The sequence below is a fragment of the Dipteris shenzhenensis genome, chromosome 7 (genome assembly GCF_047967505.1).
Source record: "Dipteris shenzhenensis isolate YYH24624 ecotype China chromosome 7, Dip_SZ_1.0, whole genome shotgun sequence".
In the NCBI taxonomy this organism is placed as follows: Eukaryota; Viridiplantae; Streptophyta; class Polypodiopsida; order Gleicheniales; family Dipteridaceae; genus Dipteris; species Dipteris shenzhenensis.
This window is the reverse complement of record NC_141602.1, coordinates 41,882,129-41,954,217: the sequence shown is the minus strand read 5'-3', so window position 1 is coordinate 41,954,217 and position 72,089 is coordinate 41,882,129. Positions and strand designations below refer to the sequence as shown.

Here is a 72,089-nt window from a genome sequence, read left to right as displayed (position 1 = left end):
TATTTTTCTCACATAAAGTGAGAAATCTGCCTTGGAAATCTAAAAGCCAATAGTGACAAGATACTATCCTATCTTGTCAGACCATGCTCTAGGTGCTTGCTTCAAGCCATACAAGGCTTTCTTCAACCTGCAAACAAAGTCAAGATGAATAGCATGAACATAACCAAGTGGCTGCTCCATAAAGACCTCTTCTTGCAAATCACTATGCAAGAAGGCATTCTTTACATCCATCTGATGTAAAGACCATCCCTTTGATGTAGTCATAGCAATGACTGCTCTTACGGTTGCCATCCTTGCAACCGGGCTAAATGTTTCTTCATAATCAATGCCATATGTCTGTGCATACCCCTTGACAACTAATCTTGCCTTGTATCTCTTCATAGAACCATCTGCATTGTGCTTCACCTTATAAACCCACTTATAGCCAATTGCATTCTTGTCTTTAGGCGAAGCACCAATTCCCATGTAGCATTTGCTTCCAAGGCATCCATTTCTTCATCCATGGCTTTCTCCCATTTTTCTTTTCCCATGGGTTGCTCAAAAAAAGTGGGTTCTGGTTCCTGAATCACTTTGACCATATAGGCATAGTGAGTGGCTGTAAATCCATCATATTTCAGCCTATCCACAGGATACCTAGCTCTGGTAGACCTGCGCAAAGTAGGCTCACTTTCAGGTGCTCTCAAAACATCCCTGGTCTTCCTTACTCCAGGTGTAACAACAGAAGGAATACCCAACTCATCATCAATGCTCTATTCTAAGCCACTGGATTCACCATCCACATAAGAGTGACTTGCATTCACATCAAACATGGGCTGATCTACCTTCTCTTTTCCTTTTCGTGATACCTGCATACCACTATCTGCATTGCTTTGAGGAGATTCTCCTGATCTCAATCTGCCTGTCCATGGTGAAGTATGTGAACCACTGCTAGAGGACACTGCAGGTCCACCAATATTTTGTGATTGGTGTTGTGAATTCTATGCAGCATTACCATTTTGTGCATCTATATCATCAATCACATTTACTGGTTTATACCAACTACTCATCTCATCAAAAACAACATGTCTGCTCACTGTAAACTTACGAGTAGAAGGGTTATAGCATCTATACCCTTTCTGCTGCAGAGAATAACCAATAAAGATGCACTTCTCAGCTTTTGGATCCAACTTGGACCTCAACTCATCTGGCACATGGACATAGGCAATGCAACCAAAAATTTTCAAATGAGAAATATCTGGTTTCCTACCAGTATACATCTCCTCTGGCATCATGCCATGTATTGCTGCAATGGGAGTCCTATTCATTATGTAAACTGCTGTAGCAACTGCTTCAGTCCAATAATAATCTAGTAGGCTTTTTTCATTTAGCATGGCTTGAGATACCTCTCCAATATGACTGTTTTTCCTTTCTGCAAGTCCATTTTGCTGTGGGGTATGACTGCATGAATATTGATACTTTATGCCATGCTCCTGCAGGAACCTTGCAAACTCATTTGAGAGGTACTCTCCCCCTCCATTTGACCTTAGGCATTTTATTTGCAGGCCTGTTTCTTTTTCAACCATAGCTTCAAAAGCTTTGAAATGCCCAAACACTTCACTTTTCTTTTTCATAAAATGCACTCAAACTTTTCTGCTATAGTCATCAATAAAAGTGACAAAATAATGATAGCCTCCAATAGATGCAGCTTTAGTAGTCCACACATCAGAGTGGATTAATTCCAATGGCTTCTTACTCTCTTGAACATGTCTAGGAAATGGTTTCCTTGCCTGTTTTCCAAATTGACAGGCTTCACATATCTTATGCATTTCTGCAACCTTGAATTTAGGCAATCCTGCAACAATATTTTGGGCCTGCATTGATTTAAGTCACTGTACATTAACATGACCAATGCCTTTATGCCAGATATCAATATCTGCAACTACACTGGTCCCATGTGCAAACATTGCTGCACTCAATTCAGGCATGTCTGCATCCAAATTAAACATCCTACCCTTCTTCTTTCCTTTTGCTATCAAGCGACCGTTACTTTTCATATCCTCAACAAAGCATCCAATAGGATTAAATCTGACCTGCAAGCCCTGCTCAACCATTTGGCCAATAGAAACCAGGTTCTTGGTGATATTCGGGACATGAAATACATCAGACAGGTATTTCTTTTTCCCATCCTGCATAAGCAAAGGAATTTTACCAATCTGCACAATAGGATGTGTAGTATCATCACCATTCTCCACAAATCCTGGTCTTTCCATTTTCCTTGCATCTTACATCCATTCTGCATGACCTGTCATGTGGTTTGATGCACCTGAGTCAACATACCACAGATCAGTACTTTCTTCTGCACTTGTTACAGAATTGGTCATGTGCTGCACCATAAACAAATGCTCATTTCTCTCATCACCCTATCTACTAGAGGATGCATAATTGCCTTGTTGCAATTTTCCATTCATAATGTCATTCTGCTTTTTGTAGCAGTCTTTAGCCATATGACCCATTTTACCACAATAGTAGCATTTGACATTGCTGTTTGCATTTTGGCCTCTCTGCCATCCACCACGACCTCTTTGGCTCCCCCTGCCTCTAGAGTTACCATGTCCTCCTCCAAAGGACTGGTTTTCTTGAGTTTGCTGCATTGCTATTTGCAATGTGGATATGATAAATCTTCCTATGCTAACTCTTATTTACGCATCATGTTTATATGAAAAATTTGGAGTCTTAAAAGGAAAATGTTGATCTGAATGCTCTTCCCGTAAAACAAACGAAAGGTCTATTTTCAACTATTATTGCGAAAGGGATGATTGAGGAAAAGAAGTTTGTAGCCATTAAATGCAATGTTGCACAATAGTTTGTGGAAAGCAACAAAGTTGATGTAAACTTAATTCAGGAGGCTCTCGATGAGAGTGGAGTGTTGAAAGACCACGCTCAACATCATGTGATCATATGTGCATAGCACTAACCCAATAGAGTGCTATAAAGGAAAGGGTTAGATTCCCTAACCCTAGCCTAAAAGTGTGTTTGTATATATTCTACATTTTTAACTAAATCTAGTTTACAGTTAGTCATTTGTGGTGTGCTCTCTAGCTGTGCCCTCTCTCTTGATCTCCACTCTTCTCCTCTCCCCTCTTCGTATTTTGTCATGGTACTAGAGCATGGTTCTACTTTTCGCTACGGCACCATCCTTCTTGTGAGAGTGAGAGAGAGAGAGAGAGAGAGAGAGAGAGAGAGAGAGAGAGAGAGAGAGAGAGAGAGAGAGATAGAGAGAGAGAGAGAGAGAGAGAGAGAGAGAGAGAGAGAAAGAGAGAGAGAGAGAGAGATTGAGATTGAGACCGATTGAGTGAGCATTCTTTCATTTCATTGATGAAAGAAAATTTTCGTCATATAATTCCATCCATGTGTGAGAGAGAGAGAGAGAGAGAGAGAGAGACTTCTATTCATTGAGAGTTCATTCCTTTGAAAGATTTTCATTGCAAGAGTGTAAAGACTTTCAATCGAGAAATTGTGAGAGAGAGATAGAGAGAGTTCTACTTCATTTTTACTCCTATTCTTGTCTAAGGGAGAGACTATCTTCTAAGAAAGGAGACTCCCTTCAAAGGTTCTACATTAGCAAGACTACAGGCTTCTACAATGCAGGCAAGAGGCAAACTAACTAGGTGCAGGTTCAAGTCATCCTAAATGGACTAGGAGAGGGATAGAGAATCTAGTCCAGAGTATTGCCGTCTAATGGCAAATTCTGACACTGGAAGAACTCCAATCAGTTTTACATGGTGACGAGCTCAGAAATCAGGCCATTCATGCACACAAAGGTCATTCCAATGATCAAGCATTCACAGCTTCATGTAGAAGCAGAGGTAGAGGTAGAGGAAGATCATTCCAACAAAGTGGTCATCATTAGCAACAAAATTAGCATCAAAGTCAGAATCAGCATCAGCATCATCCTTAGCAACATCAGCATCAGCAAAGAGGAAATCATTCCAATCGAGGAAGATTACAAGGATGAGGGAATGCATCCACCAATGTGTCAAACGTCCAGTGCAACTATTGTCATAAGTTTGGACACTATGAAAGAGATTGCCGCCGCAAGAAGAAGTACGACCAAGGCAATCAATCCAACAGCGATCAAGGGAATTTTCAAGGAAGAGGAAATCATTGTGGTGGACATTCTAGTCATAGTCATTATGAAAATGAATGTGAGAATATGTTTCTCACAAGCGAGGAAATGCAGAAGACTGAAACAGTGTATCTTTACACCAATTACAATTCAAAAGAGGATTTCAGCTACTACCAAGTCAACCAAGCAAGCCGAGATCCTTGGTACATCAGTAGTGGTGCATCATCTCATAATATGACAAAGCATTAGCAATGGTTCACAGAGATGAAACCATTAGAAGGAAATAAGAATGTCATCTACATGGAAGATAATACACCAAATCCAATTCAAGGGAAAGGAATTGTCCCTATGAACAATTTCACTGGTACAAAAGGATTTGTGAAATATGCACTCTCTTCTGAAACTCAGCAAGAACTTGTTGTCAGTAGGTAAAATAATGGAACACAACTGTTGGGAGTAATCTTTGATGGAGATGAATGCACTATCACAGACAAATCCAAAGGATATCAGCTAGTAGGGAAAGTAGTCAAGGACGCTTGTTCAGAATGCTAGCCATAGTACCAGATTTGCATGCCATGTCAGCTCAATCAAAATAGATGCCACTTTCCACAAAATGGCACAAGAGATATGGACATGTCAATTTCCAAATCTTGATAGAGCTCAGAAATCAGAATATGGCAATTGGAATTCCAAAACTTTAATTTCTTGGAAAAGATTGTGAAGCATGCTGCTTCAGCAAACAAAAGCAAACCAACTTTGGCAGAAGCACCTCTCGAGCAAGAGGTATTCTTGATTTGATTCGTATAGATGTATGGGGTTATGCCCAGACCCGCAACATCAATGGTTCACATTACTGCTTGACTTTCATCAACGACTACAACAAATATTGTTGGGTCTACTTTCTGAAAGAGAAATCTGAAGTCTTTTCCAGATTTCAAGAATTCAAAGCCATGGTAGAAAACCAAATAGGCAGAAAAAAAAAAAGGCATGAGATTAGATAGAGGAGGTGAATACATGTCTTTAGCATCCATGAACTTTTGCAAAAGTCACAGCATTCAAATATAATACATATTAGTAAGAAGGAGAAAGCTGAGAGACAAATAGGCTAAGCAGGAGATGATCTCCATGCATCACCATTACAAATCAATACTGCTTTCTATGAATCACTTCCATATTCCATTAGCAGACGAGTATGAAGGAAGCTTCACGGGCATTAATATCTTAGCCACATCTATATAACCAATGGTCTTAGACGCTGCCTCTGATGAATCAAACATTAGGAGGGAGGATATGCTCAAGCAATGATCTCCTAATGATAGAGAACCACTAGCAAGAGTCAGAGGCCTAGCAAAAGAGATCCAAAAATGGACAAGGAACAAGAATGTTAGGAACACCTAGTCCAAAAGATAAGAGCTCACACCAAGGTTGATTGACCAACAGAGGATCCAGCTAGAGGCTTCAAGAGTATAGAACAACAACAAACCATCCTTCAGCAAATAGGCTCTTGAGAGAAAACTCAATGGTCACAAAATTTAGAAAGCACTATAATGATCATGCTCATGAGGGCATAGAGAACGTGCCACCATTCAAAGTAGGAAGAGAAGAAGAAGTTGTCTCCAACCATCAGAGTAAACTCCTACCAGCATTACACTCTTGCCACCATTAAACTCCCTCTAACTAGAACCATAACTCCTATATGCACTCATGCCTCCACTTATTGATAATGGATTTTTGTAAGGGCATTTGAAATTTTCTTCATGATAATCTTGTTTTTGTAGGGTCTTGTAGCTTAATCTTTGAACTTGCAAAAGCGGTTCTAGATAATAACCCCCACTGTGGTTGCTGCAACTTGCTCCACTATGGCTGCTCTCTGCATCCTTCTTGGCTTGGAGAGCTACCTCATTGTCTTCTCCACCATGGCTACTCTCTGCCCCATTCTTCTTGGCCTTGAAGCTCTCTGGTAGCTCTTGCATCACCGCTAACATCACTATTAAATTAGAACTTTAAAATTCTATTCTATAAGAAAACTATTCTTAAGAGATGAACAAATCAAAGGCACCCAGAAAGAACACTCCACATTTAAAAGCTCAAAGGAACAAACAACAACCCAAATAGACAAACCTCTCACACAAGATCCCACCTAAATCCCTTCTCTCTCAACTCATATTTAAAATAAAACAAATTAAAATTTAGATCCCAAGCACATTTATCTACCTTGGGCACTTACACACTTCAATCAGTATTAATTAAAAGTCCAACAAAGATCACCTAACCTTCTTTTATACTCCTAGTTCAAGGCTCCTTTTACTAAATAGTAGAACTTCATAAGCACAAGATTGACGTACAATAATACCAATATTAAAAAAATCTAAAAACACTTATTATTTGTAGAGACACATTAATCAAGCGTAAAATGCTAAAACCTATAAACCTACTCTTAGAGATACTAAGTCTAGTCAATATAAGAGAAATAAAGCAATTGTCTCTAGTGAATAAAGATTAGAAGCTTACTCTTAGAGCCGTTAACCACCAAAAAGGCAACTGACTTTGCTCCATACGATCAAAAAAATCCACAAAGCCAACCAAATCCAATCTCTATGTATCACAAAGTGGGATAGTAATATGTATATGAAATATGTTTTTGGAATAGTATAAATCACTCACAATGGTTATCATGTAAACATTATCCGTTGTTCATGTAGTAAGCATGAAATGAACTTTGCAAAAATCCATAAGGTGGATTTTGATCCTTCACATCCCATGACACACACTCGATTGTGGCCTTTTGTAGTGCATTGTAGTCTCCACGTTTTTTTTTGCATACTAAATTGAAGGTAGTAGTATCTTGGTATGCCTTTTCAATTTGATTTTGGCTTGTGTATGTGTGTGTGTGTGTGTGCACATGCATGCATGCATGCGTGCGTGCGTGTGTGCATGCATGCGCACATGTGCATGTGCACACATGCATTTATTGTGCAAATGTACTCTTGTAGATGGTCTTAAAGAAGGTGTTTCATAGTGATTTCTATTCATATTATGATATCTATGCAAAGTCTACAATTCAAAGAACATCAAATAAATTTCAAAGAAGTGGCTACACTATAGAACCTCATTGCTGTGTTGAATCACATCATAGTGGTTCATCAAATTTTTGGCTTTGTTTGCCTCTTGAATGGATCATAGTTTGACTCTAAAGCTCTCCTCATATGCACAAGTCTTTTTTTTTCGTTTATTGATGCTATGAAAAATTGCATGGGGTCACTACTTTAAAATCCCATATATCATATGTGTTCAAGGTATTATTAAAAGCCCTTATCTCTAAGTCCAAAATTGTAAGGCTTTAAAATGACCCATTTTTCTATACAAACAATTGATTTTTCCCAACACCTAGTTAAAAAGGCCCTTTTGTAAGTAAATTATCTAAATTTTTTGGCCTTTTTCTATTAAAAAAGTCCTTTGGTGAGCCCACGTGCTATATTACTTATGATTAGTGATCCCCTTGATTGAAAAAAGCCTTGATATTTCATAAATCCCACAAGAGGTCACCATCAAAAGGAATACCTTTCAATGGTCTAAAGCCTAGCCTTGCTACTTTTTAAGATCTTTTCCTGTGTCTTGAGGTTGTCACTCTAGAATTCCTTCGATCTCCAATCTAGGTATATACCCACTCGTATTCGAGGTATATGGTGTCTTAATAGACATCAAGTTTGGATCACCTATTATGAATATGTTTACAATTAGAGGTCATAATTCTTCAATTTCATGGTACTATTGGCATTTTAGGTCTTGTAGTTGGTCAATATATTTGATATTTCCACTTTATACTACTTTTCCCAATTTTCATAGTCTACATTAAAGTTTTTTCTCTTTTGGAGAAAAATGTGGGTTTTATTAATTCATCACCACCACAAAGAAATACATAGGCTCAGTGAGGTAATAGTCAACAACAACTTTTGCATCTTTATCTAAACTTAATGGCTTTTCTTATTTTTCTTCTTATGAGTAAAAAGATCGGTGATTTGCTAGAACATAATTTTTGCAAGATGACTCCATATGTTACCTATTTGTTTTCCAAAAAGATTGATTGTGGCTATCATCTCTTCATCTAGACATACATTATCTAGCATGAAAATGTCTCTTGCCTCATTGGTATTTTTCCTCCCATTTGCATCAGGTCTTTCATGCAAATTTTTCTTGTTTGAGTTTTGAATAGAGTCTCTTAGCAAGCCATCTACATCCCCTCCACCTATTGTAGAAGACTAAACTTGTTATCCATCGGGGGGAGACACTGTGAGCTGATCTAACAAGTTGTTTCCCCTTTAAATATGATTGAGAATCAAGATTTGACTTCTTCCCATCCATGATATAGAGGACTTTGCTCCGAAGGTACATGATCTGGAGATGATTTTGTCTTCATCCCTCTTCTATTCAGAGAGCTTGTAACTATGTGGCCTTCAATGCCACATAAAAAACAAGAGTATGGCAAATCCTTATAGACAACAGACTGGGACCTTGCTTGTGTAGTTGACTTGGAAAATATCACCACATTATTCAAAAGCTCCTCACTCAAATCCATGAGCATTGAGAACACAATCTTGTGGATGCATTCTTGGATTAATGAAATGTTCTTGCTCAACTCATATAACCTTGCCTAAACTAGAAGAGATTGTGTTTTCCTGACTGCAGAAATCAAGAGGAAGATTGGAAAGCTCTACCCACATTGGGGCTATGGAAGCATAGGGAGCTTCAAGGTAAAAGAACTGGACCAACTTTCCAAATACAATGGTTGCTTCTTAATGGTGCATAACATATGGTTCTTAATAGCTAAAGCCATCTTTGGGTTCTCAAACAAAAAAGGCAAAGTATCCATTCTTAAGGTATTGGATAGTTTGAACAATCCATCCCCTTTTGAACCAATTTGATCTAATCCAAGTATCCAAATATGCCACCGGTGGCAAGGACTATGCACGAAACCAATCAGTGCATTAGTCTCCAACCATTGGATAGACTGACAAAGAATGTCTTTGTCGATAATAGCTACTACTACCTTGCCTTGATGCATTTATCCTTTTGATGACAAAACAAATTAGGTAGAGTCTTGGAGTCTAGTAGTAGAGTTACCTAACCCACCCACTATCTGCTGATGCATTGACTCAATCAACACTCCCTGCAAAGCAATAGTTGAATCCCCTCCACCACGACCTTGTGTAGCACCTTGCTTCCCATCTTGCAAAGGGTTTTTCCCTCTCCCACTAATAGTAGTCTATTGGTGAGTCCATCTTTCCTGCAAGAGCTCACCATCTCTCTATAGAATGTCCATGGAGGATGTTTGATGCCTATAAGTCTCTAGGACTAGCTAGATTTGAGGAGTGGTAGGAATGGTTTCTGCTTGCATTATCCTCAAAGAAGGGAAATGTCACTGGAAGTGATAATGCCATGCTATAAAGAAGAACCTATAGGGCAAAGAAGAAGGGAGAAGAAAGAAGGGGCTAGTGCCAGCACTATAGGGGAGAAGGAAGGCCGAGGGTGGAAGGAAGGAGAAGGAGGCATAGGGGGTGGGGGTAGGGGAAAAGGTCGCTCCTCTTCCATCCTCATTTTCATCACATAAATAATACATTAAAGTTCTAAAACTTGACACTTATATAAAAAGTTAAACCTATATCAAAAAAGGTAATGACTTAGGCAACTCCAAAAATTCAAGAGGAGGTTCATCTCATGTCTCCATATGGTTATGTTGAATGGGGTAAGTAGGCTTCCTAAGCATCATACAATTGTTACCTATGTCACCGTAATAAACATGCACTAACCATATATGTAAAAAACTAGTTCTTGTTCTATTTTCTCAATGTACAAAAAGCATTCTCACCCATGTCTTCTCACAACTTAAACAAGTGTTCACTAAACTTTGTAGAATCTTGTAGAAAAAATTAAGTGTGGTTTTGTAGGAAAGAGAAAGGAGACATGCTTTTCAAGTCTAGCCCGTTCATCTCTCTATTCATTTTTCCAACTCCAGTCCCTTTCTTTTATTATCTTGCTTAGTGTTTTGAATTTGCTCCATAGTTACCCTAGGCTAAGCTTGCAAAATCCTGTATGACCTTGGGTGGCACACCATTTAAATCAATGTACTCCCAAGAAAAGCAATCTTGATATTCATGCAGAAGGGCAAATAGGTCCTTTTCTTGCTTAGTAATGAGGTCACTGGCTATGTAGACCGGTTTGGGGTCTTTGCCTTCTACTACAAGGTTCACTTGCTTTTGACCTTAGCCAAACCATCATAACCATGTCAGTTCCCTCCGTCATCCATCCTTCTTACTTGCTCAAGAAGTATTTTGTGGTCTTGGACCATGTAAGCTTAAAAATGGTTGGGGACCTGACATAAATCAGCCTCCTCTTCTTCATCATCCTCCAAGGCTTTCAGGGCAGGTTGTGTTTTTGGCATTTGAGGCCTTATCTCCATTTGGAGCTTTAGTTTCCAGTGGGGCCTTGGCCATAAATAAAGGGGGTTCCTTTGTCTTAAGGGATCCTAGGGGGACCTTGACTCTATCCAACCTAGCTCCCATGGTGCTTTCCATGAACTTCCGAGTTGAGAGGGCCACTTGAAAGGGAATTCCTAGTGTATGTAAGATAATATCCTACCCTAGAGTAGGTCTTCCAGGATAACAACTCAGTATGTCATAAGCAGTGATTTTTTCAATAAGAATGACCTTGTCCTTCTATTGGTGGATTTGGTCACCTCCCAGAAACTATGATAAAGCTTTGAAAAACCAAATAGGTGACTCTCCATCATTGCTTAAAGCTCGGTGATAAATTAATATTTTCACAGTAGAAACCATCTTGATAGAGTGGGAGAGGCTAGCAAGTTCGCTAAGGCCACTCTCCCTGCTCCTTCCAGACCTCAAAAGGAAGGAAGCATCTTCAACATACAACTACACAAACCACAGTGAAAGTGAGATTTCCATTAAAGGCAACATGAGAAAGGATTGCTCAAATGAACAGGAGCTCTCCATTGATGGCAACATGATACCAAACATACCAAAAGATGAGATCTCTCACCTACATATTCTCATCTACCTCTAGACTAGGCTTCCAAAGGAAGTTCAAAGGAAGATGCTTCTCTCCTCCAAGGAATGTCCTGCTATTCTTGTTTTCCAAGATATTCAAACTTCAATTCTCTTTAAACATTCAAGAATGTCTCATCATCCATGGCATAGTCTTCCTTACATTTTTGAGCCTCCTCAAAGCACGTGAATAGAGCTTCTTGGGAATTAAAGTTGTCCTCTATGCATAGGAAGGGCCATCCTCCACATCTAGCTCAGAATCTAGCTGGCCAGCTTGGGCAATCGTTGCCAATGCATAATCTTCCCTCAAGTTAAATATTTCTTGAATGTCATGAAGAAGAACATAATCCATATCTCCTATTTTGAAAGTGGGAAGCAAAGGCACAACATGACTACAACTTTCAATGTCAAGTCCTTCAATATTGATTGGCCCCTTAATTGTCTCTAACCTTAGTGCCACAAGGTCCACTACAGCAGCAGTAGCTTCATCTCTCTCTTTGTCTTAGTTTATTCGCTCCTCTTCATTCTAGTTTTGCTCCTCTTGAATTGAGGTTTCTCTGCTGCTTTCTCCTCATCTTGTATCTCCTCTTCATCTTGATCTTGGTCCTCTTGATCCCATGGTTTCTTTGTAGCTTCCTCCTCATCTTACATCTCTAGTCTTCTGCAATGTCAAACTCATGACAATTAAGATACACCACAAAGACCAAACTCTCCGCTAAAAGTTGACATTTTTTATTCTAGTGAATGATGCACTTTAGCTTGACATGATGTGGGAAGAGTTCACACCTTTTATTCATGTAATTCTTGATCTGTATTTTCTCAGGTCTCACTACATCCTTCATATGAATGTAATACTTGTTTGCAATACAAACCCTCCTCTGTGAGCTTTTGAAATAAATTGTATTGTTCAACGAGAATTTCCATGTGATCATCCACCAAAGCTGGATAATCCAACTCTTTATTGAACATGTCATAGAAAATATGAAACTCCTGTTGGGCACTACACTTATGGAGGAAATCAAAGAGCATTTCATCACAAGACTTTATTCCTTCTATTCTCTTAGAAACTTCAAGCACAAGGATCTCCCGTCCTTGGGAATAGTTGACACTTCCTATTTGGCCTTCCTCTTTTTTTGGTCATCATTGTAAACACGACATCAATACCTACTTGAAAACATTAACAAGAAAAATCCTAGGATATATAGAGTGAAGGGTTTACCATGCTTAGGTTCCTCCGAGGAGACCAAATTACCACTGAAGTATATGGTTCTTTTTTGGCATACTCTACCCTTATCTCTTTCATCTGATAAGAAAAGTACATAACTAAAAATATATTTACATGAGCAAACATGAAAAAAGTGCTTTAGAAAGTGATTTGAGTTGTTGGATGGGCTTCCAGTAGCAGAAATTGCTTTCTTAAGCGCTTTCCTCTCTACCAAAACATATGAAATGCTCTTCAAACCCAAAAAAGTGACAAAAGATTTTAAGAGAACCACTCTATTAGAGATCTTAGAAAACATATTCCATTATCTATCCATGCTTCAAACAGCAATAACTTCTTTCATATGTACTACTTGAACAAACATGCTCAAAAATGTCCAAAATGTGTATAAGAAAGCAATTTGGCCTTTTGGATGGACTTCCAATAGCACAAATTGATTTCTTGAGCACTTTTTCAATTTTAAGAAATATGAAAAGTGTAAGAAACAACAGATAACAAGATCTCGTACGCAAGAGAGAAAACAAGATAGTATGGAGAATAAAAAATTTGATTACTATAGAATTGATACAATAGATGGTGCTACCTCCCAGCCATGCGCTCCTGTGAAAGAAGCTTCAATGGCATGCTGGAATCAAGGTTGCTGTAGCTAGTAATGAAATGGGCTTCACGGGCTTACTCTTGTATAGCCATCAATCATAGTCGGTTAGGCTCAATTGGGTGGCCGACCAGTCCACCCAAAACGGTCAACTGGGGGTCGGCAAAATAGGCCACCGACCATACGATAGAACCGGTGCGCAAAACAGAGCAACTGACCTATGGTCACCGTTCGGCCCACATCCATCCAGGATCATCTGAGGCTCCAAGCGGGCCCCACAGAGTGGGCTGCCCCAAGAAATGCTCCGTCTACCCTCAGTGCAGTCAGTCAAGGGATGCCTTCCCACACTTGCATGTAGCCTAGTTGGTGGTGTGCCAACTCTATCTGAAGCCATCCAACCATCAGGCCACACATGGCCCCCATCTGGTGTCCAAACCAGGACGTACCGGATAACTGAGCTACTCAAATGCTTTCTCCTCATATGGGCGGCTTACAAGTAGAGTTAGCTGGTTCCCACATAGTTACACGAGAGTGGAGCATTGATATCTAAGTTCTAAAAATATATGACATTCTGTGATCCCCAAGCCAATCTTTATCCAAATGTGACAATCAAAGCTATTTAGCTTCAAAGAAACTCTCAACAAGCCAAATTGCTCTCATAGGAACATTCCCTTAGGACATATGATTGATGAATTCACTTGATTTAGGATGGTCCTTGGTGAAAACATCAGGATAGTGAAATCTAGAGTCCTTTTTTGGAACCTCTTGCCCTTACCTTTGGATTTGACAAAATATTTCATTCAAAAGTAGGACCATCCAAAAGTATAAAGAACATGCCTAAGAATGTTTCCCACATGTACTCGATCTAATATCCTCAAAAAAGTCCAAAAGGTTCTTAAGAAGTGATTTGGCCTATTGGGCAGGCTTCCAACATCCCAAACCACTTTCTTACGCACTTTTTTAATAATATGTCTCAAGTAATGTATTTGGGCTATTAAAGACGTCCCTTAAGAACTTTTTTTGAAATTCAATCAAGTTGCTTACCTCTTGGCTAGTCTTCCATAATATGAGACCCTCAAGAGTGACTCGTGATGGTGATGGCAACTATCCTTTGCTCTAAGATGACAGTGGCAAAAATTCATTGACTACCTGGCTCTAGACCTCATCTCGATCTCTATGCTCTCCACCTCTAGATCTTTGTTTGCACCTCTAGACTGAGATACCTGCATTCGGAGGCCAAAACTGCTATAGGTGAGAAGGACAAGGACTTGTAATGGGAAAGGAGTGTTATGCACACTTCTCAAGCTCCATACATGAGGCTTGCTTCTCAAGGTTGGAATCATCATGTTGGCATGCTTCTATTTATGGAGCCCCATCTCCCAAAATTAGGCATGCTTCTATTTAAGGCTATATTTAGGGCCCACAATTGGGACACACATCCCAATGAATAGGTTATTGTTTTCATATGTTCACACTTATAGAGCTATTTTACCAATTTCAACAAATTTCTACACCCCATTGTCTCTACTCTCCACCTCCTACTCCTACAAACGGGTGTGTGACAAGTAAACTCTCTTGCAATCAAAGTATACAACAAGCGACCCCTCACAAGCCACCACCAGAGAAAATCTTTCAACTGTCACAACATATTTCTAGAGACTATGTCTGGTCCACACAACAGATTTATGATCAGAGTGACTTTTAGGCTTTGCAATGAAATGTATAGTAGGAAATTTTGTAGGTTTATCATATATATAGAAAAGTTCTAAAGAAAGTGATTTGGTGGGCATGTTCCCATCACTCCAAATCGCTTTCTTAATCACTTTTTTCTTAAGTTGGGCTTTCTTGGTCTATTCACATGTTTCCCTCTACATATGTAGATTACTGGCCAGAGTAGGTTGGATGCATTTAAATTTTTAAGTTCTTCAATGACATTGGAAATAAGAAATTAAGTTGGTTCTTCAATGACATTGGAAATAAGAAATTAAGTTGGTTCATCAGATCTGTAAAAAAGTGCTTAAAAAAGCAATTTGTTCTATTGGGCATGTCTCCAACACTCCAAATCACTTTCTTAAGCACTTTTTCTTACGTTGGGATTTGTTGGTCTGTTCACATGTTTCCTTCTACATATGTAGATTACTAGTCAGAGTAGGTTGGGTGCATTCGATTTTTCGGTTTTTCAATGGAAGATAGAATAAGAAATTAAGTCCATTGATCAGATCTACAAAAAGTGCTTAAGAAAGCAATTTGGCTTGTTGCGCATGTCCTCAACCCTCCAAATCGCCTTCTTAAGCACTTTTCTTGATTTGACATTTTGGTGATCTATGAATATGTTCCCCTCTACATTGATAGATATAAGGTCAAAAAAAGTTGTCTATTTTGTGCTTTTCCGCTCCTTTCTAGTGTTCAAATAAAATATGTTTTTTGCTTGTCAAGAACTAGACTCTAGTGAGCACATTTCTTTTGATCAAAATTTTTTTACTCTGTTGGGGGCTTATGTTCTTTATCCAAATGACCTTTGTGCTCTATTTCTTCATTAAATCAAAAAGTCCTTAAGAAAGTGATTTGGCCTGTTAAGTAGAAGCCTAATAGGCCACAATAGCCCAATAGGCCAAGTCACTTTCTTAAGAGCTTTCTTTGCTTTGGAATGTTGATGTTCTATTGACATGTTTCCCTCTACATCTATAGATACCTGGTGAGACTAAGTTGTCTAAGTTTTGCTTTTTTACCTTTTTAACTACTGAAATAAAATTTTATGTGTTGTTTAGGCACTAAACCCCAATGAGCACTAAGTTTTTGTATTCTGACGGGCTTCTAGTCTTCATCTAGATAGTTTGTGAGCTAACATAATCTTGTGTAAGGATGATAGAGTTGTATTTAGGGGTGCTTGTAGTTGTCTAGATTTTTCTTTTGTGCTCTACTTCACTATTGAAACCAAAAAGTGCTTAAGAAAGTGATTTTTTCAATTGCCTTCCACTCCAAACCCTCAAATTGCTTTCTTAAGAACTTTTTCAATTTGTGTTTTGTTTGTAGCCTAGGAGCTAGTCTTGGTCATGGTAAGGATAAAATAAACAACTAAGAAGGTTGGTGAGGAGCCCTCTATTTCCCAAGCTATCATATTAAAGGGTTCCAGTCTCAAATGTTCTCATCAAAGGAAAGGAAAATCTATGCATGTCATCCAACAAGCCAAAAAGAGGAGGTTTCACAAAAGGTTACTGTACTTAGGGAGATTTGATGAAAGGAACAAAAGGCTATGTGATGGGCCATTCCAAAGGCTCCTTTTCAAAGACTTGTGAGGGAAATTTGTAACAATTGGCAATTAGGATATAGATGGTAGAAGACTGCATTGTATGGCCTCCAAGAGGCAGTTGAGGACTGAGTGAGGACTGGATGATAGAGTTCTTCTAAGATTCCATGATTGTTGCTCCTCATTCTCATAGAGTCATAGTGATGATGAATAAATATTTTAAGACTCTTAAGATTATTTGGTATAGATACGATAAGTTCCTTCATCCTCAAGACTGGGTGGACCTAAAGATGAGAGATATTCTATTGGTGCCTCTCAAGGAAGCCAAAGCATGAAGGTATTTAAATTATTGAGGTCACACACGACAAGGGCACAATGGGCAAGGCTACTTATGAAGAAGCCATGAAAGAGTAGAGGGAGGCATATAACATGCAGTTCATTCAAGAGATATACACAAGGGATCTTCAGAATACGCAAAGGCTCATGAAATTGGGTTCAAGGATTATCATCAGGTTGGAAGATGTCAATTCTAAACAAGAGATTGCTTTGACCAAGGACTACATGTTAGCATTGAAGTTCCAAATTGGATGGTTCACATATACTAGGAGTGATCTTTTTACTTAGGTGGTGATATGGATTGAGTTTCTTGCCTAGGTGAGGATATGAATTGACTTCATATATAAGGCATTGAAGAAAATTTAAAAAATCCAGCATGTATAAGGTAGAGTTAAAAGAGAGATTGAAGTTCACATACTTGATCCATGTATCTCTTCCCCATTAAGAAATCCAAGGGTGTTTACCGTTGATCTTATGAAGTGGTTTAAGCATTGCAACTCCAGCTTGACCACTTTAATTATCTTCCCTTATCACTTAGAGTAAGTGAACAAGGCCTCCTACATAAGAACCATATCATAAGGTTGTTTAGTTTTTGCAAGCACCATAATAGGATGATCCTTATTCATGTGGGTGGAGGACACTTATCCATGCAAAGTATATGCTAGATACTTACATCCTAGATGTGCAACCAGATAGAGTATGTATATAAATCTATATATTCATATTGACTTGTATAAATGCCAGTAGAAGACAAATATATGATTCAATCTTTATAACTCTTGTTCTTGCTCATAGATTATAGAGGAAAGTTACACACAGTGTTTATGTGGATGGTTATAGATCGATTGCCATAGAAAAGCTCCTTCATTATGCTCACAAAGCACACCCAAAAAGGGATCCAAAGGTAGTCTTTCTAGAGTGAAGGAGCCTGTTGTCATAGTTAGGACCACAAGTGCTATAAAGACACACAAAACCATTCTAGTTGAGGAGAGTCCCAATGTAGAGGAGAAGCTTTTCCACTAGGACTAACTTCCACAAACACATCATGCTTAGCCAGTACATGAGCATCAATTGCTTGGAGGTGGACTTGTTGTGTCCGAGAGTTTGTAGCCTCTACCTCATGAGCGCCCAGCTTCTGAGGACCCATCACATGTGCAGCCTCTATAGACCTCATAGGCACCCAACTTCTGAGGGCCCTTCACATGTGCAACCTTCGACTTTAGCTGCATATGAGGATCCTTCACATCAGTAACCTTTGACTTCATCTGCATAGGAGTAGATGATGTCATTAGTTGTACTCTAAATTTTTGTTATGACTCAATCATTCTTGTATTGCAATATACCATACCTATAATCAAGAGTTTTGATTTATCTCAACTATCCCATTTGGGATATCTTTGCATCAAATTGTGCTTTTTCTTCTTTGCAGTACCTATTAACATGTAGTCTTAATTACTGGTGCGAATTACAAAGCAAAAACATTGAATTGTAATAAATATTCAAGGTTTACCTTCTTGTTGTTGAGAATGAATGAAAAAAATTTTGAAACACTACTACTGTCTCCATATGAATGTCATGGCACGATTGGGCAAGTGTACAGCATTGTCTGAGTGATATAACACTCAACAAGTGTCCATTATCATTAATAATAATGTCAAGTGATTCATTCTTAAGAGAAAAGGAGTTAAGATCTCTATCCATTGGAACTAGTTGCTTCCAAATCAGTCAACTATGTTTATAGTAAAAAGAAAATATAAAATTATGAGTCACAATCATGTACTTAAGTTTAATCAAGTTGTGCACAATCTCTCAGTGCACTTTGTTGGATGTTGTCTAATCCCAACCATCATCTAAGAAGTGTGGAATGCCTTCATCTCCATGTTCTTTATAAGTGAGCATTATTTTGCAAACCTTAACTGGACATTTGTTGAACAACTCTAAAAGACTATGATTGGCATGCAAATATTTATTTTAACAATTCTAGTAGCAATGCTAGGCCATAAAGATCATTGTACTTCTGTAAACAGCTTGGCTCTATATGTCTCTATTACATTGCCATGAGGAATTGTCTAATACATGGTATTCCATGCTTGGAGATCTTGTTTTTTCAACATACCCTGCATATTATCTAATTTTCCTACTAGTTGGTAAAAATGATCGTGGAAAAATATACCTGATTGAGCTAATTGTGCTGAAGTTCTACCTTGATATTGCAATTCTACTATTGCCCCATGTAGCACATTAAAGAATCCTAAAATGCATTGTATAGGCTGCCACTGCTCATAAGATGTAGGATATATATCTGAAGTAAAGAGTCATATATTGGGGTCAAGAATAAGGCAAAAAAGTTACGGTTACAAAACATGAAGACTCAAAGGGATCAATAACATAAAAAGCAAAAAAGTTTGAGTTATAATATATGAATGATCGAAGAAGTCACTTACAATTGGGTTTGTAATGTGGAAGATATTCTGGATAATCCTGCAACACTAGTTCTTTATGCATGTACACATGTTGAATCAATATTTCCTTTATGGCTTTCTTTCCATCCAATGTTCTAAAATCTTTCACCCTACCATTCCAAGATGCCAAATTTTATTTGCTTGATTGTGGTCTCTTCCTTCTCGTGCGTTGCATTTGCACCCAACTTCCTTTTGCTATAACTAATCTTTGCTAACAACCTTCTACATTGACCCTGTTAGCAATTTTTGCAGGAGATATAGAAGAAGCAAGTCGATGAGGTAAAGAGCTCACATCGATATCTTGGTCGTTGACATTTTGACATAAGTGAGAGCATGGTTTCCCATCGCCATAGAGAACCTATAGAAGAAAATCCAATCTAGAACTTGAACACATAAAAATTCAAAGAAATAGGTCAACAAAATGTTTGTATCATGGTCCTCAAAATTTTGATCAACACAGTGTTTTGCACAATGCATGATCATGGTCCATTGGAAACTAATCCAATTTAAAACATAAACATCTAAAAACTCAAAGAAACAAACTGTTTAAGCAAAGAGCTTACGTTTATATCCTGGTTCTCATCATTAGCAAACTCTATAGAGTATATGTAAGTTGTAGGTTGATGAGAAGAAACTCTCACCTCTATGTCAAGGTCTTTTGCATTATGAGTTACACATTGTTTCAAATTGCGACACCTTGCGTTGCCTATCACTATGGGCAATTTGTGAAAGAGAATTGAACTTGGAAATGGGTGAAACGCAAGCGGAAAAACTAGTTTAGGAGGGAAAGTGAGAGAATCCTTGAGTTGTAAAAGAGATCTAATAAGCACGTAAATAGGTGAAATGCAAGCGGGAAAACTAGTTTAAGAGAGAAAGCACATTTGAATCTTTGATTCATCAAAGACAACTGAACATGCCAATGGGCAAAATGCAAGCTAGAAGAGGACATTGTCAGATTCAGAATCTTGTCAAGGATCATTTCATTTATTATTTGCAGTTGTATATCCGTAAAGTATTGTTTGTTCCTCACATTTTATGAAATTATTCTAGTTTTGTTTAATTTTCCCAACGTTAGATTGGTCCTCTTTTGATTGGTGGAGAGGGATTTTGCATTTTTGCTAAAAGGCCCCAAAATGAGCTCCCTTTTTTCCTAATGCAAACTTTTAATTTCCAATTGCAAGCCAATAGCCCAATTAAAAAGCATGTTCTTCAAGTAAACTTTTATAAGAATTTGTGATTCCTTGCTATTAAAAAAGCCAAAGCTCTTTCGTTGAATGCAAATGTTGCATTTAATTATGATGAGTGACCCAACCCCTCCCCCCAAGTGAACAACCCCTTGATTTGTTATAAATCTAGCAAGAAGTAGTCATTCATAGAGAAATAATACCTTTCAAAGGTTAAAAACCTTGCTACTGTTAAATATCTCTCTCCCTGCCTTGCAGTTATCCCCTTAGTACTCCTTTAACCATCTAGTTTGGTGCCTTCATAGCCATTGATGTTCGCTTGCCTATTATGCCTATATTTACAATTAAAAGTCACATTGTATCAATGATACAATAGTTTGGGACACTTTTAATGTTTGAAGGCATTCAAGTTTGTTAATGCTTTATTTAATGCCTCTAATTTCATGTTTCGGATGTGTTCATAATAATTAGTCTAAATGGATTCCAAAATAGATGAATTTGAAAGTCGAGATGCGTAGACCCAAAAGCCCAAGACATACAAGCTTGAAATTGAGGAGTATTGGATGCAGAACCTTGGCTCTATTGAAATCGAAACGTCTAGACTTAAAACTTGGAATAGCTATTGTAAATTTGGAAAATTGTCTCTTGATGGAGTAGGAAAAAAGAAGGATCAATTTCTGAGAGTATCTTTGAAATCATCAAAATATGTTACATCTGTTTTACTTCTAGTGGTTGAGCTAGGGATACATTTTACTTGGTGGTAGAGAATGCTTGTGAGGGGGAGGAGATATCTACTTAAAAGGGGCTTAAAAAGACTGATGCAAGGAAAACTCCTTTGAATGTTACAATTGACCATAAGGGTCTTGAAAAGTGTATTAAGGAAGATAAGGAGAATTGCCTTGTATTATAGAAAAGGGGATAGCTTGCATTTGTTGCAAGGAGGGGCTATAGAAGAAAGAGGGATTTACTAAGAGCTCTCAACGAAAGTAGAATGGAAGAGGGAGAGAGAGAAACAAAGAGCCACACAAGTTTTTGGTGGGTGCAGGACACCCTAATCTTCTTTTTCATTCCTTTATATATGTGTTTGAGTATTGTACATAACCGGGGCAAAGGCACAGTGACCTTTAACCCCCACAACCTCCCGCTTAAAGGACAATGTGCCTTTAAGGGAGAACAACTAGAGAGCATACTATCCAATGCCCATCAATACACGACAATACTCAAACTGCTGACTAGGTAGACTCTTCGTCAACATATCTACAGGGTTATCATCTGTATGAACCTTGACAAGCTCTATGCACTTGTCCTCAAGTACCTCTCTCATGAAATGGTACCTGACCTCAATGTGTTTGGTCTTTGCATGAAAGATCAGATTCTGTGCTAACTGAATAGCACTCATGGAATCACTATGCAATGTTGGTACACCGGTATGAATCCCCAAATCTCCCACCAGCTAATCAAGCCATATAGCCTCCTTGCAACCCTCTGTGGCTGCAACATACTTAGCATTTGTGGTAGACAAAGCAATGCACTTCTGTGCATGAGACATCCACAACACTGCACCACCTGCAAAGGTGAACACATAACCAGAAGTGGATCTCCTACTATCCACATGCCCTGTATAGTGCGAATCTATGTACCCAAGTACATGCATGTCTCCTCTACAAAAGCAGATGCACATCTCCTTGGTACCCTTCATGTACCTCATGATGCACTTAACTGCCTCCCAATGCCTCTTTCCTGGATTAGCCATATACCGGGTAACAACTCCCACTGCAAATGCAATGTCTGGTCTAGTAGCTATCATAGCGTACATAAGACTCCCAACCACTGATGCATAAGGGACCTTGGCCATCATGGCCCTCTCCTCATCTGATTTGGGACTATCTGTATGACTCAGTTTCACATATGGAGGCAATGGAGTACTCACTGCCTTCCCCCCCTCCATATTGAAATGCTGCAATACTTTTGTAACATACTCCTTTTGTGAAAGCCAAAGGAGTTTCCTACTCCGATCACGCGTGATGCGCATACCAAGAATATGACTTGCAAGTCCCAAATCCTTCATATCAAAGGCCTCATCCAACTTGGCCTTTAATGCATTTAGCTCATAAGTATTCTTGCTAGCCAATAGCATATCATCCACATATAGTGCTAGGAGTATCAAGCTATTATTATTAGCCCTTTTAGTGTAGAGGTAGTGATCAATTTCACTCCTTCTTAAACCTTGGGATCGAATGAAAGCATCAAACTTCTGATACCATTCCCTAGGCACTTGCTTAAGACCATAGAGACTCTTCTTCAGCTTGCAAACTAAATGCTCTTCGCCCTTTTCTTAAAGCCTTCCGACTGCACCATGTAAATTTCCTCATGCAGATCCCCATGTAAGAAAGTTGTCTTGACATCCATTTGAATAAGCTCCATATCCTCTGCTGCCACTAGTCCAAGCATGCATCTAAGTGTGGTCATCTTCACAACTAGAGAGAATATCTCATCAAAGTCCACACCCTTCTCTTGCTTGAATCCTTTAGCGACCAAATGGGCCTTGTACCTAGGCACATCATCACCTATAACCTTCACCTTGTAGACCCATTTACATGGCAATGCTTTCTTTCCATGTGGTAAAGAAACCAAGTCCCAAGTCTTATTCTTCATAAGTGAACTCATCTCTGATTGCATAGCATACTCCCATTTGCGTTTATCCTCGCGCATCATAGCCTCTCTGTAGCAAGAAGGCTCCCAGTAATCAATAAGCATCGCATAGTCTACCCGTGGAACAAACCTATCAAGCGGTCTAGACACTCTAGATGATCTTCTCAAGGGCATTTTAGCTTGCTGTCCCACCTGCATATCAGCCACATTTGGCTTATCATTTCCACCAATAGATGATCCATCATCTACCCTTGATTGTATACCTGATTTAGTGTGAGATGCCACGTCCAAATTCAACAAGTAACGTGAATTCCACTACTTGCCCAAGCTTGGGTAGGCAAGAGCTCCTTGCCTAAGTGCTTGGGTGAGAGATTTCTTTATCTACAAAAATTTAATGTAGTGTGCTTGGTGGGACTTTAATGCACCACCTCCTTTGATGGACTTGACTGTCGAGGCATGGTAGTGGATATGCAACCCTACCTACCAGAAACCAAAGTAATATTATATGGGTTGGCGAGGTTTTGGGGTGTAACCGCCTTGAGGTGATAGAGGGTCTGTGAGGTGGAAAGTTGGGGAGGTAGCAAGCTAAGGGTGTCCACTTTTGGACCACCCACGGGTGAGTGTGACACCCCCTCGAGTGAAAATACAAAGGTTTTGATTCCATGTGAAATACCTCGATCGAGGTATCGTGTCCAATGAAATTGGCACATGTGGACATCCAAACCGAGCCCATACCTCGATCGAGGTCTTGCATTTTAATCAACCGAACCAAGCCTATACATGAGTTGGATACTCGAGACGCACGGATTACAGAGTTGGAGGCATTGTTGGCTGAGTCTAGGGTTGAGGTTAGTTATTCTCATTGTGTGTTTTGAATTAAAGTTTTTTGGTTCATTCTCACCATGTACGCGACATGTTTGCTTGGCAGGCACATCTATTGCGATAGGATATGGATTCTCATGTACGACAGCTGGAGGTGGATATGGAGTCTTGTGTATGACAGTTGGAGGTGGGTTTGGAGGAGCAGAGCATTCGGACACACATAGCCTACCATCGAGCGGATCATTATATTTTGCAGTTGAGGCATATTAGTCGTGATCCATCTTGCCATAGGATCCACCCCAGTACCCTGCCCCTCCTGTAGATGTGTCGACTAGGACACCCATAGATGCACCAGTCATAGCCAGGCTTCCTACCACCACTTACGTCCTTTGCCACGAGGATTTTGACACCGTAGGGTGGTTTAGACTAGGGTGCGGCCACATCGCACATCTCCATTGCATGACCCGCCACATGGTGGCACGATCAGTGTGCCCTATTTGCTTTGCTGACATTGATGTGGCCACATACAAAGGACTAGGCATGGATGATCTGTATCCTAGTCATCGTCAGGCGATTGATCCATTTGCCTGTGTGGTCTTGACAGAGCACTACAGGGAGGAGGCATAGAGACCTTTGCTGCAGTAGGAGGGTGTTGATACTTCAGTGGTTGTAGCGTGTCTTTTGCAACGCTTCTCGTATGGTGATTTCATGCCAGGTGACGAGGCACGAGCAGAGGAGGCACATCGTATTGAGCAAGAGGTAGAGCTTCAGATATCATTGCAGCAGTGGGTGGAGCAGTAGCTTGGGTGGGGCCAAGACCAGCATCTTCTACATATAGAGATGATTACTCGAGCTGATTTGAGGCACGAGTATTTGCAGATGCATGACTTTGGGAGCTGAGGCACGCATACATAGAGGAGGCGAGGGAGGTAGAGATGGCAGCGGTGGCTCGTGCAACATGCCCTCCTCATCATCAGGATGAGGTTGGCCCATTTGATCCAAAAGATGAGGTTGGCCCATTTGATCCGGCTTTGCCTGAGGGTACACATCGCGGACGGTTGGGCAGCGGGTCATACAAGAGCCACATCAGAGGATGACTAGAGGATCATATGTGGAGTTATTAGATTCTTATTTAGGATAATTGTTCATGCTTCACAATATCTTGTTTAGGGATGCACTTCTGCACGATGATGATGATGATGTACACATTCATTTTGGTACTTTCATGATGTTGTTCTTACTTTTATGATGTATGAGCATTTTGGTACTTTGATGATGTTGTTCTTACTTTGTTTATCTCAGTTTATAGTTTGTTCAAATCTAACATAAGCATTTAAAATTAGGAGTATCATTTTGAATTTCAGATATCTCAATTCACACATCTAATACATAAGGTATTTTAAAAATAATGCCGTGTGAAGTAATTCTAAACATTAAGCATTGAAAAGGTGTTCAAGTATAAGGTCTCTCTCTCTCTCTCTCTCTCTCTCTCTCTCTCTCTCTCTCGTGCTATGAACTTTATCATTTTGAATATCATATTGAATTTCGTATATATCAATGCTTGCAATTATTACACTAATATTGTCACTAATTTTTGTAAATTATACATTAAGAAAAAAATGTCAATGTTTAGCATGGAATGGTGCTCAATGGTAGTAACATGTGTCAAACATTAATACATGATTATGTACAATTGGTCCAAAATCATATAATACGTATATAATTTTTCATAGGTAGTCACTAGTAGGGAGTGCATGCAAAAATGCATGCATTGTACCTTCCACGCGGCACATACGAAATCGATTGGCAACCGAATCTTGCATGGATGTATGTCTAGGGTAGCTAAGAGCCGTGCAAAGTTTCATCCCCAACAGATAAGTCCACATGCGTATTTGGTTAGTATGTGCGCCATTTTTCATACGTAGTCACGGGGTAGTCACTAGTAGGGAGTGCAAAAATGTACGCATTATACCTTCCACATAGCACATACCAAATCAGTTGGAGACCAAATCTTGTAGGGATGTATATCTAGGGTAGCCTAAGGGCCGTGCAAAGCTTCATCCCCAATAGATAAGTCCACATGCCTATTTGGTCGGTATGTTTGCCATTTTTCATACGTAGTCACTAGTAGGGATTGCAAAAATGTACGCATTATACCTTCCACATGGCACATACCAAATCAGTTGGAGACCAAATCTTGCAGTGATGTATATCTAGGGTAGACTAAGGGCCATGAAAACTTTCATCCCCAACAGATAAGTCCACATGCCTATTTGGTTAGTACGTTCACCATTTTTCATACGTAGTCACTAGTAGGGATTACAAAAATGCACGCATTATAACTTCCATGTGGCGCATACCAAATCAGTTGGAGATAAAATCTTGCAAGGATGTATATATAGAGTAGCCTAAGGGCTGTGCAAAGTTTCATCCCCAACAGATAAGTCCACATGCGTATTTGGTTAATACGTGCACCATTTTTCATAGGTAGTCACTAGTAGGGATTGCAAAATTGTACGCATTATACCTTCCACGCAGCACATACAAAATTGATTGGCAACCAAATCTTGCATGGATGTAGGTCTAGGGTAGCCTAAGAGCCGTGCAAAGTTTCATCCCCAACAGATAAGTCCACATGCGTATTTGGTCAGTACGCGCACCATTTTTCATACGTAGTCACTAGTGGGGAGTGCATGCAAAAATGTACGCATTATACCTTCCACGCGGCACATACCAAATCTATTGGCAACCAAATCTTGCATGGATGTAGGTCTAGGGTAGCCTAAGGGCCGTGTGAAGTTTCATTCCCAATAGATAAGTCCACATGCCTATTTGGTCAGTACGTTCACCATTTTTCGTACGTAGTCACTAGTAGGGAGTGCAAAAATGTAAGCATTATACCTTCCACGTGGCACATACCAAATCATTTGGAGACCGAATCTTGTGGGGATGTATATCTAGGGTAGCCTAAGGGTTGTGCAAAGTTTCATCCCCAACAGATAAGTCCACATGCCTATTTATTTGGTCGGTACGTTTGCCATTTTTCATACGCAGTCACTAGTAGGGATTGCAAAAATGTACGCATTATACCTTCCACACGGCACATACCAAATCAGTTGGAGACCAAATCTTGCAGGGATGTATATCTAGGGTAGCCTAAGGGCTGTGAAAAGTTTCATCCCCAACAGATAAGTCCACATGCCTATTTGGTCAGTACGTTTGCCATTTTTCATACGTAGTCACTAGTAGGGATTGCAAAAATGTACACATTATACCTTCCATGTGACACATACCAAATCAGTTGGAGACCAAATCTTGCAGGGATGTATATCTAGGGTAGCCTAAGGGTCGTGCAAAGTTTCATCCCCAACAGATAAATCCACATGCGTATTTAGTTAGTACGTGTGCCATTTTTCAGACGTAGTCACTAGTAGGGATTGCAAAATTGTATGCATTATACCTTCCATGCGGCACATACGAAATCGATTGGCAACCAAATCTTGCATGGATGTAGGTCTAAGGTAGCCTAAGAGCCGTGCAAAGTTTCATTCCCAATAGATAAGTCCACATGCGTATTTGGTTAGTACGTGCACCATTTTTCATACGTAGTCACTAGTAGGGAGTGCATGCAAAAATGTATGCATTAGCAACCAAATCTTGCATGGATGTAGGTCTAGGGTAGCCTAAGAGCCGTGCAATGTTTCATCCCCAATAGATAAGTCCACATGCATATTTGGTCAGTATGTGCGCCATTTTTCATACGTAGTCACTAGTAGGGAGTGTTAGATATCAATGCTCCGCTCTCGTGTAACTACACGGGAACTAGCTAACTCTACTTGTAAGCCACCATATGAGGAGAAGGCATTTGAGTAGCTCGGTTATCCGGTAGATCCTGGTTTGGACACTAGATGGGGGCCATGTGTGGCTTGATGGTTGGATGGCTTCAGATAGAGTTGGCACACCGCCAACTAGGCTACATGCAAGTGTGGGAAGGCATCCCTTGACTGACCACACTGAGGGTAGATGGAGCATTTCTTGGGGCAGCCCACTCTCGAGTTGCGAGGCCCGTTTGGAGCCTCAGATGATCTCGGATGGTTCTGGGCCGAACGGGGATTGTAGGTTAGTTGCTCTGTTTTGTGCACCGGTTCTATCGTATGGTCGATGGCCTATTTCGGGACCGACCCCCAATCGACCCTTTTGGGCGGGCTGGGTCGGTCACCCAATTGAGCCTAAGCGACTACGACTGGTGGCTATATAAGAGCAAGCCTGTGAAGCCCATTTTATCACTGGCTACAGCAACCCTGATTCCTTAGCATCTAGCCTCCGTCTTCTATGGTTTCCAGCATGCCATCGAAGCTTCTTTCACAGGAGCGCACGGCTGGGAGGCAGCGCCATCTACTGTATCAATTCTACAGTAATCAAAATTTAGTAAACAAAATTTTGATTCTCCATACTATCTTGTTTTCTCTCTTGCGTACGAGATCCTATTATCTATTGAGCACAGACGTTCTATTATTTTCTTACAGGGAGTGCATGCAAAAATGTACGCATTATACCTTCCACGCGGCATATACCAAATTGATTGGCAACCAAATCTTGCATGGATGTAGGTCTAGGGTAGCCAAAGGGCCGTGTAGAGTTTCATCCCCAATAGATAAGTCCACATGCGTATTTGGTTAGTACGTGCACAAATTTTCTTAGTCACATTTTTAAAATGTCCTAAAGCACAAAACACAATTACAACATAACTATTAATAAACAAATTTTTGTTTTACGAAAACAACAAATCCCATTGAGAAGACAACGGACATCAATATAAAATAGAATCTAATATAATGATGTGTATGAATGTGTATAAAACCATCATAGTGAAATATAAAATATGAGTCCATGAAAATTACAATGGTATGCTCACACAGTGAGCCTATACTTATTGAATACAAAAATATGTAATACCCAATAAAAATCTATCTGATCAACTAATGATCCCCAAAACTCTGATATGTAATGTGCTACTCCTCAAGATCGGCTCTCATGCCAATAGTTGCAAGTATGCTTTCATGATCCTCCACTGCAAGGTGCCATCATGGAGTGGACATTGCCTTGTGAGTGCGAACATGACTCAAAGTAATCTTGATCGTAACAGCAAGATGAGAATACATGTATGCCTCCTGATCCGCCATGTACTCCTGGAACTCAATATAATGACCACACCTCTGTATCTGCTAAAAATAGTAGCCACCTACGATCATGCTATGAGCATCGAAGTGCATCCCATGCCCATCCACTATATCCTCATTCAGCACACTCTTTGCCATAGAGCATCGCAACAAGTAATAATACACACCCTCCTCATTGCCCTCCCAAGCAATGACTGCGAAGATATCACCAATATGCAACATATCTGTAAGTTGGTCGTAATCTCTAGAGGAACTAAATCCCACATCCTGATCATCATGTACCTCCTCCCAAGGCTGGAAGGGAGAAAGCACTCGCCGTGCCCATGGATTGGCCCATGGTATCATGGAGCACCCTCCCCAATCATCATCAATGCATGCGAAGCAAAAACATGCAAACCGTTGAGAAAAGATCGTGGGTTAAGACTCACACCTATGCTCCTGATGGAATGGAAATCAAGAGTGCCAGACACTGAACGACAATTAAAAGGCCTAGATCGATCAATACTCCCAATGTCCATGGACCAAAAATACCAACTCACCACCCTATCGTCACGCGACTGAAACACGCGACTGAAACGAGGAGATAGCACTAGTGGATAAGTGATGGCTGCACCACCAGACCACATCATGTGCATCCTTGAAGCGATTGGCACTATGACGCAATTGGTATCGATGCAAAGCACACTTCACGCAAGCACTTGCACCATCATGCTCTCCCTTACCATGCCCTGTCTCGAAGTAGCTCCATGTGATCGAAATGCTTGTCTCACGGTGCCATCTGTAGAACCAATCAAACTATCTAGCAGATTTGAATTGACCACCACAACCATCTGACCAGATCCAGTGTCGCTGCCATGTGACACCACGATCCCTCAAGAAACTATCATGCAAAGTGAAGCAATGCTGCACAAAATGGGCATCATGCGATCGATCATCGCTAATGTAGAAGTGATAATCTCGCACAATGACACGTGAATCCATGGTGCTATCAATGCCATCCACATGAGCCTGTGCATGACGATAGCTAGTGTGCACAAATATAGCAACCTGCAATATGGCATTGAAAAAAAAAAGACTATTGAAATAATTCAATATAATGAGGCCATAAAAAACCAATAACTCAATCACACATCACCTGTTCGGAGAAATAATTCTTCGATTGGATCTCATGCTGTGGTGCAAAGGTAGAATTCTCCACAAAGTCCACCACTGAGACAACCACCCCTGTAGGAAATGTCCTCAAACATGCACGAAACTGACGATCCTCCCACTTTGCAGTGTGCGAGTAGCGTATGTAGTGGTACAGCTTCCCTCAGAAACTATCAGTGAATACAACACATGGAATCTCCTTTCCCACAAGCTACAACCTCCTCGACTATGCACCACCATCTAATGTCAGGGTACTATTCTCATACTACTGCCAATGAACCATCTGCACATCACAAGTATCTAGTGCAACTCGTGGCACTCTAGCAAAGTCACCACACAAAGTACACCTAGCTTCCACACAATCAAGGGAGTGGAATAAAGCATCGCCATCTCATGTACACAATATGGAATGAATGGAGTCATGAGGGCTAGTAGGAACCACTCCCCTATGACCATCAAGGGAATGGAATACGTCATACATCAATCCAAAATCCACATGGTAGCGACAACAGCACATGTCACGCTCCTAAGAGCATCGCACAAAGCATGGCCTGCATCGCTCAAATGACCTCTGCCCAATCCTGAACTTCGGGTGCACCTCTACAAACTGAGTGTACAACTCAGTTTGGGTACACTCCAAAAAACATGCACCATGCTCAATGTACACACTGCATGACACCCTCTTCTGTAATGCCTTCTTGAACACCGGGGATGCTCTACAATGCTCCTCCCAAAACTGCTGTATGAAGGACCTAGTGGAATCATCCAACAATCGATCGCTGCGAGGTGCACGACCACTCAAAGCCCAAAGAGCATCAGTCTCACTATCCTCTAGACTCTGCCTCTAATCATGCCTGCTCACAATGTGTGTGGTGCAATCTGAAGAAGACGTGAAGCGGTATGCACATGGCTTGTCATCTGAGTCTACTAATGGCAGCCACAATAGCACGACATGCTGCCAAGGCATCACTTGAGTTCCTATGCTTAATAGAAGAATAGGAACATCGAACACTGCTAAAGACCTTGCTACATACAACCCTATCTCTACGTGCACCAAGACCAGCAAGCCTCCTACACTCTACCAAGTCAGGGTGATCAACTAGGGACGTGAGAAGAGCAGACTATGAAGCTGGCATAAGGTCACTAAAAAAAGACTGCACAATCTTGCTAGTACGATGACGGATAGTGGACTTCGGCAAGTCGCATCGTGAAGCAACACTTCTGCTACAAGGTGGGGCAAGGGGATCAATGGGAGATGGTAGGGTGGAGGGGGGAAGGGAGGCGCCAAGGTGAAGGGGGGGAGGGGGAGGGGGAGGGGGGAGGGTGGAGTGGGAAGAGGTAGAGGTGGAGGGCAAAATGTTGGTGGCTAGGGGAAGGGCGGAGGTTGGAGGTAGGGGAGCAGATGAGGATGTAGAGATGGAGTGGGGGTGGGAGTGGGGGTGGAGGTGGAGGTGGGATGTAGAGATGGAGGTGGATAGGTGGTGGCAGTGTGAGCTCTAGCTCTAGAGGCTCTCTTACATTCACGAGCCTTCCGCTTGCCCTCCTCGTCAACGAGATTTAGGGGGGGGGTTCCTACATCTTTCACGTCTACTAGCTCTATGGCTTTGAGAACCCATTCTCAATGAAAGTAGGATGGAAGGTGTGACAAAGTGATGGGGAGGCAAGAATGGCTAAGAATGGGTGAAATGAACCAAAACGTGGTGTCTTATAGAGAGCATGAATCATCCACTAGATTGCTCTTGATTATTATTGGTGGAGAAGGTGCTAAGATTGAAAATAATTGGCTACTAAAATTCCATTTGACTTTGTTTTGAAACTAATTTTTGTGGTCTACTCAAATAAGTTGATTTTAATCATATTATATATACATAGAATCCAATGTTAATTTTAAATATTTTCATCGTTTGATTTTATTTCAGTTTAATATTCACATAACATATGTGCCTATCTTGATTGATATTTTCGTTAATGCAATTTGAGAATAACCTATGTGATAAACCATGATAATTTGATTATTTTGCCACTTCCAAATATCTCCAAATACCTCGATCGTGGTCATAAACCATGACAATTTGATTATTTTGCCACTTTTGGATACCTCCAAATACCTCGATCGTGGTCATAAACCTCTATCATGGTATTCTATGCTTCATGTACTCAAATCACCTCCAAATACCTCGATCGTGGTCATAAACCTCGATCGTGGTACTCAAATCACCTCCAAATACCTCGATCGTGGTCATAAACCTCGATCGTGGTATTCTATGCTTCATGCACTCAAATCACATGCATGTATAACTTACCATGCATGTTGATGATGTGGCTTGCCATCATCATGATGTGTATACATGTGGCTAATGTGGCACCATGCATGGTGATGATGTGGCAATATGGTGTGAAATATATGAGGCTCTTCCATGACATGGAAATGTGATATGGCATGATGAGTTGGCATTCATGAGGTGGTAGATTGACATGGCAAATTGAGGTGGAGGGATTGGTGATGTGGCAATGTTGACGAGGTACGCTAAGGTGGCAAGGTGTGATGACATGGCTCTAAGAGTTCCTATGATGTGGAATGATGAGGTGGCACATGTGGCTGATGTGGAAGCACGTGTGGCAATGTAAGGTGACATGGCAACGAGTGATGTCACATCTCCTTGATGACATGGCACCATGTAGTCTAACAATGTGACATGGTGGCAAGGCAAAAATAGATGACTCAGCCTTCCACATGGGTAGCATGCACACTCCAAAGGCTTGCCACTAGGTCAATGATGCTCCTAACCTACTTCACCAAGCCTAATACCAAGCCTACCTTGTCTTGGTATTAGGCTTGGGTGGCCCTTTTTCCCCCACAAAAGGGAGATTCAACTTGTGGAGGCCATAATGTACCGTTCCCTTACTCAAATTTAACCAAAATTTTTTCCTCTTATTCATCACGTGGAGGACTAGAAATATTGACATTTTTGAAATGTTTGGTCATGTTTAAGAATTACTAGATTTATTTTTAATATTCTTTGTTGATCCTCTAAGGAGTAAAAGTAAAAATTAAACTTTAATCTCCCTAAATCTAATCATTGGATTTGGGATTTGATGATTGAATCACACACCCTTATGTGCCTACTAACCTTCCACTCAATTGGATTTGCTTAATTATTCAAAATACTTAAAAAATGTGGTGTGCTACTAAAATGTATGTATTTTATGACTTTATTTATTGTAAATAATTATTTATAATTAGATAAATCATTCAAATAATTACCAATAAATCAAGTTAAGCTCTACATAATGTAAAGAGACCACTTACAAAGTTTCAATAACATTTAATCTAAAATGAGTGAGAAATTCAGAATTTAGTATGACACTCTCTGTTCGTGACAAAGGTATGACCGCCCTGGAACCATGCCATGTGACACAAAGAAATTTTTTGTGCATGCATCGAATTTTCAATCAGACCATACCATTGTGTGCACAATAGCATGTGTGATGTTGTGTTTGAAGACTTCAAAGACTAGATCCATAGGGAAGTAGGTGAGATTTGCAGTTTTGTGTGCCGAAAAGCTTGTTTTTCCACCTCCTAAGGATTGGGGAGTGAACAAAAAGTGGACACCCTTAGCTTGCTACCTCCTGTTGAAGCTTTTCTCTATTGCGAACGTAAAACTTCTCTTGAAGAGAAAATTTGGGGGGAGGGATTTTTAAAAATAATTTTTAATATACCTCACTCACTTGCCCCTTTAAGCCCCTTTATGGTCAATATATGTGGGCAAGTTGCTTGGGACATACGGGTAGTAGGCAAAGGTTCACAGTACTAGGTGATTGAAAACAAAGTAACACACCGGTTCAAGCATGAGGCTAGGATGCGAGGCCTAAGGGAGAGGGGGGAGGGGGGGGGGGGGATTGATCCAAAAGGGGGGCGAATGGGGTAGAGGCAAGTGGAAGGGAAGGAAGGGAGGAGCCACACAAAACCCAATCCCTTGTGATTCTCATCATCTCCAAAAGAGACGGGAAAAAAAAATAGGCAAGGCGATATGCTACCATTCACCACCTCACAACATAGAGGACAAAAAAACACACACAAACAATATAGATACACAAAATACAACATATATTACGTTACAACAGGGACAGCCAACCCTCTCTGTGTCATTATCCTCTAGATCTGTTATGGCTATGGCGACGAGGCTGGTCTTCAGTACACCAGCTTCCTCCTTTGCCAGCTCCAGTTCGCTCTTCTCTTCTTCCAGCTTCCATGGCGTCTCCCTCTCCCCTTCCTTCTCCGCTCCAGCTCCCTCCTCCCATAGCTGCTTCCTCGTCTTCTGCTCCTCCGATCGCCCCATCATCATCGGCCTCGCCGCTGACTCCGGCTGCGGTAAGAGTACCTTCATGCGTCGCCTCACTAGCGTCTTCGGCGGTGCCGCCTCCCCCCCCAAAGGTGGCAACCCCGACTCCAACACCCTCATCAGTGACACCACCACTGTCATCTGCCTCGATGACTACCACTCCCTCGATCGTACCGGCCGCAAGGAGAAGGGTGTCACTGCCCTTGACCCCCGTGCCAACAACTTCGACCTCATGTATGAGCAGGTCAAGGTTATCCGTGATGGCAAGTCCATCCAGAAGCCCATCTACAACCATGTCTCCGGCCTTCTTGACCCCCCTGAAACTATCACTCCCCCCAAAATCTTCGTCATCGAAGGACTTCATCCTATGTGAGTGCTAATTAGCTTCCCAGCCTCCATCGAAGCTTCCTCGCACTCAGAAAGATGGGAATTCACCGTCTTTCACTGTGGCATTTGCTTGTCTAGTGTATCAAGCATGCGTTTCCCAACTAAGCTTACTTGTGGATTTAGCTTTGTAAGCATCTACTCATAGGCAGCTTATCATAATTGCTGCTGGGATCTTGCGTAGCTCTGTTCCGGCTGAAGATTGTTTGGCCCATTTTCGCAGGTATGATGCCAGAGTTAGAGAACTTCTCGACTTCAGTATCTATCTAGACATTAGCGATGAAGTCAAATTTGCCTGGAAAATTCAGGTAAGGAGCTGCAAACCTTGCATTTGCTATTTTTCGGATTACAGCTCGCATTATCTTGTACAAGTTGAACGTGCAACGATGCACGTATCTCTTACGTCGCCGGGTAAGCAAGGGAGGATTGTTCCGTGCAGCGTGACATGGCTGAGCGTGGGCACAGCTTGGAGAGTATCAAGGCGAGCATTGCTGCACGAAAGCCTGATTTCGATGCATACATAGGTAAGCACCGCGCTTTGCAATGTGTTAGTCTTTGATTTTTGTCGCCATGGCAGTTGAGAGCAGTTCTCTGACCCCGACCTGTATTCATGTGTATATATCCAATGATTGCAGACCCTCAGAAGCAGCACGCAGATGTGGTGATCCAGGTCCTGCCCACGCAACTGATCCCGGATGATAACGAGGGCAAGATCCTGCGAGTTCGCATGATAATGAAAGAGGGAGTTAAACACTTTGAGCCAGTCTATCTTTTCGACGAGGGTTCTACCATCACTTGGATACCCTGCGGCAGGAAATTGACATGTTCGTATCCTGGGATCAAGTTTTTCTACGGCCCTGATACATACTACGATAATGAGGTAGAGTTTGTCTTTGTTCTGGTCTTTTCATCAGAAATTGGGTGAGTCCCTGCATTGTTTCCTTTAAACAGGTTGCAAGAATACATAGTGGCAATCCAGTTTGCTAATTTTCGAGAACTTACCTGTTTATTTTGTGGGTGACTTATTTTGGATTGTGGTCTGCCATTTCAGGTGACCGTGTTGGAAATGGATGGACAATTCGACAATCTTGAGGAGCTAATCTATGTAGAGAGCCATCTTAGCAATATTTCGACCAGGTTTTATGGTGAGGTCACACAACAAATGTTGAAGCACGCTGACTTCCCAGGCAGTAACAATGGAACTGGTTTTTTCCAGACCATGGTAGGTCTCAAAATTCGGGATGTATATGAAAGACTCACCTCCAAGGAAGGGGCTTCATTTGCATCAACGAGAGGTTAAGCTATTCTGCAAGAAGCTGCTCCCTCTTTTCCAGCTAACCGAGACAGTCAGTGCATGAAAATGGCAAATGTTGTATGTTGGACAGATGCATACCTGAGCTATGTTGCTTATGTTGACTTCTACACTCCTGTCTCTAGAGTACAAATAAAATGTACTCACTGTAGTTTCTGCTCGAATTTATATCGGCAACAAGCGTACCTCTGTTTGAGCTCCCATTGGCTCCAAGAATGTGAACAAATAACAGCGCCTATGCTTTCTTGTACTAATCAAGTTTGGACAACTACCTACGGGGTAGTTTTTTCGATTCTGTCAATGTGACATCCTTCATGTAATGCAAGTTTTATGGGTTGTAAGTTTTGGGAGGCTTGAGTGTTCTGAAAGTACAAAGTTTTTGTGCTGGTAATTTGGTTTGGCGTCTCTGAACACAACTATGTCGTTAAATTTCAATTGTCTTGGCTTTGTTAACAAATTTAGGACTACAAAGCACGAAGCCATGAATTGCACGAAGCACGAATCCATCGAAGCCATGAATTGCACCAAGAACTTTTCCATGCCTGATGCCAGGGCCATGAATTGGATACGAACATGTCAATTTCCTGCCGTGCGAAGCCATGAATTGCTTCAAGACCTTTTCCATGCTTTATGAGATGATGACAATTCATCGCCCATTTCACATCAACTCAAATCGTGTTTTTCCAGGCCAGTTGTAGTAAAGTACGAGTAATTGGCCAGTTGTAGTACAGTACGAGTAATTGCACCATTTTCCCCCGTAAGATAAGACTCTTTTGGATAGGGACGCTTTTAAAAAAATGGAGACTTTTGCGAGATGACTACCAAACGTTTGCGTGGGGTACGTGAAATGCGGGGACTGCATTGACGTTCAATTTGTATACCTTGGCTCAAAATGTATGTAAAGTGTAGCATTTTCATTGAAAGTCTACACGTTCCGTCTCTCTCCCTCGCGTAGGAAGGGAGCTCAAAGACAAGGAAATGTACGGCCATGTCACCCCTATAGACATTTCGAGGGCCATCTCTATTGAAGAGGATTTTTGGGTCAGGTATTGAACTCTAGATGTGTTTTTCTCAAAGAATGTCAATGGCTCCCACGTTGCTCTAGCTTTGTACTAGCTGTTAGCTCGCATCATTCACCTAGAGTATTTACTCACCACCATGAAAGTTTCTCTCTATGATCGGGCTTTGCATGAATTCGACCTGTAGGTTAAAGACTGAGGTGCACAACCAAGGGGAAAACTATAAGATTAAATAGTGAGATCTCTTGAATAGTATCTAGAACTTGCCCCACCCAACTATAGTGACCTTGCCATAGTATTTTGCTGCACTACTCTAGCTTGTAGAAAAGTTGCTTGAAATTGCCACAACTAAGAACACCGGTCCGTGTCGATTTTTCCTATAGGTATGCCAGCCGTCGATCACCAAGTGGTGCAAGCCACAAGTGCAGCAGAGGCATTATAAGTATAATTTCACACTTGGGCCTCACTGACTCAAAGAGAATCCAAGTCATTGAGAAAGGGAGGGAGGAATAGAGCCTTCATTCTGATGAGGTGCCCATTAGTATTAACGTGTTATATCCTTATCCTCCACCACCGACACTCAGCCACAAAGATCCTCTTTGGTCCTATCTTTTGCCTGAGAATATTGCAGCTCCTACTATGTCTCATCCCCCATATATAGCACCTCATTAAGCATCGTTCTGGATGCAAAAGAAATAAACACCGCCAACAATACCCCACGGCTTGAGGATCCTCTATTTTGAAGAATGGTTCATCTTCGCTAGTTCTTAAGTGTTCAACCTCCGTGCGGACATGAATGAAGAACAGCCAAGGTAAAGTGTTGACCCCTAGTCAACCAAGACCCACCCAAGCAATAGGTAAGGAGGCATCCTAGTTAGCCTAGTGAGCAACCAAGCAACATGCATCACCAAGCGGTGGGACTTGGGATGGCAAGGATGATCACCTGGATGCCAAGTAGATGGTCCAATAGGAGTTAGTACTCTAGAGAGATTATTGGTCAGGAATTAGGAAGGCAGTTGATAGAACCACCTGGTAGAAGAGATCCGGTGAACTATAAGCAATAGAATATTGTAATAGGGTAAGGACCTTCCTTGCTCCATTGTTTGTGTGAGTGACAAGTGAGTGGTCTTATTACTAGAGTGAATGCTCTGTCTTGAGCCAAGGTGTGAGTGTGTGTATGTAGCCCTCAGCTATTCTTATTGACTAAGACCTTCTTCATTGATACAAGCTACTTTTACATACTCATTAGTTGTCTTTTATAGTACTTGCATTGGTTGCATGCTCTCTTTCACTTGTATCCATACGGTTTCGCCCACATAGCTCAAAATCCTTTGGTTCTTTAATGCAATACTGAACCAAGCACCAAGTAGGAATGCTTGCTATGCAACTATCAGAGTGCAAGAGAGGGCAACTTCCTTCTAGGCACCACGCATGCGTTGGTCACCAAGCATCGAGCCACTAGGCCTTTGAGGGGTGAGCAAAACCGAGCAGGCATGCACATGTGTGCATGTGTATTAGGGAATCGTCCTTGTCCTTATCTACTCTAAATGTTTTTGGTCCAAAACAAATCGCATCGATAAAAGTTTGCAATAACAAGGACGGACTCCAATGTCAACATAACTCCAAAAGGTGAAGTCTTGTAGTGTCTCTAGCACCCTATTGGATGCATAATTTTGATTATCATGGGCCTGAAAGAGAATACTGGTTTGCAGAAAGGTTGGAGATTGTGACACTCACTTCAAGTCTTGGAGTCGTGCTTGTCACGGATTCACATAGATGTGGCAATTACATTATGATAGAGGGATCAATTGATGATACCATGTTGCTTCTAGGCCTTGTAGGAACAGTTGGTCTCCTTGACTTTTTGAGATTCTAACCAATATTTTATTTGGTGGAGTTTGTAACATTATCAAGCCATATGTAAATTTATTCTTTTGGAGTAATGTCGACTAGTTTAGGAGAAAATTTGGCTTCATATAAAAAGTTTGTAAAATCACCATTAAGAAGAATTGATAATTGATCATTTCCAAGCTTACATTGGAGTGCAACTAATAGTATTCTTGCCACCTATTTTGATGTATTTTGTATTTATCGTTCTCTTGGTTAGATTAAGCATCGTGTTCCATCTCCATTGATTCGAGATTTGGGATATACACCTAAAATGGACGAATTCTCTCTTGAATGACACCTAAAGACATGGACCAATGATTTTTAAAATCTATGAACTCCAAGGCATGTCAACAATTGAAGGGGGTTGATCCTGAATTTCAATACTGATGTTGAGAGGCTACTTTGATTGCCAAAAGGTGTTACATTAGGTTGGGTTAATTAGGAAAATGTTTATTAGAAATGTGGATGAAGGATATATTAGCTTGAAAGGGGGGAAGACCTAGGCTGATAGTTCTCAATTCACAAAATATCAAGGCTTGAAATTGCTAAATGAAGTGCTCAATGAATAAAGTTGGATTCAATGTGATCAAAGTGCCACTTTGTTTTCCCTTTTTTTCCTTTTAAAATTTAAAAAACACTATTGTTTTTCAATGGAGGGGGGAGGGACAAAGGGAGAAGACAAGATCATACACAAAAGTAGATAATTGTGCACTAGAATTAAAAAACAAAATGTGGTATATATACATTTGAGTGAATAAGGGTTGCTCCTATATTGAATCATATGTATATATACAAATAGTTCTCTTAAGGAAGTGTCATTTAAATCCTATTACATTTGAACAACATAAGAATTTGCTTCTAGACCAAGAATTGTTTAGTTTTGCTGAAGTTAAAAGATAAAGATGATACAATCATATTATCCTGAACTCGCCATCAAAATATATTTACACCCATGGCAGTATTGAAAATATTTGTCTTTCAATCTCAAATTGAAGTTGCACAAATGCATATACAAGGTAAACAGGTCATAAGAATTTTGGGCCACACTAAGAATACTAGTATGGGACCTGTGTGATACTGCAACATTAAATCAATTAAATGATTGTTTGATTGGTTGCATGTGTGTGTGTGTGTTGAGGGGGGGGAATTTGTGCATGCGCACGTGCATGTGCATGTGTGATGATTGTTTGATTGGCTACATGTGCGTGTCTTGAGGGGGGGGATTTGTGCACGTGCGTGTGTTGGGAGGGGGGGCACATGCACGCATAAGTGAGACACCCTCTGTCAATGCATTCATGGTAGTTTGCATCACTAGGAGGAGGATGGGACGTTTTGATTTGAAAAAAAATATTTCCTACCTTGTTTGTAGTAGAGGTAGACATATCTTCTCCTCAAGCAAACCTCCTTCCTTTTGAACATTTCTTTTCTTTTTTGGGGGGGGGGGCAAAGAAAATTTTATTATATTCTAATCATATGATTTGTACAGTGGTGTCAAAACTTGACAAAATGTTCTCCTCTAGAGAGGAATGACTGCATACAAGAAAACCACTGTCTAGTAGTGGGAAAAAGCAAAACCAGTAAAATATACTCAAGAGTTGATGTGCTTGTTGAAGGCAGGCTATGCCACATACTATGATCCCCAGCTGCATTCTTGATTATCTAAGAAAGAGACAGTGTGCTGCAAATTAACTGCATGTTCCAAAAAAGAGTTGTTGTTATGGCATCCATCATAGCAGCAGCAATCACTAGTGTAATGGGCCTATGCACACAAGATCAGTAGCAGGGAAACAATAGCCAGTGGAGGTACTCTAGTCTGCAGGTTCTTATTTGACTGGAAAGACTGAAGGGAGGAGTTGAGCCTGCATGTTAACTCCTGAGTTGGAGCATCTCCTTGCCTCTTAGATGTCTTCTTCCAGTGATCAGTTAGTAAGAACATAGCATTCATACTAATTAACAAAGAGCTGTTCAGCATGCATGACCTCATCATTGAATTGAAACTCATTTTTGGATATCCATATAAACCATAGTGCATATGCTTAGATGTGTGTCCATGTAGCATAAGGTATTTTGAGAGCATCACCCAATAGAATAAACTTCCAGTTTATAGGTTCCCCTATTCTTACACATATTTCCAAACTTTTCTTGCTCTGGGGCAAGCTATGAAGAGATGGAAGATGTCTTCCTTACTACTCACACAATATTTGCATGTGCCATCTCCCTTACCAATGCTAAGACTTCTACAGTTGGTCCAGATTGCCTTATGTAAAGTTAACCATAAACGTGTAGACATTTTCTTAGGGATTCTTCTGTCCCATATCAGCTCAAATATGATTGTCCATTTTCTTTCATTATCAGAGTTGTTCCACCTAGAGTTTAGTTTGGAAACAATCTCCTCTATACCTTTAGATGGTGCGGGTATAGGTAGGAGAGTTGAGCTGCCAACCCAACAAAACTCTCTAGTGTAATTAAGAATTCTGCCCCCCTTCCAAGTGATGTCCCCATCCCACAGCTGGATTCTGCCCATAATCAGCTCTTGTCTACATTATGTAGTCCGAATTCTCTTCTTATCTCCAACCAATTCTTCCATCTAAGATTAGTCTTGTCCCATAGGTCCCCCCCAACCAAAAAGCCCCTTCTTCACCAAGTGCCATGCTCTCAGAAAGTCATTGTCACTTAGTTGTTGTTTTGTGAAGAAGGAAGAAACCCATATGGAATCTAAGGTCATGAAGCTTCCTTTCCCAAAGAGAGTGATGTGGCATTTAATTTGTTCAAAGGCCCCCCACAGGGATTTCCACAACTGGCTCCCTTTGTTAGTGCAAGGTTTTGGGTTCCCAATGGCTGCTAATAGGGGATAGTCCTTCCATCTAGGAGCTCTGAGAGGTTTGACATGTTTGAAATTTCTGAGAAGGAGGTTAGCCCAATCACTTTCAGAATTAGTGATGGAATTAATTATCCACGTAGCTGCTAATTTGTATGCTGCCAGTTGGATATTTATGACACCCACCAGTCTTCCTTCCTTTCTTGGTTAAGTGCAGAAAGCCCACTTAACTTTGTCTATCCTTCTTCTGGTGTCGCTTCCACTCATAAGAAGGATATGCAAATCCTTATGAACTTTTCTAACCCTGTTCTAGAGAGACACCAGCATGAGAGATTAAAAATGGCAATTGGATAAATGTAGTAATTTAGCACTACCCTGCTCCCTACCAGGTTTGCCTACAATCCCCTGATACTGTCTATTTTCTTTTTGAACTTTTCTAGGAACCACTCCCATCTATCTTTCATCTTAACATTGAATCCCATAGGGATACCTATAGTAGCCTAAATATCTGCCCATGGGGAATCTTCCTACATCCAAGCTGGTCTAAAAGGTTCAGTTTGTCATCAGATAGTAATGCATAACGTGTTTTGGAGTGATTTATTTTTGACCCAGATGCATTGCAAAATATATCCATACATTCCATATCTCTTTGTATGTCTACATCCATGTTTCTGATTGTTAGGGTAGTATCATCTGCAAATTGCTGGTTTATCAGATGCTTTCCTGAGGGGAGTTCTATACCATTGATTTCTCATGTAGTCACCTTTTCTTTTATCACCCATCCCAAGGCATCAGTAGCTATAGCAAATAAGAGGGGTGCTAGAAGGCATCCTTGTCTGGCCTTCTCAACGTGAAACTCTGAGACATCTCACCATTCACACACACCTTTGCAAAGGCATTTGATAGTAACAGAGCTACATAGGAGGTAAATTTCTTTCCCGATGCCAAGCTGTTGATTGATTGTAGCAAAAAGTTCCAATTCAGCCTATCATATGCCTTATCAAAGTCTATTTTAATAAGACAGGTCTCTTGATTGCTTTCTTCAGCATGAGTGCACCCTTCCCATAAGTTGATGATTGCCTCTAATAGATGCATGTTCTTGATGAATCCATTATGTTCCTCCAGAATCCACTTGTCCATCTTGTGTCTCAGTCTCAAAGCAATTGCTTTAGCATATATCTTATAGGAACAGTTTAGCATAGTGAGGGGCCTCCAATTTTTTAAGACTGTCCTGTCCCCTTCCTTTGGTATAAGTTTAATGACCCCTCCATTCAAATTCTTTGGGAGCAGGCCCTGTTTAACACTCTCCCTCCAAACAGCCACTAAGGAGGGGCCAACAGTGTCCCAAAAGAATTTGTGGAATTCAACAGGTAGCCCATCTTCCCCAGGTGTTTTGCCATCAGCCATTGCAAACACAATCTCTTTAAGTTCTTGAAGGGATAGGTCAATTTCCAGCTGATTTTTGTCTAGCTTGGATACAAAGGATTGTCTAGCTGCATGGAACCTATTTCTGGCCTCTAGGACCTTGTTGTCTGTTAAGTCCACATTGCTTAAAAGGTTTTTGAAGTGACTGACTATGATCTCCATATTTTCTATTTCTGATTTAACCAATTCCCCATCCTCCTTTTGCAACCAAGGGATTTCCTCATGATTCTTCTTTTTTCTGATCCTTTTGAAATTCTCCTTAGTTGGTCTGCCTATCTTGCTTGCCCACCATCCCCTAAAGTGGACCTTGGCATTATGTAGCTTGATCTGTTCTTGTACTCTGACCTCTTTTCTTTTGACCAATAACTGATGTTGGGCATTGATATCATTACTTCTAGCTCTTTTTCAAGACCTTCAATATCCATTCTTCTTGCTCTAATGGCTGCTCTGTTTTTTCTAGCTTCCTTTAAGATTGCCTGGACCCTTTCAACAACATCCTTCCAACCCTGGGACAAAGAGTCAGCTGCTGCAAAAGACAAGTGCCAACTCTCTATAATCTGTCTTTGAACTGTCTGAAGCTTGAACAGGGAAGGGTCAGCCTTGAACCAAGAGTTTCCTTTCTTCCCAAACCCCAAATCAATACAAGCTAACACAGGCTTGTGGTCTGATAAAGGTGAGGGATGAAAATGTGTATTGCTTCACTTCTAGAGCTTGGTCAATCAGAGATTGAGCAATATATACTCTATCTAGCCTAGCTTCTCTCCTCAAATTACCGACCTACCTGTTGCTCCAAGTGTAGATGCTAGGAGTCCCAATGTCTACCACTTGCAAATTTTCTTTGAGATCTTCCCATATTTGTTGTTCAAAACCCTTGAGTACTGATCCCTTCTGCATCCATCTGTCTTTGATATTCTCAACCATATTGAAGTCTCCCATAATAATACAGTCACTTCCCAGATTCAGCATTGAATCCCAAGTGATACTTCTTTCCATAGAGCTTGTTGGGGCATAAACTGAGACAACTGTGAAATAAAAACTTTTCATTCTGCATTCTAAAGCAAAGCCATCTATGGTTTGGGTCCTGCCTGCACCTGATGACACAATCCTTGTAGTGAGACAATATCACAATTGCAGTGCCACCCCTTCATCATGACTTGTGAAATACCAAATTCTTCTCCTATCAACCTTTTTTAACCTATTATCCAGGGTGTCATTTGTTACTTTCACCTCTTGTAAGACAAGTAGGAGATAGAGAACTGTCTCTCAACCACTTGACTAATTCCTGACTCCTCCAAGGGTCAATTAATCTACAAACATTAAGTGTGAGAAAAGTGAATGGTTTATTTACCATTCTTACTTTTCCCCTTTTTAGCCTTGGGGGTTGGGCTTTTGGGCGGGGCACTCTGACCCTTTACTTGGGAGATCCTTCTCTTATTCAGAGTTGTGGCTTGAGGTTTGGCAGGAGGTCCAATAGGCTTACTCAGTTTTTGGGCCAAAGGAAGTTCTTCCTCTGACTAACTCTGATTTACTCATATTGGCATCTACTTGATTTACATCCTCCTCAAACTCTCTGGACTAGCCAGGTTTTATTTTAGCTTCCTCCATTTGTGCATCCTGAATCCACTTCTCGGTTTCTTGGTCAATAAGAGCCTCAAACATATTGTTGGTTGCCAAAGGAAAAGTCACTCTCTCCTTTTCTTGCTGTGCAACACGTTTCTTCGAAGCCTCTACGTTCTTGTTTGAACTGTTATCTGTCCCTGTTTCTACAGTTTTCTCCATGTCCTGATTTTTCACCCTGCCTTTGACAGTCCACTTTGGTTTAGGAGGAAGATTGGCATGTTGTTGAGCTGGCTCCTGTGTACTGGTTTAGGTCCATTTCTCTTTAAAGGGCAGTTTTTGACTGTGTGTGTTGAGAGCCCACACAAAAAGCATGAATTGGGGATGTTCTTGTACACCAGAGGCTGCTCTATATGGACACTTCCATTCCTGTTGACTATCACCAGAGTTTCTGGGAGCTCCTCAACAACATCAAATCTAACACACACCTGGGGATGGCCTCCAGGATTAATGAATTGCTCCTTTTCCACATCTATCACTTGACCTAAGCTTCTGCAAAGGTTAGGAGCTTGGTTCACTAAAGAAAAGGGAAGGTCAAGGAGTTCTACCCAAACAGGTACAAAGGTGGATCTTGGCTTATCAGGGTTGAAGTCTACTCTAGATATAGGGGTTGATGTCTTATGATCCAGAGGGCATGGTGAAGAGCCTTCCAAGCCATATCCTCAGTTTCAAATAGAAAAAAGAAGAACCCTTTTCTTAGAAATCTAACACTAGTGACTACAAGCCCTTTCCTCATCCAATTATTTCTAAGCCATCCCTCTAGAAAGGTAGCAGAAGGTCTAGGGCCAGGCAGATAACCTATTAAGGCATGTGATTCAAGCCAGTCTATAGATTGTTCAAGCCTATCCTCATCCAGAAAAGCTGCCACCTTACCTTTAGAAGGTGATTTCTCCTCAACTTCAGGCTATTGACTATGTGATTTATGTTGTCGTGTGTTCTCTGGTGCATTGCTTTCAACTTCTCTTCTGAGGTCCGGAGTCTTGGTTCCTCTACCTACTCCTGCTGACTTGGGGCCGCTTCGTGCACCATCCTTTGATTGAGAGTTGGGGTGTCCGTCCCCTGTGTCTCCGATTTGGTTCATCTGGGTGGCAAGGAGAGGAGCTCTTGTTGGGCATCGATACATTCGTTTTTTCCTAGCTCAGAATGAGCCCATTAACCTCGCCGTCGGTATTAGCACCGCCTGTCCCTTGTTTTGTTCCTCCTGATGAGCTTGCTGCTCTCCATTCCTCCCCATTACTGGCGTTTCGGAGCCTGAAGGAGCTGTAAGTTCCTCCTGCTTTTTCATGCTCTGTTTTGTTGGCAACGCTAGTAGCATGACGCATGAAAGGGGGGTGAAAAGCCCTCCTCTAAACTCTTGTACCACCCCCACGTATGAGGGCCTTGCAACTAGTTTGGTGTCTCTACTGCCATCGGTTGGAGAGAGGGGGCTTGCAACGAGAGTTCTTGATGGTCCATTCTCCGAAGGTGGCGAGGAAGCTATTTCTTTCAGTAGTGGAAAGTGTGAAGTATTTCCATTCAAAACGTCATTGTCGTAGAAGTCCATGTCGAATCCATGCAAAGGTCGAGTCACATCAACAGTACCATGTGAGAGAGCTAGATTTTGAGGTACTCTACCTCCAGCGTTTGTCCCCATCGGTCCAAGCGTTTTTCCTTTTGAACATTTCGGCCAATCCATGGAAGAGTTGTCGTTTCTGTCTGATGTACCAATCCTCTTTCAATTGGATTGAATGTGGCATATTCACAATCAACATTCGCATCTTGCATGTGAATCGAATGTGGCATATTCACAATCAACATTCGCATCTTGAGGATCTCTTACTGAATGATGGCTCTAATAATCTCCTAGCCACCTCTTTAGGCAAAACAGCGAGGCTCTCAACTTCGTCAACCCAGTAAATCATGTAGCATTGACCTCACTGTTCAAATGATTTTTGTTGGTGGTTGCCTTTGCCTCTAGCACACCTTAGCTGTGTGGATACTTGTCGCCATGGTTGAAGATCTGCACGCCATGGTTGAAGATCTGCAAGCTCATCATGATCTATCGTTTTGACAAGCTCAATATTGTTTTGGGCTAAACCGTGATGCAAGCTAGCAGTTGTCGGTTGCTATATGTTGAAAATTACGAAAATTAGGCGAATCGATCTTAGTCTTCACATAAGTTCTCCAAATCATAGGATTTTTTCACTAGCTCCAAATAACATAGGATTTTTTTCACTAGCCTTTTCACTCGTGATGAGCTTGACTTCCCTTCTAAATCAAAACCTCTAGAAAAGAAAGCATGTAAAGACAATGAAGGGATTCAAAACCAAATTTCTATAAAGGTTTCAAGTCTCCAATAAAAGAATCCTTCTTATGAACTTTCCATTCTTCCCTAAAGCTTCTTGAAATTGGACAAAAGCACTACAAAAAGCCGGACCTATAAAGCATACTACTACTATGAAGATTGTAGATACATAGATTACTTGGGAGGTATGAATAGGACTAAGAAGTTGAAGGCTCCATACATCTAAGACTCTTCATTTATTAAGAATCCTTATATTGTTATTTGTATAATGTGTACTAACACATATCAACTTCGAATTAGACCCTTTGATAGACCTGCCCAAGATCATGAAGTTTATTCAAAGTCGATCTCCCTTAAAAATCAAATCTCACCATGTGAGCAAAACAACGAGTGGAAGATTGAAAAGCACATACCTCATTCCCAATTAAAATTCATTAAAAGTCATGTTACATTTTTAATGGTAAGTCGTGATGATGTTTAAGACCAATCTTACCTGAGGGTGAGTGATAGCCCGAGGTCAAAAAGCCCCCCCTCTTCTTTTTTTAAATTTGTAGAACATACCTCATGATTGTGTCGAAATTTGTGGAAGCCAATAAGGGAGCCTTGTTTGAAAAAAATCCATTAATTTGTAAAGGAGAAAGTGAGGATGAAAGCTTCTTAAAAAGCCCAAGCACCTTTGCCCCGTCGGCCCACTCGCTGCTGCAATCTGCATCGAGCTCTGCATCTGCATCTCTCCTCTCCCCTGCTGCCCACTATTCTTAAGAAGGCGTCGTACCTTCTTCCCCACACCTTTTCTTCGGAAATGCGCTGCTCAACGCCAGATCTCCATCTTCTCTAAGATCACATAGCAATTGATCGATGAGGAATTACGGATGGGGGAGGTGTCCCACACGATCTCTTTTGACCCATCGTGAACAAGGGAGCTGTTGCTGGTAGATCGATCGATGGATAGATTAGAAAAATGCTGGCGATCGATGGATAGATAGATTAGATAAATGCGGGCGATCGATGGCATGCCAGAAAGGGACGGTCTTAATAGACGATTTCTGAATGTGTTAAAAAAATCACAAGTGCCAGAATTTTACATTCCAGAACGAATTAACGACCATTCTTGACAATTGTCGTACAGCTGCAAAGAAGTTCCCGGGCATTCGTATTGAAATTAGATGGGCAATTCACCCGTCTTCCGTCGGAGCCAGAGACTGCCAGAGACTACAAAAAACATGCAAAAAAAAATCGCCTCGATTACTTAGCCCCGAGCACATCATACTAGTGGCAAGACACGGATACGGATGGTTGGAGAAACAGGACACGGATACGGATAGTTATATTATTTCAACGATAGCGTAGCTAAAAAGAGATTTTCAATTGAATGTAACCGATTCCTAAATGGGTTTAAAACAGTATCTTCAATAAATGGAAAAAAATTGAGTAGATCATGAGGCCGTCAAATAAGTTACATTCCCAACCATTACCACTTCATACTTCGACCATTCTAGATGTCTATAAACACACAAACGGAAGGTTACATTATTTCAACGATGAAGTAGCTAAACAGACGGAGAAAGAGTGAACACTGGTTTACCATCAATAACGAAATACAACCAAACGAGAGGGTCTTATTATAGGGCGCCTTGGCCGCTTATTACCAGACTGATTTAAGGATGGTCCATGACCAGAAAACCAACAACCACTAACCAAGACGCCAAATTGCTGATAGCCCCTACGCAGTGATTACATCAGTTTAGAGGTTCCTGACCCTCTCAATCCAGAAAGACTGTGTTTTCAATTCCCACCCCGAAGGCGGAGAACAAGATGCAGAGTCGATTCCTTTTGAATGTTGTAATCAGCCAAGGTTCGCCCATCCTCCAACTGCTTTCCAGCAAAGATCAAGCGCTGCTGGTCTGGCGGAATTCCCTCCTTATCTTGGATCTTAGTTTTCACATTATCAATTGTATCAGAACTCTCCACTTCCAAGGTGATCGTCTTGCCAGTCAGGGTCTTCACAAAAATTTGCATGCCACCTCTCAACCGGAGCACCAAGTGAAGGGTAGACTCCTTTTGGATATTATAATCCGCAAGGGTGCGTCCGTCCTCGAGCTGCTTACCAGCGAAGATCAGGCGCTGCTGGTCGGGTGGGATACCCTCTTTGTCCTGAATCTTCGTTTTCACGTTATCAATCGTATCAGAGCTCTCGACCTCAAGAGTAATGGTCTTGCCGGTGAGGGTCTTCACAAAGATCTGCATACCACCACGCAGACGCAACACAAGATGCAAGGTGGACTCCTTCTGAATGTTATAATCAGCCAACGTACGACCGTCCTCAAGCTGCTTACCAGCAAAGATCAGCCTCTGCTGATCGGGAGGGATACCTTCCTTATCTTGAATCTTGGCCTTCACGTTGTCGATGGTGTCGGAGCTCTCAACCTCCAGGGTAATAGTCTTCCCGGTGAGGGTCTTGACAAAGATCTGCATACCACCACGCAAACGAAGGACGAGATGGAGAGTAGACTCCTTCTGGATGTTGTAGTCGGCGAGGGTGCGGCCGTCCTCAAGCTGCTTACCAGCGAAGATCAGCCTCTGCTGATCAGGAGGGATGCCCTCCTTGTCCTGGATCTTGGCCTTGACGTTGTCGATGGTGTCGGAGCTCTCCACCTCAAGCGTGATGGTCTTGCCGGTGAGGGTCTTGACGAAGATCTGCATGCCACCACGGAGGCGAAGGACGAGGTGGAGGGTGGACTCCTTCTGGATGTTGTAATCGGCGAGGGTGCGGCCATCTTCGAGCTGTTTACCAGCGAAGATGAGGCGCTGTTGATCAGGGGGGATACCTTCCTTGTCTTGGATTTTAGTTTTGACGTTGTCGATGGTATCGGAGCTTTCGACTTCGAGGGTGATGGTTTTACCGGTGAGGGTCTTGACGAAGATCTGCATGGTGAAAGGGCAGGGAGGGGAACGAAAAACTAGCACAGAAATGCTTCGAAGAGGAAGATGAAGAGAAGTTAGAGGAAAGCTTCAAAGAGGGAGATGAAGAAAGAGTGACACCCCTAAGGTTTTATAACGTCGGGGCTTTCCACCGGCTCCACCGGTTCTCACCGGCTTGACCACACGCTTTCTTCCACGTGCCATCCTCCCATTGATCTCTATTCCAGATTGATCTCTATCAATCTCCACTGCGGCTTCTGAAAGTGTCCGTTTGGAAAAGTCACAAGCGGCTTCCAAACAACTTTTGCGTTTTGCAAACTTGCACGGCAAGTTGGCCAGTTGGCATGCTTGTCCAACTCCTCACATTCATTGAACCTTCACACATCCTCAAGTGTTCACCAACACGTGAATTACATTCATAATGCCTGCCGCTAAGAGAAATTTGTATAGTATGTTTTAATCTATGGTAGTGTAAAGTAGTGAGTGTGAAGAATAGTGATTGATCTGACCAGTAAATGAATATAATTTGGATTGTAATTGTTTGTCCATATGTGGTCTATAGTTGATCCATGAATAGTAGTTGGTTGATCAATGAATTGAGTGAATTTTTGGCCGCCTTTGGAAGGGTATAGGTAAGGTTGTTCGCTTTCCAAAGGTAAAATAGGTATTTTTTAGAGATATATATATATATTTTTAAAGGTGATTGGTCCAAGTATGCTCCTGTAAGAGGCTTTAATGTATGCATTTAATGACTTCGTCCTCTTTGGCCTTCCTCTCTCTCTCTCTCTCTCTCTCTTTCTCTCTTCTTCTTCTTCTCTCTTAGCAAGCCCCCCCCCTCTCTCTTCTTCTTCTTCTCCTCTCTAGGCACCCGCCCCGCCCCCCCCTTCTCTCCCTCTCTCTCTCTCTCCCTCTCTTTCTCTCTTAGCCACATGAATGAAATTCATCTTGTTGAATTTTGAACCATTTTCATTTACTACTCTTTGTACACTCTTTCCTTTTCATGCCTCCAATTTTATGCTCTCTCTTAAGCATTTCACTCACCCACAGGCAAGCCTAATGAATGATAGATATATATCATTCACCTTGTTTTTTTTTTGTTTTTTTAATTTTTTTTATAAATATAAACTTGCTAGCTTCTATTAATTAACAAAAGGAGGGGAGGTTAGATCCTTTAAAAAAAATTTGGCCTAAAGGGGAATTTTTCCCCAGGCCTACGCTGTGAGCCTTCTAGCCTAACGCGACTTGTTTTTCGACCTCGTAAATTACCTGACTAACCATCGGGTCCAGTGTGTTGAGGACTTTACCAAAGTCCCTGAGAAGCATCTTCACCGTTGCCGTCATTGCCAGTACTCTAAAGCCCTGTGGGATTCTGTGTTGGAAGGAGTTTTTGTTGCGGATCTCCCAGGCTCCAAGGATCACTGCTGTGCGGAGGTATGGCCAGTCGACAGCCAATGTGGAAGGGAGCCCCTTCGTATCGCCTGCCATTGGTTGCCTATAACGAATTTTGACATCAAACCCGCCCCTCGGGACCACCACTTCGAGGGGACCGCCACTTTGATCTTCCTCCATACCTCCCGCACCACTGGGCATCTCCAAAGGACGTGACGAATGTCTTCCAGGTTGCACCCACAGAGCATGCAAGCGGGATTTATTGCCACTCTTTTGGCTAGTTTGCTCTTCACTGGAAGCCATTGATTAATGATCTTCCAGAGAACGAATTTGGCCTTTTCCACAATGCATCCCTTCCAAATCTCCCTAAAACGATCTTTCCATCATTTTCTGTTGCGATGCAATTTCCACTTGCCGTTGAGGTTAACTAACGCCGATTGTCCCCAAATCAATTTCTTGTAGATAGTTCTAGCAGATAGTTTGCGCATGGGGGTCTTCCCCATGATCCACTGGTTTTCCTTTCCATCCCGTGTTAGTATGCTGTTGGATGGCCACTGCTCCAGAATCCTGTCGAGCGTAGCCTGTAGCAAGTCCACCTCTCCTCGGGTTAGTGCAAGCTCTCGCTGAATCTGCTCCACCATCTTCCAATCTGCCTTGCTTGCATCGCATAGGTCTGATTCCTTTCCTGTGGAGGTTCCTGGCTCTGGTCAAGCCGTGCAGTGCAAACAGTTCGCCATCTCTATTGAGCGCCCTGGTCCACCATATGCTTTCCAGGAGGCTACCATCACCTCTAAGGCCTTTTCTCCCTCTCCATTCGCACAGCTGTACACAATCCTTCCAGGCCTAGACCAGTCCAACAATAAGATCAGATCCTACAATCTTGATGGGAAACTCAGAGAAGAGTCGGTCATACCATCCCAGGCCATGCCATTGACCCACTCCCTTGCTTCTACCCACGTTGATGAACTCCTTGGTGATCACTACCCACGATGCCTGCTCGGTGAATAGGTTCGCCATCCATTTACCTAGGAGTGCCGTGTTCTTGAGCTAGACATCTGGGAGTCCGATGCCTCCTAGGATTTTCGAGGCCTTTAGGGGTTCCCACGGGATGTAATGCATCTTTCTTCTACCTCCCTCCTTTGCCCATAGGAACCCCCTAAACAATGCTACGATCTCCAACCATTGCGTCTTGTTGAACCTCTTTATTGAGGCCATGTATGTCGTAGTTGCTGCCAAGATGTGCTGGACCACCAGGCTTCGCGCATTCCAGCTTAGGCACAAGCCGCTCCACTTTTTTAGCTTCTCTTGTGCATTTGAACCAGTCGAATCTCTGTCGATTGGTCACTCCTACCCCCAGCGACGCGCCCAAGTATCGGATTATTTCCCCACGTGGCACCAATTGCACCCGCAACCTTTTCACCCATTCTTTCGACGGGTTCGAACTAGTTCTGATCAGGAAGGTCTTCGACCAGCTGCATCGGGAACCCGAGGCTTTGCAAAAAATTGCCATGACCTCCATGAGTCTCTGCACACTTGCTTGATCTTCCTACACCATGGAGATGGTGTCATCCGCGAAAAACTGGCTGCACGTTCGATGGCCCGACGGGAGGTTGAGACCTTTAATCCTTCGCGTTGCTACTTCACACTTCAGCATGTGGATCAGGGGGACGGTGCATATGTCAAAGAGCAATGGCGCCAGTGGACAGCCTTGACAAATCAATCTTCTCACGTCGAATCTGCCTATCGCTCCTCCATTAATGCACAGTATAGCCACGGTGTTACCAAAAGGCACTTGACTTTGCGAATGAACTCCTAGCCGAACCCCAGGCTCTCCAGCACTATCAAGATGTAGTCCCACCTGACTCAGTCGTAGGCCTTGTCCAGGTCAATCCCGAACACCAGGATTTTCTGGCCAGAAAGGGTGGCATAATCGATCGCTGAGGCTACATTTAGGATATTCTCGTAGATGTCACGACCCCTCACAAACCCATTTTGTTCCTTGTCTACCACCCCACAGCAAACTTCCCTAATCCTAATCGCCAATGCCTTGGCAATTACCTTGTATGCGGTACTTAGCATTGTGATGGGCCTCCGATCCCCCACGTTGAGCCTGCTCTGGCTTTTTGGAAACAGCTTCATGAGGCTCGAGTTAACGCCCTCTGAGAGAGTACCTTGTTCTACAGCAAAATTGTCCATGTCGGTGAGGTCCTGCTAGATGAGATCCCAGAATGCTCTATAAAATTCGGTCGTGAGTCCGTCCAGGTCTGGGGCTTTGTCGTCTGCTAGAGTGTTTAATGCTTCCTCCAGCTCCTCACTGTCGAAGGGCCTCCCTATACGATTTCTTTGGTACTCCGAGACTCGTGTTGGGACTCCTTCCATTAACTACTCCATGCCATCATGCCAACCGTCGTCTTGGATCGCCTGCTCACCCACTATCTCACTCAGGCCCTGCCGAAAAACCTTAGTAATCTGCCAGATGTCAGTCACCACCTTCCCCTTTGCGTTGAGTACTTTGTCAATGGATTCCCTTTGTTGATTCTGTTTTAGCGCATTGAAGAAGGTTTTGGAGGGACAGTCCCCTACCCTGAGCCACAGTTGGCGGCTTCTAATTCGTGCCTTCTCGGCTTCTTCAAGTTCCCAATCATGCAATGCAATATCTACTTCTACTTGCAGAGTGGCCAGGATTTGATAAGTTGGATTGTCAACAACTGCCGCCCTTATAGCCTCTCTGGCAGCCGTCCAACTAGCTTTCAGTCGTTGGCCGTTGTCCTTTCAAAGGTGATTAGCCTCCTTTGCTTTAACTACTACCCTACAGATAGCTAGATCCCACGTCTGGCAAGGATCCACATTCTCTTGCGAGTTGGTTGGCCGCTCCTTCCAGCACTTCCGAATCCCTCTGCAAAACTCTCCCGACTCCAACGAGCACTTATCGAACTTGTAGGGGATATCTCTTGGTCGGTCCACTTGGTAGGCATTGAGAATTTCCACGACACTAGCACATGGTCTGAGAGGGCACGGTGGAGGTAACAGCCACCATAGAAGGGTCCTCTCATCCACCACCCTTCCTCTGACGCGTAAATTCTGTCAAGACGACCGGCTTGAAAATTCTGTCCCAACCTCTGGTTATTCCTAGTGAATTTCAGCTGCATTTTTTACGCCAATTCACAAACGTCCGCTAGGCCAGCCTCGACGGTCAACTCTTCCCAGGCTTCTAGCTCTCCCCCTACGATCACTGCTTCGAGATGGGAGCGGTCCTAAAGAGATTCGGTGTAGTTCCAATCACCCCCAAGGATCCAGTGCTCGCTTGTCACTTCGTTTTTCAGAGCATGCCACAATTTGGATCTTTCGTGGGCCGAATTTGGAGCGTGTACACTAGCTATATTGAAGGGAAACCCATCTTTGCACACTCTCACTCCAATCGCACTACCTTTAGGCGTCTTGAAGACCTCTTGAGGGTGGAGCGACTTATGGACGATCACTGCAGACCCTCCCCTCCTTCTACTTGGACAATTGATAAAACAGATGAAACCTAATTGACGAAATGCAATCCACCAACCATCCTCGCACCCACACTTGGTTTCTTGCAATAGAATTATGGATGGTTTCCACTTACGAATTATGTCCAAACACCCTTTTTGTTTGGTTTTACTACAGCATCCCCTCACATTCTAGCACAGCAAATTGATTCCCGCAACTGCTTCCTTCTGAGGGCCTCCATTCCTATAATTTTGCATGATGAGTGAGAGCCTTTTAGGCATCTTTAAGAAAGTTGAATTTGTTTTCTCTGCCTGTTGTCGTGCCTCTCGCCGCATCTTTAATGCATTTTGAGAGACCCCTATGTACCACATGGGTAGTGTCTGTTCCTTTGTCTTGCTACGTAGGCTTTTCCTCAAGGGCTCTCTTCCTATGATACGTGTCTGGAAGCTCTTCCTCCTTGTCTTCACCATTGTTGGGAGGGAGTGAGCCTTCCTGCCTGACCGGTTTCTCCATGAGGGGTGCTATGCTTTCCTTCCCACTGTCTTTCCCGTCATGGTTGGAGTGCTCCTATACTGTTGTTGACACATGCGAAGGCTCTGAAGTAGATGCATCCTTACAAGGGGATGTCTTGCCTTTCTTTCCGACAAGTTGCCATTGGTATCGGTGGGGGGGGGGGGAGATCCTCCATCTTGCTCGATGATGCGTTATCTGAGTTCAGGGCCTTTGCATGCACGGGCTGTCCATCAACGTCCTGGATTCCAACCTGGCCACCTTTGTCCTAAGGCAACTCCTCCTTATCCCCCGTAGCCAAGCTTGTGTTGAGCAATTCAAGATACTTTTGCTCCCACAGCTCGACTAACCATAATTTGTAGTGTTTTGGCTTTAGCTGCCCAGGGAAGTTGGCCCGTGTTTCAGATGGATGTGAAATCTGCCTTTCTGAATGGAGATCTCAAAAAGGAGGTATACGTGGAACAACCACCAGGTTTTGAGATCCCCGGTTCAGAAGGTAAAGTCTGCAAACTGAAGAAGGCACTTTACAGGCTGAAACAGGCCCCACGAGCATGGTACCAACGAATTGATGCCTACTTTCTACAAAACGGGTTGAGGAGGAGCCCATCTGATGCAAATTTGTATATCTTCAGAGAAGGAGGCAGGTGTATGATCGTGGTCCTTTATGTGGATGACCTTGTCATAACAGGAAACCATGAAGAGAAGATCTCGCAGATGAAGCATTTGCTAGGAAGGCGTTTGAAATGACAGACCTCAGACTGATGCATTTCGAAGTGGCCCAGTCTCTTGCATACGTAGCATGCATCCGGGAACAGAGAAAATTTGACCTGTTGTGCAAACACTGGACCGCTCGGTATTTTGATTTCCACAAAATCTGGCATCTCTAGTGTTCTATCCCACAGGATCCATGCTTTCCTTCGCGTAATAGGGTTGCCAGGCGGAGGCGGTACCTAAAGAATTTTGCCAAGTGTTGCTGCCAGCTTGTAGACCATGTCGCCCATCCATTGTGGGAGGTTGGGAAACTCCACCCACACAGGGCAGTCATGCAATAGAAAGCAGTCGATGCTAAAGTCCCGGGCTCCATGGTAGCACTAGCACTAGGGCCCTAGAGAACTGAAACGCACGACCCAAGAGATCGTTGCAAACCTCCTTAGAGATGTACTGGAGGAGGAAGAAGCCTTTGCCCAGGAATCGGGCCGTGTATGTGTTGCTCAGGAGCTCACACTCAAATGACATAAACTTTGCTAACTCCTCTCTCGACGGGACACGACCCGTGAAGAAAAGGTAGAGACCTCCACTCGAGAGCTTTTAGAGTTCTGGGCGTACTTCCTCATCCTATAGCTCGCATAGCACTGCATGTTTTTGACCTGTCTCAAACCATGGCTTTCGTTTTGTTTCCCTCGCTCTTTGTGCCACCTTGGCCACAAGAATTGATTTGACCTCCTCCTCGGGGAGGGGAGAGAAGCCGCTATGAATCTTCTTACCGAGAATCTCGGCGTAGGATGAAACCTGCTCACTGCTACTTGCTTCCTCCTCGAAGTCCACCACCACAAACCTCATCATTAGCCCTTGAAGCATCTGTCTTTTCCGTGCTGTCTTGGAAGGGATACTATGGAGGAATACCTACGTTGCTCATCTCGCATATGCCATCCCTTGGTTTAGATGGAGAGAGTGGATCACTACAGGGTCGTTTCAGCGAACTCCCCCTTCCATGTCCTTCACGCATGGCCAACATGCAGTGGCTTTTAGCCTCACCAATTCTATTCAGCTTCCCATTCACCTTGTTTTTGTTCCATGAAATCGAAGAGTTGTTTTCAGGTCTACTATTTTGGGAAAGTATAAGAAGTCTACAGTGCCCCTACCCACACCTTGGTCTGTGAGACGTGCACGGTGAGAAACAAACCAATGTGCAAGAGAAATGCTAGGAGGGTACCATTGCATAAGGGGCACAATGACTTAGAAGAGTAAAATGCTGGCTTGCAAACCTTTGAGATGAATGCTTTCAACAATGTCTACTTAGATGTTGAGAAACTGCAACAAGCAATGGTCAAATTCTATGGCATGAGAGAAGATGGTAAGAGGAAATCCATTATAGCATTGTACTTTACTTAGTTCATTTCCTATATCATGTTTATCCTAACAATTTCTCTCTTTTGTTGTACAGATTGCAATGGAAAGCTCATATTTGTCATCAAAATGGATGAAGCTCAATTGGTAAAAGAACACAAGTTAGAGAGAGTGAGCATCTGCAGTATGAATAAAGCCTTAGCCTTTGTTCAAGGGAACGAAGAAGTAGAGCAAGATTTCTCAGTGCAATCAGAGAAAGATATATGGTGGCTTGTAGCATTTGAGACTCCGAAAGAGTGCCATGAGACATTGAAGTGGGTTCTAGATAGAACAAGAATCCCATCGACGAGAAGAGGAAGGGCAAACATTGACAGTTGATGGCTATGCAATATTTCAAGTTGAATGGCATCTTGCTGGTGATTTGAAACCCTCAAGTGCTTGCATGGTTGTGATACAGGGGCAAATGCAATGAACACCACAATGCAAGTAAAAGGTTGGCTTACAATGGGAGAATGGCATTCTATCTTACAACCAAACACAAGCTTCCAATCACGACAAGAAGGATCCAAAGTGGGATTCCATCTTGCCCATCCCACTAAGAGAGTATACATATATACTTTACAGGCAGAACTGCGCATACTTGATAAGTTGTTGTATTTGCATCTTGTTTATGCTTGGAATTTAATTACGCAAGAAGTATCCGCACGGTGCTATCAGAGATGGGATTCCATGGAGGACATGTCAAACTTAAGGAGGATAAGAAAATGTCTGGGCAATACAGAATCTTCATGCAAAAGTGTCCACGGGTGGAGGGAAGGCACGAAGATTCCTATCGAACCACAATCTCGACAAAGACAAACATACATTGTCTCAAAGCAGTTTGGGTTGGGAATACTGGAAAGCATTGTGTGAATACATGACCAATAAGGCTTCTCATCCTCAAGTAGTAACCTTGAGAGTTAAAGTATGGACAAAGGTAGATGCATTGATAAAATTGCTTCGCCAGGTTCAAATCGATCAAATGTATTATGAAAGGTTCAGGATGGCTGTGAAAGAGTTTATGCAATTAATGGTGAAAACATGGGGGGAGTTGCACATTATGCATTACATGGTAATCTTGGCACCATCGTAATATTTAGCACTTGCTTTATAAACAGTTTTTGTTGCTGAAATGATTCTCATCATGTTTGCAGCATATTCTCTATTATGCACACGGACCATGGTTTGTACAAAATTGGGGCCCTTTGTCCATTTGGAATACACAAGGCATGGACAAGTCGCACTATAGAGCCAAGGTAGCCTACTTCAAGAACTCAAGGCATGGTGGTGGTGTCACTTGCAGCAATGCATTGCATGAGATGTTCGACTGGTTTTTTAGATGTTTACTAGGAAGGACTCTAAAGTCTGAAAAGGCAAAGGCATCAGAACTTGCAAAAGCAGTTTAAATTGTATCAAAGAATAGAAGGCATAGTGCTTAGAAAGCATCCATAGGGAGTCGAGGAGTCGCACGTTGGTTGCAAGCTAGAGTGAGAGAAGGGAGCAGATGGGTCCAACCACGAACAGAAGCTATGGTGTAATTATATGCAAATATGAAATAAATATATTGCTTATTTTGACCACAATTTGTGTACTCTCTTTAATATCTTGCTTATTTTGACCACAATTTTTGTACTCACATGATGTTGGGGAAAGTGGGGACATGGTGAAGGAGGGGGGAAAGAAGGGAGGGGTGCGGTGCGAGGCAAGGGGAGGGGTGGAGTGGTAGCAAGGGTGGGGGGAGGGGGGGTATGGGGGAGGGCAGCGGGTGTGGGCGGGGCAAGCAGGGGGAGGGCAATGGGAGAGGAGGGCGATGAGTGTGGGGGGGGTTTGGTGGAGGGGTTAGGGTGGGGGCACGATGAAACCCTAAACATAATTAAAAGGGGTGTCAAAACATGATGGGCCTATATAAAACGTAAAAAAAACCATAACTCTCATTATTCAATGGCAAGAGTGAAGAACACTGCAAGACCCATGGGATGCCGCCTCCACCCTTCCTCCTCTAGCTCCACCACCTCCATGGCATCTGTGGACACAAACCTATCTAGGTTCGGTGGTGCCTCCCTCAACTCTCATGAGCCCTCCCCCAACTCTCGTGAGGTCTCCCAAGACTCTCGTGAGCCCTCCCCCAACTCTCGTGAGCCCTCCCCCAAGTCCCGTGAGCCCACTCCCTAGTCTCGTGAGCCCACTCCCTAGTCTTGTGAGCCCACTCCCAAAACCCAAGAGCATGAGCCTTCCCCTCAGCCTTAGCCTCAGCCTTCCCCTTAGCCTTCCCCTCAACCGTTCCCTCAACCTTCCCCTCAAACTTCCCCTCGGTCTTCCCCTCCCCATGAGAGCACTCCCCTGTTCGAACAAAAACCTCCCGGACATAGAGAGGCTTCCTGAGGGTCAACAGACTTCTAGGAAGAGCACAATCTTCCCTCTCCTGGTGATACAACCCATTGTAGAAATGATACCTATGCCCATGAAGAGGGTAAAGAAGACGTTGAGGAAGCCCCATCCCAAAGAAGGACAAAGCTCAAGACATCCACGAGAGGAGGATTTGGAGGAGAATCAATGCAGACAAGAGCAACGGAAGAAATTCAAGGTAGACAGGAGGCCGTGTGATTGTGTTTGGGTACCTGTAAAGACTCCACTAAGAGTCAGGAAGCCGTATAGAGCAAAGCTAAGGGAGATCAAGCAAATGTAGAAGACCACCGACAACCTAATCCTGTGTGCTCCCTTCCAACATGTGGTACGAGATATAGCCCAGGGATACAAGGATGACATGCGATTCATCACAGGAGCTGTGGGGGCGCTCTAGGAGGTTGCGGAGCAAGTGACCACTGCTCTGTTCGAGGACGCCAACTTGTGTGCCATCCATGCAAAGCACGTCACGGTCATGGACAAGGACATGGCTTTGGTGAAGTGGCTATGGAGTGACCCAAGCTTGAAGCCCACTCTTGGGACTTAGACCACCCCTTGCCCTTGAAGGCACTATCTTGTATCTAAGGCCCAAGGGCCGATCTTTTTTAATAAAATATATCCACATTCTCTACACTATCGCATTGTTGTGTATTCTCCATTTCTATGACTAAAGTAACTAATCATTTTAATGTAAGTTTTGAATTCTGTTAATTCCTGAAGGAATTTCACCATCGCGCAGAATAGAAAAGTGTCAGGGACATCGCTAAGACCCTAAAAATCCCAAAATGACCCACCACTGAAGGAATTTCACTGTCGTGCAAAATAGAAAAGTGTCAGGGACGTTGCCAGGACCCCACCTGGCGACGTCCCTAACACTTTTCTATTTTGCGCAACGGTGAAATTCGTTCAGGATTTGACAGAAATGAACTTTCGATACCCAGAATTGGTGAAAATGATACTAAATTGGCTAGAAATGTATTAAATTAACACAATTAAAATGATGGAGAAAATATATCATCGATGACTTAAACAAAATAGAATGGAATTCATGACGAGCAATGATAACTTAAAACAAATAATAAAGACATGTAGTCATGTATCCATTGAAATATCCATTGAAATATATGTTTATATATACAAAAGGCCTCACAAGCTATCTTTCTTCTTGGCTAGTTTGAGTACATCGAGAATAGGGGTCTTTGAATCCCCTAGTGGATTCCTAGATATAAATCTAGCTGCAACAGCACTAACATCCTCCTCTTCTGCTGCCAAAGACATAGCCGTTGTCGTCAATGCCCTGCCATGAATGTTCGATCCAAAGGCATTGATAGTAGCCAGGTGGTGTACCAAAATGACTTTGTCAGCATTCTGAGTAATGTTGGAGTATCCGATAGCACGCAATAATGCCTTCCACTTTAGTAACTCCAAAGGACCTTTAGGAGAAAATTTGCCGTGAAAGACCACGATATGCTCTGTGACTTTGCCAAGGTAATGGGCCAAAGAACGATCTCGCCCAAATGCGCTGCGAACATTACCCCATCGAGATGAGAATTCATCAAGCTCAAACGTGTCCTGCAACAATTCAACAAACACTAGAAGATCGACAAAACAAATTATACTGAAAGAACATCAAAATAAAAAATATTGTTTGAACTTACCACTACAGCATCATCGGCTTCTATCCCTTCCTCATTTGCAATGTTTATGGAACCAGGTGCTGTGTGATGTTCCATTTGGATGGACACTTTCTCCTGACCTATGTTGGTGGAATCTTCTGCATGAGAGGGTTGTGCATCATATACGGACATTTCTGCATCCTCATTGAAACCAGTGTCGTCAAGAGAAACTCTTCCATTGTCTGGTCTTTGGAACCTAAAACCTTGGGATGTTTGACACTTGTGTCAACATCAAACCACTCCGAGTGCACATCCTCTCGTAGTCCAAAAAGAACCTCTATGTCATGGAGGAATATGTACTCTTCTCCATCAATGATGAGGGGGGACAAGGACCATAATTCTGATTTTGGATCAGCGGGCTCCGATGCAGATTCTTGCTCTACTGAAGGCTCTTGAAGTAGGATCAATGCTTGAGCTGCTTCCATCTCCTCTGTTGCATCGTCAAGAGTCTCTTCCATGTACATGTCTGAGTCTAGTCTAGGGATGACTAGATCAACAGTTCTACTAGAGGGGGTGCTAGACGATGAGGTTTCTTCCTCTAAATTTTCTTCTTGGAGAAGGAAGGTGAATGTCATCTCCCATGAAAGGAATTTGGTGCCTATATTTCCTATGATCCCCGCGTCTAGGATGTCTTGAACTTCGACTGTCCTAAACCCTGTATCTATAAGGTTGTCACAAAAGCGGGCCAAGCGCTTTACAAACTTGGTTCCTCTACGAGCAGATACTTTATGTAATCTATGGGAACCCATCTCTTTGAAGAGTGGTCAAGTGTATAAGCAAAATTTGAGAAATTATCTTGCATGTAAAGGATGAGATCTGACAAGTCATCCTTGGCTCGCATATATGTGCCTAGGACATCTAAAGTCCTATCAAACAATAAAAATAACTCTTCCTCACGATCTGCAAATGCAGTTCATGAGATGAAGTCATGGAATGCAGTTCTAGCTGAATCCATGGCAAATAGTAGCAGCTGGTGGAGGGACTAAATTTTGAGGAAGGAGTTTCTATGGCTCTCTAAAATGTGAAAGTGAGAATGCGATGTAAAAAGGGCTCTTACCCCTTAATATATATAAAAACCCTAAAAATGAAAATTATTCATAAAATCCCCAAATTTTTTGAAAAACATTTACCATGAACTGAAAGGAGAAAACATTAAAAGAAATAACATTTTAATTTAATTGTCTGTCATCTTTTGAAGTAATAACTAGGATTTGATAGATAAAAAATTAAATGCTGCACTAGTCAAACACATTGTTAGCAATCTTCAAAGTTGCAGGAGGATTGAAATTGGCACTATGCATGCACTTCTCCACACGACAGCTGATCTTACCACCATTTAAGGTAAAGTAGAAGGACTCTGACATGCCGTCCTCCATGACCAATAGGTGTTCTCGCACATCCCTTAGAGTCCATTGCGATGTGGCATTCACATTCTTGACATCTCCCTCTTCAACATCAATAGACAAACTTACCCCCATATTGTCTTCATCATTAGAGTCTAGGAGAAGCCACCGGCCATTTGTTTTCTTCCAGCGCCTATACTAAAAAGCTAAATACAACATTTGGTGTGACAAATGGTATCTAATAACTACATTGTCTTTACATGCGTGACATTGAAACACATCACCCTTTTGGTTGCCTGACCTGGTTCCCCAATTCATCCCAAGTAAATCTTCAAGAGCAATTTCATCTACACGCTTGCAGGACCACATAATTTTTGTTCTATGCATATGTATATTCTGAAATAAAGAAGAAAAATGTGTAGAGGCATAAACCAAGATAACCTTGCCCATTTGGATCCAAATGTAAACTTCATGGGCCATGTCGACATCCTTTGCAATCTTGTTCTTGTACGATTGCAATGTCCTCGAGTCCACATTGCTACAATCCATGTCTTGAAGTTGTGGTGGTGCAATGGCTTACAGACAGCCATAGCTTGATGATGTCGTTGGAGTGATGTATGTTGCATTATACCAATACACATTCTTCATTCGCAAGGAGGCCAACTTCTCCCCTACATGCATTTGCTTACCTAAATCCTCATGAATTGCATTGAACTTGCCTATGAATGATTCAACTGATTCCCACTCCTCGAAGTTTGAAGGGAAAACATTTGCCACCATGAATAAGAGCTCTTAGAAACCAAACACAAATTTTCCAAATGGACTGATTACACTTACAGGTGAAAAAGATACATAGATAGAAAGGCTCATAGTGTGATGGTATCCTAGATTGATTGAATGATGGAGGAAGCTGCATATTTTTTCCCATGTAAACATGTTGCACTTTTGTGAGCCATCCTTTCTTCCCAAACTTGAACTTCAAGATGCGCCCCTTCCACTCATGCAAGATGTCACCTCTCTTTCTCTTGGGAAGCTTATGTGGACCTTTGGCCCGATCCTTTCATCACATTATCCAGTCATTTAAGCTATAGGTGCAAGGGATCCACTCATCCAATGCATTTTCGGTGTTGTGGAAGACACAAGAGGTCACAACATTGCATGGTCTTGTAGCCATGCTCCTCACCATGCTTGCAAAGGTTGCAATAGCAAGAATGGGACTCCTACACAGGGCAATGTAGCTCCAATAGAGGCATGAAAGAGGGAGAAGGAGAGGGATAGAGTAGCAGCAATAGAGGTGCATGAGAGGGAGAAGGAGAGGGATAGAGCAGCTCCAACAGAGGCACAAAAGAGGAGAAGGAGAGGGATAGAACAACAGCAACAGAGGCACAGGAGAGGGAGAAGGAGAGGGACATCAGAGCAGCTCCAATAAAGGCACATGAGAGGGAGAGGGGAGAGAGAGAGAGAGAGAGAGAGAGAGAGGAGCTGTAGCAAGCAGGCCAAAGCAGGAGGGAGTAGAGAAAGAGGGGGAAGAGGGAAAATGTGTGGGATTTGGTTCAAATGGAGTGATTTGGCAGGTTGGACCAGAACAGTGGGGGAAAGAGGGCCTAGAAAGAGGGAAGGGAGAAGGAAAATTCGCTAGAAGGGCCCTACCATCCCATTGAAGGAAGTTTTGGGCTATGATTGTGCTCATAAATTTAATGCAACCACACTCCAAAAATCACGAGTACATGCATCTCAAAAATTAACCCATACACACTATTGACTATTTGAAAATCAAATTATACATGCATACTCTAAATTTTGTGGAACCATATTCTAAACATCATGAATACATGGCACTGAGAAATTAACCCATATATACTATGATCTATTTAAAAATCAACGTAAACTTGCTTTTCAATGTTGCAAGGTACCATATATATGCTGTGAAGTCTTTGTTGCATTGCCCCATGCTTCTCTCTGCAAAGTCAAACTCTTCAACACTAGGGCCCTCAATGGAAATGTGCATCAATGCTGATAAATTTTGTGTCACAAGCTGATTTCGATAGCAAGTTTTAATCATGTTTTGACAAGAGAACCCCTCTCACAAATTGTTGTACTTGAATATTGGACCATTGCAACTTTACTCAGCTGAAACATCATAGGGTACTTAGTGCAAAGAACATTAGTACAACTAACATAGCTCCACATATCCTTCAAAGGCCATGTCTTTCAATCAGAGGCAGCTTGCACTTTGACACTTGAAATTATTTTTTCAAAGCTCTACCATTAATCAAGCTATCAAAACTTTTTCCATGCTGGTTATAGGATTTTCATAGAACTATACTAATGAATTCAATTCTTCTCCTTCAAAAGATTTTAGAAGTTGCCCAAATGGAAAAGATGATGGGCATAGTATTTTCAAGCAACTCAATACTGTATTATCTTCAAACCTCTCTTTTAAACTATCCAAGATAAGTGCAGAATATTCTTTGTGAAACTCTATGGCCATAATCAAATCAGATTCAATTAGACATCTTTGTATTATAGTACCATGAAACATATCTTCTTTTAGTGTACTCCTCAATTCTGTAAGATCTCCACTAGTAGACCCATAGTCGGGAATGATAGGAAAGCCCCTACGATCATAATTCCATGCATTAATGTCAATTATCAAATCTATGATAAATTCCATTTGTATCATACCAATAGTCGCATTCACAAGACCTGATACACTTGTAGTATCCACAAAGCTATTTTGAACATAGCTTAAATGAGCAACGTGATCTAGTAAGTCTCCAAGAAAGTGCAAGGCATATATAAATTCAAACTTTGACACTGTCTCATAAAGAGACTAATTTTCAGCCTTCAAGAATGCTAATAATGGCTCAATTGTTGAGAGATATGGTGCCATGAGCACATGTAGAGCAAAGGTATGAGTAAAGGGTAAGCTGCCACATGGCATGGAGGAGATATCCCACATGTGAGCAAGCAAATGGATGTAAGTACCCTCACCTATAAAAGGGAGGTTCATTTGAAGTAATATAAATCAAGCACTTTGCACTATCTCAAGATTCTCTTTATGAGTCCAAGCTAATCTATCTTGGAACCTAATTGACTTGAGGTACATGTCATGAGCACTCTCTTCATCATGTTTCCACACAGGTTCCATCCACCTTAGAGTGCTCCATAGATCCTGAGGCATGCATGTTTTGTCATGGTATCAGAGCATAGGTTTAGCTCTCCTAGTTTAGCTCATTAGTAGTTCACTAGGATTGCTTCCATTCCTAGATTAGTTGTAGGCATGTCTTGGAAGCTCATGAGTTCTCCTAGGTTAGTTTTAGTTTTAGATTGAAAACAAATTTCTGTCCCTATAGAGAGAAAAGTTCTCTATTGTTTCCTTCCATTGCATTTGAGAATTCCGTTCATTGCATTTCTTATGTGAGAGAGATAGCTTCACTTGAGAGAGAGAGATATAGCTTCATTATGAGAGAGAGAGACAAATTCATGTTCATGCCTCCTGAGTGATTGTTCATGTTAGAGATTTACTGAGAGATCCTTGTGTTTGAGAGAGATTTTGAGAGGGAGAGAGAGCCCGAAGCTCTACTTACATCCATCTCCAGCAATCAACCTCTCCAAAAAGTACTGAACAAGCGATAGCAAACTAGCCCAAGCTCAAAAACACAGAAGGCAGCACTAAGAACTCCTCGACGGCCTCATGGGACTGCATTCTTGCAATGACCATCTAAGTGCTTTCGAACGTGAACAGCTCCAACAAGTCGCCATCGACGGGCTCCAATACCCAGCACTCCATAGCCAGCAAAAGCACTAGCCCAATGAAGCAGCGTTTTCTCCCGGCATAGCAAAAATGCCCTGCATATGGGATAACTCACCGACAGCCAGCGTGTCATGGTATCTAGCAGAGTGCCAAGGGCAGATGTGACTCTACTGCGCCCTCCAGCGAACGTGAAGGCCAGCCTTCAACAGCCTCTGATGCATCGAGGGCTCCAGCGCCAACACCGATAACAAGCCTCACAGGCCAGCAGTTAAAGCAGCGCGACCTACAGCGGGTAGTGCGCCACGGCTCGTAGCAACAGAGCCTACGACCCCACATGTGAGCTGCTCACTCAGCTTCCCAGCTCCACAGCTCCTACAAAGCATAGGACTCTCCTACAGCAGCATCTCCACGAGCGGGCAGCAGCATCCCGACTACCATCAACTGGATTCAGCGACCTCCAGCCTACCATAGCCGTCCTCTCCCAGTATCATGGGCAAGGTGGTCTCCAAGCAGGTCGAGACGAGCTGCGACTCCACCCGTCATCCTCGAGCTCTCTCCATCGAAGCCGCTCGTTCATCGTCGACCTTCCCTGCACAACTAACCTTCAAATCTCCAAGGTCTCTCCACAAACGACACTGGCAGATAGGTATAGTCAAGGTAAGGTTGGGTTAAGTGAAGATAACCCGGGGTTCAGAAGCTTGGTCAACTTCTTGACACATGGCAAGATAGAAACTAACCACGGTTAGGTTATTTGACCTTGGGTCAACCAATGGATAAGGTTGGTCAAGCTAACCCCGATCAGGTCAACCCAATATGCCATGGTTAAGTTAGAGTGAGGGTTAGTTAAGCCACATCAGCATGCACAGTCAGCAGTGCCTTCTAAGCACACAGCCTCTTGTTAAGCACAGTATGGAATTCAGCATGTGAATCCCTGTGCCACATCATCAAAGGCCCCTCTTCTTCACAAAAGCTTCAACAAGCCATAACTTGCAATCCAGGAAGAATTTGGACATGTTCCAAAAAGGAAAAGTGATCGTCTTTTTGAGCTCTACGTGCCTATCAAGTCAAAATCATTGTATGCAATTAGACACTGCCAATATTGAAAGAAATCAATTGGTAAGACCTTTGCAACAAATGGAAAAGCGACGCATGAATACAAAAAGCATGCCAAAAGCACAAGTGCATGAGATGACCATAGCACAAAAAATGGCATCCACACATAAAGCATTAAGGCACATGGAAGAACAAAGCATCATGCATCAAGCAAAGAAGACAACAAGGTCATCATCAAGCCATGAGCAGAATGACAGGAAAAACATGTATTGAGAAACGAAAACCCTTGCCAACCTTGCCTATATTTTGTAAAACAAGCCTGACCACCTGAGAGTAGCTATGAAAGCACCCAGGGGAGGTATTAACATGTAAAAACCACACTTGACCACCTTAAGTAGCAATGCATGCACTAAGGGGAGGTGATGGAATGTAACTCACATCTGACCACCTTGCAGTAGCCAAAGGATCATGGCACCAAGGGGAGGTGTTGAGAGATATGGTGCCATGAGCACATGTAGAGCAAAGGTATGAGTAAAGGGTAAGCTACCACATGGCATGGAGGAGTCCCACATGTGAGCAAGCAAATGGATGAGCTCCAAATGGAGATAAGGCCTCAAGTGCCCAAAACAACACAACCTGCCCTGAAAGCCTTGGAGGATGATGAAGAAGAGGAGGCTGATTTATGTCAGGTCCCCAACCATTTCAAAGCTTACATGGTCCAAGACCACAAAATACTTCTTGAGCAAGTAAGAAGGATGTATGACGGAGGGAACCGACATGGTTATGATGGTTTGGCTAAGGTCAAAAGCAAGTGAACCTTGTAGTAGAAGGCAAAGACCCCAAACTGGTCTACATAGCTGGTGACCTCACTACCAAGCAAGAAAAGGACCTATTTGCCCTCTTGCATGAATATCAAGATTCCTTTTCTTAGGAGGACATTGATTTAAATGGTGTGCCACCCAAGGTCATACAGAATTTTGCAAGCTTAGCCTAGGGTAGCTATGGAGCAAATTCAAAACACTAAGTGAGATAATAAAAGAAAGGGACTGGAGTTGGAAAAATGAATAGAGAGATGAACGGGCTAGACTTGAAAAGCATTTCTCCTTTCTCTATTGTCTACAAAACCACACTTAATTTTTTCCTACAAGATTCTACAAAGTTTAGTGAACACTTGTTTAAATTGTGAGAAGACATGGGGAAGAATGCTTTTTGTACATTGAAAAAATAGAACAAGAACTAGTTTTTTACATATATGGTTAGTGCATGTTTATCATGGTGACATAGGTCACTCGAATTTTTGTGCTCTATGCACTCGTCACATCACACAAAACATTTCAGTGCAAGTATCACACACACTTTTGAGGCTCAGTGACAAATCCACTTCCTTCACACACATCAACCTCTACATCGATGCACCTGACCTAGCACCTAAAACGAACAAAGAAAAGAAATTATTTGATGCTTTTCCATCGCTTGATGGTTGTTATAGATCTAGTTCAGAGTAGATTAGATGATCCATAGTGGAGAGAACTCCAAAGCAGCTATGCCAAAAAATTCCTAAATAGTTCCTACTCAGAGTCAGTCCCAGTGCTCACATACGGTTTCACATCATCACATTACCTGAAACCTAACGTTCATCAGTTCAATGTGTAGACTTCAGAGTGTTCATACATAATGATCAATTGATCAGTGAGAGTAGATAGCAAATGATTTGATTTCACACACACATGCAATCATTGTAAAGCTTATTTGGCTATTTTTTGGCATTGTGCACATTATTTCAAGCCTTGTGAAGCCTCTTGGCTATTCCCGGCATCATTTGCCACAAGCCTTGTAATAGATTGGATTATATATTGCAGCTCTATCTTCATTAATAGTTTAGAGTTCACTTGATCCAGTCAATCTTTTATAGTTGATCAGACAGTGATTTCACAGACACTTTGAGTACATTTCTTGCACCATGTCTATGACTAGGAACCTCAATTTAGAGGCATCTGCTAAGTTAGACAACTCCAATTATGGCACTTCGAAATACCAAATGGAGACCATTCTTGTGCTTCAAGACAAATGGGAGTATGTCAATGGATCTACACCTAGACCATTGTATGATACAGCCAGCAGTAGCTCTACTCCACCTATTGCCATAGCACCAATAGCAATGGGATCTCCAGCTACACCAACAGTTTTTGCACCTATAGCAGATACTGCCATTGCCGAAGCACAGGCAGAATGGGATAAGAAAGACAAGCATGCATATCATCTGATCAAGCAGAATGTGCAAGATGTTATGGTAGGACAGCTCAACACAGTCAAGACATCCAAAGAAGCATGGGATATGTTCCAACTCTCTATGAGTCCGAGAACACTTCCAAGATTCTCACACTAAGTAAGAAACTAGATAAAGCAGAGTTTTTACAACAGTAGTGAAACTAGACATGCTTACATACTCAGAATCAAAGATTTAATTCTGACACTGGAAGAACTCCAGTCAGTTTTACATGGTGAAGAGCTCAGAAATTAGGCCATTCATGCACATAAAGGTCATTCCAATGATCAAGCATTCACAGCTTCATATAGAAGCAGAGGTAGAGGCAAAGGAAGGTCATTCCAATGAAGTGGTCATCATTAGCAACAAAATTAACATCAAAGTCAGAATCAGCATCAGCATCATCCTTAGCAACATCAGCATCAGCAAAGAGGAAATCATTCCAATTGAGGAAGATTACAAGGATGACGGAATGCATCCAGCAATGTGTCAAACATCTAGTGCAACTATTGTCATAAGTTTGGACACTATGAAAGAGATTGCCGCCACAAGAAGTAGTACGACCAAGGCAATCAATCCAACATCAATCAAGGGAAGTTTTGAGGAAGAGGAAATCATTGTGGTGGACATTCTAGTCACAGTCATTATGCAAATGAACGTGAGAATATGTTTCTCGCAAGCGAGGAAATGCAGAAGACTAAAACAATGTATCTTTACACCAATTACAATTCAAAAGAGGATTTCAGCTACTACCAAGTCAACCAAGCAGACCGAGATTATTGGTACATCAGCAGTGGTGCATCATCTCATAATATGACAAAGCATCATCAATGGTTCACAGAGATGAAACCATTAGAAGGAAATAAGAATGTCATCTACATGGAAGATAATACACCAAATCCAATTCAAGGGAAAGGCATTGTCCCTATGAACAATTTCACTAGTACAAAAGGATTTGTGAAATATGCACTTTGTTTCGAAACTCATCAAGAACTTGTTGTCAGTAGGTCAAATAATGGAACACAACTGTTGGGAGTAATCTTTGATGGAGATGAATGCACTATCACAGACAAATCCAAAGGATATCAGCTAGTAGGAAAAGTAGTCAAGGACGCTTGTTTAGAATGCTAGCCATAGTACCAGATTTGCATGCCATGTTAGCTCAACCGAAATAGATGCCACTTTCCACAAAATGGCACAAGAGATATGGACATGTCAATTTCCAAAGCTTGATAGAGCTCAGAAATCAGAATATGGCAATTGGAGTTCCAAAACTTCAATTTCTTGGAAAAGATTGTGAAGCATGCTGCTTCAGCAAACAAAAGCAAACCAACTTTGGCAGAAGCACCTCTCGAGTTAGAGGTATTCTTGATTTGATTCATATAGATGTATGGGGTTATGCCCAGACCCACAACATTAATGGTTCACATTATTACTTGACTTTCATCAATGACTACAACAAATATTGTTGGGTCTACATTCTGAAAGAGAAATCTGAAGTCTTTTCTAGATTTCAAGAATTCAAAGCCATGGTAGAAAACCAAACAGGCAGAAAAGAAAAAAGGCATGAGATTAGATAGAGGAGGTGAATACATGTCTTCAGCATTCATGAACTTTTGCAAAAGTCACGGCATTCAAATATAGAACATATTAGTAAGAAGGAGAAAGCTGAGAGACAAATAGACTAAGTAGGAGATGATCTCCATGCATCACCATTACAAATCAATACTGCCTGCTATGAATCACTTCCATATTCCATTAGTAGATGAGTATGAAGGAAGCTTCACGGGCATTAGTATCTTAGCCACATCTATATAACCAATGGTCTCAGATGTTACCTCCAGTGAATCAAACATTAGGAAGGAGGATATGCTCAAGCAATGATCTCCTAATGATAGAGAACCACTAGCAAGAGTCAAAGGCCTAGCAAAAGAGATCCAAAAATGGACAAGGAACAAGAATGTTAGGAACACCTAGTCCAGAAGATAGGAGCTCACACTAAGGTTGATTGACCAACAGAGGATCCAGCTAGAGGCTTCAAGAGTATAGAACAACAACAAACCATCCTTTAGTGAATAGGCTC

General features: G+C 42.0%; 2 protein-coding genes across 2 annotated transcripts; one reads left to right on the top strand and one right to left on the bottom strand.

The window, feature by feature from the left end:
* Positions 1–34,110: 34,110 nt before the first annotated feature.
* On the top strand, positions 34,111–36,343 carry LOC147900364 (phosphoribulokinase, chloroplastic-like). The gene is made up of 5 exons (XM_087377600.1): positions 34,111–34,724; positions 34,963–35,047; positions 35,179–35,263; positions 35,375–35,619; positions 35,791–36,343. Exons 1-5 carry the CDS (start codon positions 34,180–34,182, stop codon positions 36,037–36,039), a joined length of 1,209 nt encoding a protein of 402 aa, XP_087233726.1. The 5' UTR covers positions 34,111–34,179; the 3' UTR covers positions 36,040–36,343.
* A 12,271-nt stretch (positions 36,344–48,614) lies between these two features.
* On the bottom strand, positions 48,615–50,116 carry LOC147900363 (polyubiquitin-like). Its single transcript, XM_087377601.1, has one exon. The coding sequence runs from the start codon at positions 50,033–50,035 to the stop codon at positions 48,890–48,892; it is 1,146 nt and encodes a 381-aa protein (XP_087233727.1). The 5' UTR covers positions 50,036–50,116; the 3' UTR covers positions 48,615–48,889.
* Between the last annotated feature and the right edge of the window lie 21,973 nt (positions 50,117–72,089).

What these genes read in the sequence shown, in the direction of transcription:
- LOC147900364 (XM_087377600.1), top strand. Translation starts at nt 34,180, where the DNA reads ATGGCTATGGCGACGAGGCTGGTCTTCAGTACACCAGCTTCCTCCTTT. An exon ending in ATCGAAGGACTTCATCCTAT is followed by an intron (nt 34,725 to 34,962) that starts GTGAGTGCTAAT and finishes CCATTTTCGCAG; the next exon opens with GTATGATGCCAGAGTTAGAG. An exon ending in TGATTTCGATGCATACATAG is followed by an intron (nt 35,264 to 35,374) that starts GTAAGCACCGCG and finishes CAATGATTGCAG; the next exon opens with ACCCTCAGAAGCAGCACGCA.
- LOC147900363 (XM_087377601.1), bottom strand. Translation starts at nt 50,035, where the DNA reads ATGCAGATCTTCGTCAAGACCCTCACCGGTAAAACCATCACCCTCGAA.